The following is a 72,089-nucleotide window of genomic DNA, read 5'->3' on the forward strand; positions in this document are numbered from 1 at the left end:
AGTAACTATACAGCACACGCGAGAGGTGAGACTAGAAAGACAGGACAATTGGCAAGGAGAAGAAGTTTTCCCGAAAATAGTGTGAACCTGTGCATGTTTGTAAACAGGCAGAAATGATGAGGCCGTGATTCGTAAGGTGAAAATTGGGAAGTCCCTAAATGGGTGGAACAAGGAGGATTCTGAAACGCGTAGCTGTGAACAAGGGCTGAGGTTAGGCTTAGAAAGAACAGTTAAAGTAACAGGAGTCAGGAATTTGGGAACTGTCTTGAGAGAACTGACTAATCTTACCTCTTTCTCAGGATACATGGGACACCTGCACAAGCATTGGATTTTTGTCCTGCAACGTCTGAAAGCTACCACGCAGACACCTGCAGGACTCTCTCTCCCAGTAAGTCCCCTGGTCCCTGCCACCTCCCACCCACCCTGTATGTCAGCCGGGATGCAATGTGGATTTCGTGGAGTGACACGGTGGAATGGAAGTACTTCAATAAAGAAGTAGACCCCTGTTGGGGTGCCTGGGTGGCTCAGTTGGTTGAGCGTCCAACTTCAGCTCAGGTCATGATCTCACGGTTCGTGGGTTCGAGCCCCGTGTCAAGCTCTGGGTTGACAGCTCAGAGCCTGGAGCCTGCTTCAGATTCTGTGTCTCCCTCTTTCTCTGCCCCTCCCCCGCTCATGCTTTGTCTCAAAAATAAATAAAAAAACATTAAATTAAAAAAAAAAAAAAAAGAAGTAGACCCCTGTCAAGGAGCTCTCCCTTGGAGCACTTCACCTCATTTTGGCAGCTTAAAGTATAGCCTAGTAGCTGGGCTATATGTATGCAATTCATGGAAAAATGTTCCAAGAAAAATTCATGGATGCAATAGAATAGTATTTCTGGGATAAAGCCTGGGTGTCTTATTTTAGGGAGTGGGATCATCCAGCTGTAGGAGGCATTGACATCTTAGTATGGTGTCACAGAAAGTGTGTGGAATTGGAAATCGGACCTGGGGTTTGCCTTAGTCGGTTATGCAACCTCCCTGTGCCTCAGTTTCCCTATTTGTAAAATAAGAATAACAGTGCCTACCTCATAGGATGATTGTAAAGATGAAATGAGGTACTGTTGAGATGGCTGCATGAATTACTATACAGAACATATGTAATTTATGATCATCAAATGAGAATTTCTTCCCTGAGCCTCCCACATTTATGCATGTCATCTACCCCTCAAATATGGAAGCCCTATGTAGCATTGGGCCATCTGTATTTAAGAGAGGTTCTCTATGTTGCTTTCACATTAGAATCATCTGGGGAGGTTTAAAAAAATCCCGAGGCTTCATTCTAGACCAATTATAAATCAGAATCTCTGGTAGTGGGGTCTGGACATCAGTACTTTTTAAAGCTCTTCATTTTGCTACTAAAGTTAAGAACCACTGCTTTAAGGGGCACCTGGGTGGCTCCGTCAGTTGGGCGTCTCACTTTGGTTCAGGTCATGGTCTTGTGATTTGTGGTTTTGAGCCCCACGTTGGGCTCTGTGCTAATGGTTTGGAGCCTGGAGCCTGTTTCAGAGTCTGTGTCTCCCTCTCTCTCTGTCCCTCCCCCACTTGCACTCTGTCTCTGTCTCTCTCAAAAAATAAATAAACATTAAAAAAGAAAAGAACCGCTGCTTTAAGAGTTCTCTCTAGAAGAAGAAGAAAATTAGACTTGTGGTTTAAGACTACCCATCTGTATAGCTATATATTTGAAAAATTTCTAGAGGAATAAAGGCTAGTGCTTGAGATGGGCAAATGAGTAGGGCATAGTGAGCTATATTCAGGAAAGAGGACACTATGAGAAGAGTGTGGTAAGCATCTTGATTTGGGGAGAGGAAAGTGATGAGGTCAATAATATAGGCCCCAGGAATAAATGGGTCTTGCTGTAGAGAGAGAGGACTTCGAGCCTCCCAAGTTGATTTTTTGATCTAGGACAGGCAACGCAGATGATGATGTCTTTATTGCTTTACCATGTGGTAAATCTTGGGCTGATGTCTGTAGTGGGGTGGGGTTACCTTCCTGACTCTGCTCCATTAGTTCGGGGTCGGGGGGGCATCATGGCCTCACTGAAGTGTATGATGTGAAGGTGCATGTGGGGAAGTATGCAGCAGGCCATTGGCCATGAATCCTATCAGGGTTGTGGCTGCTTTGACTACACAAGTAGTTTTGTTGGTAGTAACAGATGACAAAGGTGAGATGTAAGCCTATTTTTGTAGCCTTTTAGTGAATAGAAAATCACTTGGAACAGGAGGGATGGCATGTCTGGGTCAAGAATTTGAGCTTCTAAGAGATAAGTGACTTTTTAGTAGGACAACTCTTGCTTCTAGGGATATAAGTGATTCAGAAGTTGAAACCACCTTATTACTTCAGTCTTTGGATGGCTAACTCCAAATGTAGCAGTAATGGCCAGAAATATCTTCTGCCACATAAGGTAACCTGTCTTTAATCGGGTCCCTTTTCTTGAGAAGCACATTCGTTTGTCTAGTCATTTGCAAGAGCATTGGGGAAATGGCTCAACATTATTGGCTAGGTAAGGAGAGAAGGGAGTCAGAGACTCTCCAGGGGTCAATAGAGGTTATGAAGCAGAAGCGAGGAGTGGAATGGGGTAGGAGGATAGGGAACTCTGGTTAAGGAGGGAAGTATGTTGAAAGTTAGAAATAGAAAAATCCCAAGCAGTGACAGTTTAGTCCAACTGTTATAAAAATGTGAAGGGGCACCTGGGTGGCTCAGTCGGTTAAGCGTCCAACTTTGGCTCAGGTCATGATCTCATGGTTCGTGGGTTTGAGCCCTGCGTTGGGCTCTGTGCTGACAGCTCAGAGCCTGGAGCCTGCTTTGGATCCTGTGTCTCCCTCTCTCTGTCCCTCCCCCACTCATGCTCTGTCTCTGTCTCTCAAAAATAAATAAACATTAAAAAAAGTTTTTTTAAATATATGAAAATAGGAGTGCTACCTACCTGAGATTCTATGACAAGAAATACCACAGACAGACCACTCGGTAGGGCTTCCGCAATTTATACGGGGGTGAGAATGGATTAGAGTACTCTGGAATGCTCACTATTATCAAGGGCATAAAAAGGCAAGGTGGTGACTGGGAAAGGGGTCTCAAAAAGGATATTTGAGTGAAGTTCTTGGAATGCCGCTAGACAAATCAGGGAGAGAGATGTGGCACACTCTTACCCAAAATGTAAGCTTCCCTATCTGTAGCAGGCACAAACAGGGGGGAGGGGGAAAGCCTGGACTTTAAGTTAAGGGGCAAATCGTGACTAATATACAGGACTGGATATTTTAATTGCTATTTTTACCTAAAAGTGAGCAGAAAAAGGATGGGACTGCCCAGGTTTTCTTTTGGGGATGGGAGAAGACCCAACCCCTGCAGAGTGTTTTTAGACGGACAGTGGAGAATAAAAATTAAGTTGTCTTAAGTCAGTCCCCAAAAGTCATGTTTGTTCAATGTGCTGGAACATTATTGTTGAGCACCTACTTTGCTTTTAGATTTTTATTTTTTTAATTTTATTTAAATCCAAGTCAGTTAACATACAGTGTAATAATGGTTTGAGGAATAGAATTTAGTGATTTATCACCTACATATAACACCCAGTGCTCATCCCAACAAGTGCCCTCCTTAATACCCATCACTCATTTAGCCCATTCCCCCCACTCAACACCCCTCCAGCAACCCTCAGTTTGTTCTCTGTATTTAAGAGTCTCTTATGGTTTGCCTCCCTCTCTGTTTTTATCTTATTTTTCCTTCCCTTCCCCTATGTTCATCTGTTTTGTTTCTTAAATTCCACATATGAGTGAAATCATATATTTGTCTTTCTCTGACCAACTTATTTTGCTTAGCATAATATGTTCCAATACCATCCATGAAATGGTATGATTTCATTCTCTTTGGTCGCCAAGTAATATTCCATTGTATATATACCACATCTTCTTTATCCACTCATCAGTCAGTGGACATTTGGTCTCTTTCCATACTTTAGCTATTGTCAATAGTGCTGCTATAAACACTGGGGGGGGGGGGGTGTGCCCCTTCAGATCTGCATTTTTATATCCTTTGGATAAATACCCTGTAGGGCAATTGCTAGGTCATAGGGTAGCTCTGTTTTCAATATTTTGAGGAATCTCCATACTGTTTTCTAGAGTGGCTGCACCAGTTTGCATTCCCACCAGCAGTGCAAAAGTGTTTCCTTTTCTCCACATTGTCACCAACGTCTGTTGTTTCCTGAGTTGTTAATTTTAGCCATTCTGACAGGTGTGGGGTGGTAACTCATTGTGGTTTTGATTTATATTTTCCTGATGATGAGTGATGTTGAGCATCTTTTCATGTGTCTGTTAGCCATCTGGATGTCTTCTTTGGAAAAGTGTCTGTTCATGCCTTTTGCCCATTTCTTCACTGGATTATTTGTTTTTTGGGTATTGAGTTTGATAAGTTCTTTTAAAAAAATTTTTTTTAACGTTTATTTATTTTTGAGACAGAGAGACACAGAGCATGAACAGGGGAGGGTCAGAGAGAGAGGGAGACACAGAATCTGAAACAGGCTCCAGGCTCTGAGCAGTCAGCAGAGAGCCTGACGCAGGGCTCGAACTCATGGACCACGAGATCATGACCTGAGCTGAAGTCGGGCGCTTAACCGACTGAGCCACCCAGGCGCCCCAATGAGTTTGATAAGTTCTTTATAGATTTTGGATACTAATTGTTTGTCTGCCATGTCATTTGCAAATATCTTCTCCCATTCCATCAATTGCCTTTAAGTTTTGTTGATTGTTTCCTTCTCTGTGCAGAAGCTTTTTTATCTTCATGAGGTCCCAGATAGTTCATTTTGCTTTTGTTTCCCTTGCCTCCAAAGACATGTCTAGTAAGAAGATGCTGTGGCTGAGTTCAAAGAGGTTGTTGCCTGTTTGAAGTCTGGAATTGTTTTGCCTTCAGCTTTGTTTTTCTTTTTCAACATTACTTTGGCTATTCGGGCTCTTTTGTGGTTCCGTACAAATTTTAGGATTGTTTGTTTTAGCTCTGTGAAGAATTCTTGTGCTTTTTTGATAGGGTTTCCATTGAATGTGCAGTATAGACATTTTAACAATATTTGTTTCTCCAGTCCATGAGCATGGAATGTTTTTCCATTTCTTTGTGTGTTCTTCAGTTTCTTTCATAAGCTTTCTATAGTTTTCAGCATACACATCTTTTACCTCTTTGGTTAGGTTTATTCCTAGGTATTTTATGGTTCTTGGTGCCATTGTAAATGGGATTGATTCCTTGATATCTCTTTCTGTTGCTTCACTATTAGTGTATAGAAATGCAACCAATATCTTTACAATGATTTTATATCCTGTGACTTTGCTGAATTCATGTATCGGTTCTAGCAGTTTTTTTGTGAAATCTTTCAGGTTTTCCATGTAGAGTATCATGTCATCTGTGAGGAGTGAAAGTTTGACTTCTTTGCCAATTTGGATGCCTTTTATTTTGTTTTGTTGTCTGATTGCTGAGGCTAGGACTTCCAACACTATGTTAAACAATAGTGGTGAGAGTAGACATCTCTGTCATGTTACCGATCTCAGGGGGAAGCTCTCAGGATGTTATTAGCTGTGGGACTTTCATATATGGCTTTTATGATGTTAAGTTATGTACTTTCTATCCTGACTTTCTTGAGGGTTTTTATTAAGAAACGATGCTGTATTTTGTCAAATGCTCTTTCTGCATCTATTGACAGGATCATATGGTTCTTATCCTTCTATTAATGTGATGTGTCACGTTGATTGATTTGCGAATATTGAACCAGCTCTGCAGCCCAGGAATGAATCCTACTTGATCTTGGTGAATAATTTTTTTAATATACTGTTGAATTTGATTTGCCAGTATCGTGTTGAGAATTTTTGCATCTGTGTTCATCAGGGATATTGGCTGTAATTCTCCTTTTTAGTGGGGTCTTGTCTGGTTTGGAAATCAAGGTAATGCTGGCTTCATAGAATCAATCTGGAAGTGTTCCTTCCGTTTCTACTTTTTGGAACAGCTTGAGAAGAATAGGTATTAATTCTGCTCTAAATGTCTGGTAGAATTCCCCTGTGAAGCCATCTGGCCCAGGACTTTTATTTGTTGGCAGATTTTTGATAACCTATTCAATTTCTTCGCTGGTTATGGGTCTATTCAAATTTTCTATTTCTTCCTGTTTGAGTTTTGGTAGTGTGTGAGTGTCTAGGAATTTGTCCATTTCTTCCAGGTTGTCCAGTTTTTTGGCATATAATTTTGCATTGTATTTTCTACTAATTGTTTGTATTTCTGAGGTGTTCGTTGTAATCTCTCCTGTTTCATTCATGATTTTATCTATTTGGGTCCTCTCTCTTTTCCTTTTGAGAAGTTTGGCTAGGGGTTTATCAATTTTGTTTATTCTTTCAAAAAACCAGCTCTTAGATTCATTGATCTGTTTTGTTTTGTTTTTGGATTCTATGTTGTTGTTTATTTCTGTTCTGATCTTTATTATTTCTCTTCTGCTGGCTTTGGGCTTTCTTTTCTGCTTCCTCCTTTAGGTGTGAAATTAGGTTCTGTATTTGGGACCTTTGTTACTTTTTTTTTTTTAACATTCATTTTTGAGAGACCGAGAATGCGAGTGGGGGAGGGGCAATGAGAGAGGGAGACACAAAATCCAAAGCAGGCTCCAGGCTCTGAACTGTCAGCACAGAGCCCGATGTAGGGCTCAGACTCACACACCGTGAGATCGTGACCTGAACTAAAGTCGGACACTTAACCAACTGAACCACCCAGGTGCCCCAGAACCTCTCTTACTTCTTGGATTGCAGTGTATCTTAGGCCTGCCTGTGCTGCATCCCAAAGGGTTTGGACTGTTGTGTTTTCATTTTCATTTGTTTCCATATATTTTTAAAATTATTCTTTAATTTCCTGGTTGACCCATTCATTCTTTAGTAGGATATTCTTTAACCTCCATGTATTTAGGGGCTTTCCAAATTTTTTCTTGTGGTTGGTTTCAAGTTGTGATCTGAAAATATATATAGTATGATCTCAATCCTTTTATATTTGTTGAGGGCTGTTTTGTGACCCAGTATGTGATCTATTTTGGAGAATGTTCCATGTCACTTGAGAAGAATGTGTATTCTGCTGCTTTTGGATGGAAAATTGTGAATATATCTGTTAAGTCCATCTGGTCTAATGTGTCATTCAGGACTGTTGTTTCCTTATTTATTTTTCTGCCTACGTGATCCATCCATTGTTGTAAGTGGAATATTGAAGTCCTCTACAATCACTATTATTATCTATACATTTATTTATGTTTGTAATTAACTGATATATATATTTGGGTGCCTCCATGTTGGGGATGTAAACATTTACAATGGTTAGATCTTCTAAATGGATAGACCCCTTAATTATGATATAATGCCCTTCTTCATCTCTTGTTACAATCTTTGTTTTAAAGTCTAGTTTGTCTGATATAAGTATGGCTATTCTGGCTTTCTTTTGCTGTCTAGTAGCATGATAGTTCTCCATCTCCTCACTTTCAATCTGCAGGTGTCCTCAGGTGTAAAATGAGTCTCTTATAGGCAGAATATAGATGGATCTTGTTTTTTTATCCATTCTGATACCCTATGTCTTTTGATTGGGGCATTTGGTCCATTTACATTCAGGGTGATTATTGAAATACATGGATTTAGTGTCATTGTGTTATCTGTAGGTTTTGTGCTTGTGGTGATATCTCTGGTCCTTTGCAGCATTCCACTCACAGAGTCCCCCTTAGGATCTCCTGCAGGGCTGGTTTAGTGGTCGTGAACTCCTTCAGTTTTTGTTTGGGAAAGTCTTTATCTTTCCTTCTATTTTGAATGACAGCCTTGCTGGATAAAGGATTAAGTATGTTGAATATTTCCTGCCACTCCCTTCTGGCCTGCCAAATTTCAGTGGACAGGTTTGCTACTACCCTTATGTATCTATCCTTGTAGGTTAAGGCCCATTTGTCCCTAGCTGCTTTCAGAATTCTCTTGTTATCTTTGTATTTTGCCAGTTTCAGTATGATATGTCATGGTGTTGACCTTTTTTTGTTGTTTTCGAAGGGAGTTCTCTGTGTCTCTTATACTTGGATGCCTGTTTCCTTCCCCAGATTAGGAAAGTTCTCAGCTATAATTTGTTCAAATAAACCTTTTGCCCCTTTCTCTCTTCTTCTAGAACTCCTATGATATGGATATTATTTCATTTCATTGAATCGCTTAGGTCTCTAATTCTCCCCTTATGGTGTAGTAACTTCCTTTCCCTCTTTTTTTCAGCTTCATCATTTTCCATAATTTTATTTTCTATTTCACCTGTTCTCTCTCCTCTGCTTCTTCTGTCCTCACTGTCACTGCACCTAGTTTATTTTGCATCTCATTTATAGCATTTTTTAATTCATCATGACTATTTCTTAGGTCTTTGATCTCTGCAGCAATAGATTCTCTGCTGTCTTCTATGATTTTTCCAAGCCCAGCTATTAGTCTTATGACTGTTATTCTAAATTCTTGTTCAGATATATATTTTATATGTTTTAAGCAATTCTCTGACTGTCATTTCTTCCTGGAATTTCTTTTGAGGAGAATTCTTCTGTTTCATCATTTTGGCTAGTTTTCTGTCTTTTACATGCTTTAATAGCTTGTTATATGTCCTGCACCTGCAAGTAATACTATATTAAAAAGGGGTCATACACTGTCCAGGGCTTGGAACTTCAGGAAGTATTTTTGGAGTGTGTCAGTGCTCTCTGTTGTTGTGTATTGCCTGCTCTATCCCACTGGTCAGTCTTCTACAAAGCTCCTCCTTACTCGTAGTAGTGGATTGTTTAGACTTTCCACCAGGTATGCTTTAATTTTTTGTTGAAGTAACTCTGGAAAAAAGGAACGGGCGGGGGACCTGATCTCATACGAGGAGAAAAATGAAAGGGGCAAAAAAAAAAAAAAAAAAAAAAGACCAAGCAGAGAATCAAAGAAACTTTAAGGCTTAATCCAGAGAAAGGAAAATAAAGAAGGAGGTATAGAAGAGGTATAAAGGAATAGAGTAAAAATGCCTGATTAAAAAAAACAACAAAGAGAAAGAAAAAAAATAAAGAAAAAATATATATAATAAGAATTGACCAAAAATCAAATCAGAAACTATGAGCCTGATTCTAAAGGAAAAAAAAAAAAAGAAGAAGAGGGTAAAAAGAAAAAGAAGAGAAGGAAAGAAAGAAAAGAGGGAAAAAAAAGAGCAACAGACTAACATACAAAACCACAGGACAGTTGTCTGTTGGTGCCTGAGACCTGCGGCTGTGCTGGTCTGGATGAGATGCTGCTTGGTTTGGGTCAGTGTCAATCTCTCTAGGAAGCAGGTCCCGCCTCCACTGGGGGCTGCTGTCCTGTTCTCTGAAGCCCCACCATGTTGGTAATGGAGATAAAAATGGTAACACCCCAATCTCTCCTCCCCTCACCAGTGTCTCAAACCACACGGTTTAGGCGGTCCTCACAGAGTAGTCCCAGTGGTCAGCCTATCCTGCTCCACAGTCTCCCACACCTCCTAGGCAGTGGGCTGGGATTCAGCACCTGTTTTTAAAGGATCCTGCACCATGCAACCCCGTTCTGGGGTAGCGCTACTCCACTCTCCCAACATGTTGGGCGCCTGCAGACTCTTTGGTCCTTGGCGGGGCAATAACCCCTCTTCCCACAATACTCCAGGAAGGGGATTATTCTCTCCCAGTGTGCCCCTGAGATTGCTACCAAGCTCTGGGGCTGGCTCCCCACCCCTAGGTGTTGTTTGGAGAAAATCGCACACTTTTGAAAATTAGGATCTTCAGCTCCTAAGGCTGTTTACAAAGTAAAGACTGGTACTCTGTATTTCTTGTTCCTCAGTCTGTGATCTGGAGATGTTTTTCTCTCGTCCTAACACACAACCACAATATACAGCTTCTCTTTCTCTCCCCTTTGTCTCTCCACATTAGGGGATCCCTCCCCTCCGTGCTCACTCTGTTATATGTCCCCCAATTCACCTACACGCACCTCTGTCTGGGCAAGCTGTCTCCCTCCACCTGTGGAGATTTTTCTGTCACTCTGCAGATAGATTTCCTGGGTGTTTCAAGTGTTCTGGCCTCAATACAGCTGTGTTTGAGGGACGAGGGAAATCCCAGTCCGCCTACTTCTCTGTCATCTTCTGAAGTCTGTATCATATTTTCTTTATCCATTCATTTATTGACAGACACTGAGATTGTTTCCATATCTTGACTACTGTGAATGATGCTTTGTGAACCTGGAATGCAGTTATCTTTTTAAGATACTGATTTTATTTCCTTTAGAGATAGAGATATTCCCAGAAATGGGATTGCTAGATTATATGGTAGTTTGTTTTTAACTGAAATTGGGTTACTTAGATAGGAACATTGAACTGGTAAGGTTGTGTACATTTCAGAGCCAGCTGGGCCTGTTGGGACCAGCCATTTGGGGGCCAGTAATGCAATGTAAAGCAGGATGAACTGATACCAAAAGAGAAGCAGGTGTGGGGCACCTGGGTGGCTCAGGCAATTAAACATCCAACTCTTGATTTCAGCTCAGGTCATGATCTCACAGTTCGTGAGATTAAGCCCCACATTGAGCTCTGTGCTAATAGCATGGTGCCTGCTTGGAATTTTCTCTCCCTCACACACGTGCACACTCTCTCTTTCTCTCAAAATAAATACATAAATAGGAATTTTAAAAAAGAGAGAAGCAGGTGAACATAGCTGATGATGAGAAAGTAAGAGATGATAGGCATTGTAGCCTCATAGAGAAAGAGGTAGAGTCGGTGCCAGTCTTGGCTCTGACAGCTTTCGGGTCACTTGTTTCAGTCCCGTCTTAGGTCTGTCTTCCTGTTCTAGAATTCCCTACAGTTCTTCTGAGTCTTTATAACCTACTTCCATCGACTTAGCTTTTCTTCCCCCAGACAACACTGTTAAGTGGCTAATTGTTTCTCCCCTTCCTAGTGTCTTGACTTAATGAAACCACATAACTTCTGTATAAGGAACGTACACATATGTAGTAGGGACACTTAATTTAACTTATTAACTCAGCTATGCCAAGAAAGAATAGGTATCTTGTTTTTTCCAGAGTTTTCACTTGTGTATTAGTTATCTATTACTATATAACAAAATACCTCAAAACATAGTAACTTGAAACAATAATAAACATCTCATAATTTCCGTGGGTCAGGAATTTGGGAGCAACTCAGCTGAGCAGTTCTGGCTTCGGGTGTCAAACATGGTTGCAGTCCTAATATTGATGAGAACTGCAGTCACCTGACTAGGGCTGGAGGATCTGCTGCCATGGCAACTCACTCATGGTTGCTTCTTGGTGCTGGTTGGTGAGAGGCCTGTTTTCCATATGTGGGCCCCTTCATAAGATAGCTTGAATGTCCTGACATGGTAGCTGGCTTCCTCCAGAATGAACAGTCCAAGAAGTTAGTGAGCCAGGCAGAAACTATCCTTATTATGACCCGGCTTTAGAAGGTACATAGAATCCCTTCTGCCACATTCTTTTCATTGGAAATAGGCTACTAAGTCAGGTCCACATTCAAGGGGAGTAGTATTAGGTATCACCATTTGAAGGGAGTCCTATCATATTTTAAAACCATTGTTAGGTTACAGGGAAAAAAAAACCCTAAGTGTCTAATTCAGTCTCAGATATAGTTCAATTTCATTGAACAATTCCTTTAAGTAGTATAAGTCTCCTTTGGATAGAATATGTTTCATGTTTCACAATGCCTTCCAAGGAGGTCCTGCATCTTCTCTGAAGATAACATCCATTTGTATGGGGGGTGGGGAAAGGTAACGTACACATTCTTGTGGAATTGATGAGAGATGGAATCCCCTGGCTTCATTCTGGATCTAGAGTATGCACTGGCAGTTTTCTGGCATGATGTCCCTTGTTGGCCTGATCACCGGGGAATCTGCTGGCCTGTGATGCTGAAGCCTGGAGCTGGTGAATTCATGGCCCATTTTTGGCTTCAGGCAAAGTTCCCAGGGAGTACTGTCTACCTCCCCAAGCTTCTTCTTGGCCCATGCTATGGAATCACCTCATCTGTCCATGGTAGCCCCCTGGCTGTTAGTTCAGCATCCATGCTTCAAGGGAATAGGAACAGCTTGCGATAGTTGACTGCTCTATCTCTGTCTGACTACACTGTTGGAGACTTGCCATTGGCCCAAATAGCTATGGAAAGTGCAGAGTGTGGTATGAGGGACCTGGGCAGTGGTCCCCAAAGAGGAGCAACGGTAGAGATCCTCTCAACATGGAGGCAATTCACTGTGGTATGCAGAATAAGGGCTCCCTAATGATGTCCATGTCCCAACCCCTAGAACCTGTGAATATGTTACCTTACAAAGCAAAAGGGACTTTGTAGATACAATTAGGTTAAGGACCTTGAAAGGGGAGATTATCTGAGTGGGCCCAATCTAATGACATTGGTCCTTAAAAGAACCTTTTCAGTCTGAGGTCAGAATCAAAGGGAGATGTGACTGTGGAATAATGGTTAGAGAGGTACAAAGTTGTTGGTTTTAAAGATGGAGTGAGAGGGCTACGAGCCAAGGAATGTGGGGGGCTGGAAAAGGTAAGGAAATAGATTCTGTCTCTGTAGCCTCCAGAAAGGAATGCAGCCCTGCCATCACCATGATTTTAGTCCAGTAAGACCCATGTCAGATTTCTAAGCTATAAAACTTTAATATTTGTGTTGTTTTAAGCCACTAAGTTTGTGATAATTTGTTATAGCCACAGTAGAAAATGAGTACACTCATATCCAACTTCGTCCTAGAAAGAGGTCAAGTCCAGTTTTCTGACTGCTTTATTCTCCTTTATCTCACTTTCTTTCTCACTAAACCTGACCTGGAAAGGGACAGACTCCATGTGGCATGTCCTTGTTCTAGCATAGAACAGTATTTATTACTTTTTCATTCAGATGACAAAGTTTAAGTACAATAAACACCCATACACTCTTCCCCTAGATTCACCAATTGTATTGTTTTGCCATATTTTCTCACACTTTCTGTATATATACATACATATATTTTCTTGTTGTTGAACTATTTGAAGGTAACTTGCATTCGTCTTGACACTTTATCCTGAATACTTAAGCATTTCCTAAGAATAAAAAAATTCTCCTATAAACCATTTCCTACACCTAATATAAATAACAATTCTGTGATGTCATCTAATATCCATTTCACAATGGAAATTTCACCAATTGTCCCCAAAATATTTTTAATTAATTAATTAATTTTTATTAGAGGAAGAGAATGGGAATGGAGAAGAAGGGCAGAGGTAGAGAGAGAGAAAGAAACTCAAGCAGTCTCCACACTAAGCAATCATGACCTGAGCTGATATCAAAAGTCAGATGCTCAAGCTGACTGAGCCACCCAGATGCCTCCCAAAAATATTTTATAGCTACTTATTTCCATTCTCTCTCCCTCCCCAGTCAGCACGTCAGCAAATCATATCCTTTGCAACTGTGGTCTTTAGTCTCTTTTAATCTGTAACAGCACACCCTTCAAGCAGCACACCTGTTTTGTTTTTGTTTTTGTTTTTGTTTTTATTTCTTTTGAGAGAGAGCGTGTGTGCACAAGCAGGGAAGGGGCAGAGAGAAAGAAAGACAAAATCCCAAGCAGACTCTGTACTGAGCCCGATATGGGGATGGAACTCATGAACTATGAGATCATGACCTGAACCAAGATCAAAAGTTAGATGCTTAACCGACTGTGCCACCCAGGTGCCCCTGTTTTATTTTCATTTCATGACATTGACTTTTGATAAGTCTAGATAAGTTCCCTTGTAGAATAGTCTGTATTCTCGATTTGGCTGATTATTTCCTCATAACATCTTATGACTTGTTCTCCAACGCCTGCCCCTTAAAAAAAACTAGACGCTATGAATAGAAGTTTGTTTAGATTCAGGTTGAACATTTTATGAAAGAGTACTTCATTAGTAATATTGGGTAGTTCACATTGCTTCATGTTGGCACATAATTGCAAGTTGTTTGGTGGCATAGTCAAGATGGTGACCAACCCCCCCCGCCCTTCCAGAATACATTTGCCTTTGCAGTTTGCAAATCATCTACAAACAATCTGTCCTCATTTAATAGTTTGAATACCCATTTTGGTCCTTTACTGAATAGGTTATTTCATTGAGGGCTGCTCCTAACTATTATACTTTGCATTCATTAGCTGGCATTCTTTTGTAAAAAGAGCTTTATTTTAAGAAAACTATTTTAAAAAATTTTTTTAATGTTTATTTTTGCTAGGGAGAGAGAGACAGAGCGAAAGCAGGGGAGGGGCAGAGAGAGACACACACACACAGAATTGGAAGCAGGCTCCAGGCTCTGAGCTGTCAGCACAGAGCCTGACACAGGGCTCAAACTCACAAACCGCGAGATCATGACCTGAGCTGAAGTTGGATGCTTAACTGACGGAGCTACCCAGGTGCCCCTTAAGAAAACTATTTTAATAAATCTCTCAGACAGTTGGACAGTAGTTTGCTTTCGATTTGGTTTAAAGCAATCAGAAAGTTCATGATTTTTTTTAAGTTTATTTTTATTTATTTTGAAAGAGAGAGAGCATGCAAGCAGGGGAGAGGCAGAGAAAGGGAGAGAGAGAATCCCAAGCAGGCCCTGTGCCATCAGCACAGAGCCCAATGCAGGGCTTGATCCCACAAACCATGAGATCATAACCTGAGCCAAAATCAATTGTTTGATGCTTAACTGACTGAGCCAGGTGCCCTGGTCTCAAATAATTTAAAGCAATCTTTTTAATTTCTCCTGTCAGAGGCCCTTAGTAGTGAATCACCTTGCAATCAATTGACAAGTAATTTTAGTCTAGTCCATTATTCATGATGCAGAATAGTATAGTATAGTGTGCCTGCTCTGGAGTCAGATTAAATAGTTCCAAATCCTTATTCCCACGCTAAGTAGCTGTGTAGTTTGGAGCACATTACTTATCCTCTTTAAGCCTCAGTCACTTCTATAAAACAAGAAAGTCTATAAGAGTACCTGTCTCTGGGGCGCCTGGGTGGCGCAGTCGGTTAAGCGTCCGACTTCAGCCAGGTCACGATCTCGCGGTCCGTGAGTTTGAGCCCCGAGTCAGGCTCTGGGCTGATGGCTCGGAGCCTGGAGCCTGCTTCGGATTCTGTGTCTCCCTCTCTCTCTGCCCCTCCCCCGTTCATGCTCTGTCTCTCTCTGTCCCAAAAATAAATAAAAAACGTTGAAAAAAAAATTAAAAAAAAAAAAGAGTACCTGTCTCATGGTTTGGGAGGAGGATTAAATGACATGTACTAAATAACTGGGACATGTTAAACATTAGCTGTTTTTCTTGTTGTTCTCATTATTGTTATTGACTAAGAAAAGATAGATGATATCTAAGTCACCGTCCTGCTGGCTTTCTAAGAATTTCTTCAAACACCTATCGGCTTTCCTGATAAATGAATTTTCTGAAAGCTTACAAGCATTAGAATTAGCCAAGTTGAAATTCTCCGTCTTATTTAGAAAAACTGGAATTAACCTGGCTCTTCTCCTAAAATAAAAGAAGTAAATACATCTTAAGCTGTGAATGTTGAGCCAGGAAGGAATTTTGATTTCTTGAAATTATACTCCAGCTTCCTTGTGCAGCCTCTTTTTTTTTTTTTTTTTTTTTAACAGAGTTTGCATTCCTGCACATTAGAAGTATTTTGCACATTAGAAGTATTTCTGCCAGGGTGCCTTGGTGGCTCAGTCGGTTAAGCATCTGGCTTCGGCTTGGGTCATGGTCTCACGGTTTGTGGGTTTGAGCCCTGCATCAGGCTCTGCACTGACAGCTTGGAACCTGGAACCTGGTTCGGATTCTGTTTCGCCCTCTCTCTCTGCCCCTCCCCGCTCACACTCTGTCTCTCTTTCAAAAATAAACATTAAGAAAATTTTTGAAAGTATTTCTGCCCCCCAAGATAAATATCTAGAATTGCCATGGTAAGGACTCTGAGTTAGAAACAATCAGTTATATGCCAGCCTAATGACATAAACGTAGAGCTTGCTTAAATTCCTGGTGGAGGTAGCCCAAATTCTATCCAAAGGATTGACTTTAATCAAATTTATTTTTATTTAATATCATTCAGCAACTCACATTCAAAAATATTTGTGCTTTCTCCTATAACATTGTAAAACATTCACAAATTGTTCCTTGTGTCAACAATCAGGTGTGGTTGTAAAGTTAAGGCTGTTAGGACTTAAGATGAATGGCTTCGTAAAAATCAGAAGTCCCAACCTGAGAAAAATATAGATTCCTGTGTCCTTCGCCCAACTCTGTGATGGCACTCCACAGTCACCCTGTGAAGCTGGCATTTTCATTCAGTTGCACCTAAATAGATTTTTAGGGAAAAAAGCAGAGGAGTATGGAGGGAGTTAGCATCACAGTGTCCATACTAATTTCTAGAATCCTTTTAGGATTTAGGGTCAGCAACAATTTAATAAGGAAAGGGCCCATTAGGTAAATTTGGCTCTGAAAATGCTAATTGAAAGTCCTCCTCAGCAATTCAGTCCTTTTTCCTCTTCCTTTCTTTAGTCAGCAGGGTCCCATGGTGACCGGTTCTGAAAGAAATCATCCCCTTCAGCTGTTACCTAGCACCATGGCAACAGGGACGTCAGCAAAGCAGGATAGACCCTGCACAAAAACAGTTTCTACTAGGCTTCCTCCCTGCTTCTCTAATTCAACCCTGCCTGAGGCCTAGGAATGGGGCTAAGGACATCTTGATATACACACTTAAGAAATCCTGTGTGTTTCTGTGTTTTATTTTGTCTTGTTCATGAGCATAGATATATGGGTGTATAGTAAACTATGTTATGAGAATTTCCCCTCCCCCTAAAACATGGAGCATATCTAAAGGGTGGGGATGGGTGATGGGATGGCAACAGGGAGGTAGGTACGCATGGGATGGTCTTTGTAATGATATGTAAAAATTGTATTTATAAAGTAACAATAAATTGATAGTAGGAAACATCAGGACCCTAAATATGTGGTCTGACTTATATTTAGACACAAGACCTCAGGGAAATATTTTTAAAATATTTTTATTTACCTGAGAGTGAAGTAGACAAATGGCTTTAATGAACGCCAAAGGGGGTGCAATGCTGTCCTTGGTGCTGAACACTCAGTTGTCTCAGTTATGCTAAGTGGGTTCCAGACGGAGGTTAAGGAACACCTTGTCACATTAGGGTATTGATAATAAGAAAGAAAGGGGCTGGGAAGAAAGCATCATTTCCCTCACTACCAAGCAACTCTGAATGTCCATAATAAAACGTTCAGATGAGAAATAAAACAAAAAAAGAAAGTGGAGAAGGCTGGAGGTTTGGTTGAGTCTTTTCCTTTTCATATGGAGATTTTTGGTCAGAGCCAATCAGGTCGGAGATTTCTGCTGCTTTGCTCCTGAAAGGAAAAGTGGGGGAAGGGAGATAGAAGATGGCCACATTCCCCCCTTGAACCACATGATCCATTTCCCATGTGACACATTCCAGAGCCTTGGAAAGGATAAGGGAGGGGCACCAAGAGAGTGGGGCTGGGGGCGGGAAGATGGTTTAACCGTCAACCCAGTACAGCGTCATCTTGTCTTCTTACCAGGAAGCAGGCTACGAGCCAAGGGGAAGGCAGAGGACAGAAATGAATGTGTTCCCAAGCTTTCCTGGTGGTTTATGGAATTCTCCAAACTCCTATGCAAGGGTTATGCCTGACGGAGAAGACCAAAGGAGACCATCCCTGAAATCAAGTCCAGATGAAGGTATGCGCTAGGGATCCTGTGGTATCGCGGCTGAAATTTGGCTTAGAGAACATAATACCTTCTTTTTTCCAGGCAATTTAGAGATTTTTGTCATGGCTTAGATGTTGGTTAGGGGCTTTAGATTTGTTGCAGGTTTAGAAAAGATGCCTAGATAGTTCTGTAAAAGGAACAATTTACCAGAGTAAGTGCCTGTTGAAGAAAAATTGATGGAAATTTTGTACAATGATAATTAGTAAAACAAAGTACTAATTGATGAAAACGATTTTTTCTTTGAGTCCTGGAAAGAAGAAAAAAATAATATTACTGAAATCAACTAGATTTCATTGTCATGGCAATAAAATCTTGTTTCCTCCCTTGCTTATTCTGTGCCCATGTTCCCAGAGGTTATTGGCAGTGGCTTAGGGAGCCTGAGCGGGCAGGCGTGCTGTTTCTTTGTGCTGTGCAATTGTCTTCCTTCTGATGTTCCTGATACAAGGAGAGCTTATGATTATTTCCAGCTCTGGTTTTAGATAGTAGAGTGCTACTGACTTCCAAATCTTACAGAATAGCCATCAATAAGGCTCCCAGGAAGTTCTCAAAGGAATCTTCTAAAGTTACAGGCTAAAATAATCTGCTATGTACTTAAATCTTGGTATCTTTGACCATTTCTACCTAGCACAAAGAGGGAAGTTAGCAAATTTAAATTTTATTTCATCTTTTAAAAAATACTTACAAAGTTATTGCTATGTGCAAGACATCATTCTAAGCACAAATAATCAGTCATTTAATCTTTATAATAACCCTCTGAGGGAGGTATTATTAGTACCCACATTTTGGTAATGAAGAAACTAAGGCACAGAGAAATCAGGGAATATTCCCAAGATCATACAGCTAGCAAACCCTAGAAATAGGGTTTGGAACCAAGGAAATTGACCCCAGAGTCCATGATTTTTAACTACTAAACTATGCTTCTTTCCTGCTTGTGTTATTTCAAATGATGTCAACAGTTGATTTGGCTACAAATTTTGTTCAGCTGATGCTACTAGAAGATCAAATTAGCTTGCCTGGCTAAAATAGATCCCCGGTGGAATCTATATTTAATCTTGAATTATCCCAATAGTCATATTCTATACTCCCAAATAACCAGTAAGTAATTGCCTGTTCTTCTCTTCCCTTTTTGCTGTATAGATATTTGGTAGTAAAGTACTGTGTTACTATGGTGACCAAATGATGTCTAAAGGCAAAAAAAATCTAGAATTACCTCATGGTTGATTTTTTTTTTTTTTTAATCGAACTGAACATATTTTCATCCTCTGAACCTAGTAATAAGACCAGTCTAAACATGTTATCTTTAAAAGGACTTAACTTGGTTTTCAAAATAAAACAAAGAGATTAAAAACTTTAGAAATTATGACCACAAACTACGGTATCAAACAGACTAGATTTATTGCTTTAAAATAATATTATCATACTTCAAGGTAATAACAGATCACTCTCTTTACAAATTATTTTAGGTTTTTAAGGGAAAAATAAGTTTTTCCCTTAACTCTTAGAAATTTCTGAAATATAAAGATTTCCTCTTTTTGTCTGTGTAGTTTCCCTTTTGGCTCTTGACAGTAAATGATGACTGATCTCATACTTCTTTGCTATGGAAAAACTACGAGCAGTTACTAGGTCAAAGATACAAAGAGGAAGAGAAGGGATAGAAATCTAAAATTTGTAAAATTCTTCACTAAATGAGGTATTCCCCTTCAGGGTTTCATCGAAGAATACTTTGAAGAGTGATTGTGTCTCCTACGATACTGAACTTTAGTCCTTTATATTAAGCCTTGGATCCCTGCTAAAATCTATGTTTCCCTGGGACAAGTACCACTTTTACACTATTATAGTCATCTAAAATGAGCTCCTTGAGTAAAGGGATCGTATCTTCCATCACTGGGTTTCTGGCACTTAGCACCAGGCCTGGTTTATGGTAAGCTCACACTATATATTTGCGAAAGCTCTGGAAGCTTTCTGCTGGAGCCAGTTTAGGGGCCCACGTCTATTTTATGCTGCATGTGCTTGTAGAGAGGACAGTGAAGAGGTGAATGTGTAGTGGGAGAGAACTTAGCAACTACATATAGTCAAAACTATGCCTGAAATTTATATACGCTAGTCAGGCTGACCCTGAAGCAGTAGCACACTAGAGTTCAAGAAGTATTCATAAATTCCTACCTGGGGATATCCAATCCCCCTGACATTTTATTTATCTTTAGAATGAGGTTCTCCTGATATTTTTATTTGTGTCTAGATATAGAGGCACCCTAATGGTCTCATTTTACTCTGATGCTTTGCCTGGCATCATCTCCCAACACTGAAATAGTTTATCTTGGGTTGAGGCTGAATGTGATGAGAAGGTCAGTTCCTGCCCCAGGCAGGCCTCTCCTAATCAGCTGTGGCTCCCTGTCCCCAGAACACTTAGCCAAGAGCTCACACGACTATAGGACTCCTCCCCCAGAGAACCCTGGGATCTTTAGTGTCAGAGTAGATTGGAGCCACAGTACTTTTCCCAAACCATGGCAGTTAGGACTTGAGTGCAAAAGATTGTCTCAGGTTATCTTGAAAGTTTGCTTAGGATTTGATTTCAAGTTAGCAGGATAACTAGGGTTTAAACAGTCATCCCTCTTGGAGTACCTGCCTGGCTCAGTTGGTAGAGAATGGAACTCTTGATCTCAGGGTCATGAGTTTGAGCCTCATGTAGGGAGTGGAGATTACATTAAAAAATAAAAATAAAATAAATAAAATAGTCACCCCTCTTTATAATATTCAGAGACATATCCTATTGTTCCCATCTAATTCAGTCATTAAGGAGAGGAAGAAAAGGGTTTGTGGATAAACTTCTCCTCCTTACCGCCTTACCTCCGGTGTTACCTGCTGAGTGAGTTGTGCAGAAGAAAAGCTGTGCTGGAAGCACTGTACAGCCAGGCAAGTGCAGCATGCCCACCACACTCATGCAGGGCTTCTCAGGTAGGCAGGGCTGGTGTGCTCGAGAGGCTTAGGTTTGGAAACCTAGCTGGGCTTCCTACTCATCCCTCTCAAGTCTACCAGCTCTACTCTCCCAGCTGAACAGGAGAAGGTGGAACAGAGAGACAAAGCAGAGAGGCTTCCCCTTAGGGAGAGGCCTTGCCAACCTGGAGGCTAGGAATGGAAGAGGAAATAGGAGGAGGGACACTGAGCCTGGGTGAAGGATATGAGAAAGTGAGACCGGGGCCCTGCCTTTCAGTCACAGTAACTTGCCCACTGCTCGTAAACCCTGCCAAATGAGTCAGGCCCTGCCAGCCAAATTACTGAATCCTTTCCTAGCATATGTGTATATAGGGAAGGGGAAGGAATAGAAGGACGAACCAGAATGTGGATGCAGCGTCTCCTTTATGAACCAAGGCCAAAAATGACACGAGATGGGAGGTCGTCTCTCTAAGAGGACAGTTTAAAAAGCAAAAGAGGCGTTAGCATGATGAATATATTTTCCTGTTTATGGAGTCATTTTTCCCTGGCTAAACTTTTAAAGCAGTCATCTCATGGAACCTCTCATTCAGCATACTTTCCTAGGCACTGGATGTCTGTCATGTGTAATCCTGATACAGACTCTGTGACATAGGTTATTAGCCCCAATTTCTGATCAGGAAATTGAAGCTCATAGAGATGGACTAACCTGCCCAAAGTCCCACGCAGCAGATAGAGCCAGGATCTGAATTCTGTCCTCTTTCCGCCATATCACAAGTAAAGTTCTTTCCTCTGCATTCTTTAAAAATATAGTATATGTTTTTGGATATTAGGTTAATATAAATACAGTTCTAGGAAATTTGGAAAACATGAAAACTGTAGAACTGTAATGAAAATAAAAATCAGTCATGACCTTGCCACCTGGAAACAACCCTTGTTACAATTTTGTTATATTTCTTCTCAGTCTTTCTCAATACATACAGTGATAACAGAAGTCAGTGTTTGTTGAACACTTGCTTTGTTCCAAACATTGTTCTTAGCTCCTTTCCTGCATCATTTATTTTATTCTCACAACAAATCAATAAGGTGGGTACCATTATTATCCTAATTTTATTGGTAAAAAGCACTCAGTAAGGACAAAAATGTTAAGTAACTTGGTAGAGGCTACATAGGTATTGAGTGATCTGAAACCCAGGCAGGTTGCTTTATAGCAGGGTTTCTCAACCTCAGCACTATTGGTTTTTGGGGCCAGCTAACTCTGTGTTTGTGGAGGGCTTTCCTACATTATTTTAGAATGTTTAGCAGCATACCTGGCCTCTACCTACCAGATGTCAGTAACACCCTCCTCCCCCAATTGTGACATCAAGAATGTCTTCAGACATTGCTAAATGTCCCCTGGGAGGCAGAATTAACTGTGAACCACAGCTCTAAGAGCCCATGCTCCCAATCACCACATTATACAGCCTCTTCATATTTGAAATGTGTGAAGAGTCATTTTCTTCCACATCTAAGGAATGTAACACAACTTCCAAGTTTGGGCATAGCCTATGAAACCTTTTAGAATGTCAGTGGCTTTATAGATCATGGGTAGGAGATTAGTTACTTCCAGAAAAATGCTCATTGGTAGACTTTTATAACAGGTTTATCATATCCCCACCATTGCCCCGTTGGGAGAATAACTATGTTTTTCTTCCTTATAGTCTTTTCTCTGGTTCTCTGTGACAGGCACCCTTAGCCTTCAAGAATTCAGATTTCAGGGGCACTTCGTTGGCTCAGTTGGTTAAGTGTCCGACTTCTGTTCAGGTCATGATCTTGCAGTTCGTGAGTTCGAGCCCCGCATCTGTGCTGACAGCATAGAGCCTGCTTGGGATCCTCTGTCTCCCTTTCTCTCTGCCCCTCCCTGCACATGCTCCCTGTCTCTTTTTCTCTCAAAAGTAAGTAAAACATTTAAGGAAAAAAAGAACAAAAGAATTCAGATTTCAGGTGTACATTTACAGTATATAGCATGCTCTTATCAACTATGGTGTCAAAATATATGCCAAGCAAAGGATATCAGTTGCAAATAATTGCTTGCTAATGTATCAAATACCAAGATTTGCCAGTGATTAATTTTTTAAATTAATTAGAATAAATTTAAGGATATCTACACAATTATTTTCTTTTCCACATGATTTCTTAGTTGAAGACTCAGTTTTGGAGTTATAGGTCAGGCTCGTAGAGTTGCACATAATTCTGGATACATCTGTAGGGGTGTGTCACATGTAAAAACACATTTGTCACATCTGTCTCTGAGGAAGAAAAGCTAAAAATGATTGGTGTAGGTGACTTGGGTCAACCATGGCTGATGTACAGAGAGGATTAAAGTATGAACCAATGAGAAATGATAGCATCGTTTTAACTTATAAAATGTCTAAAAATATATGGTACTAAAATATATATTAACCATGTGAAAAAAAGCAAATACATGTCAAACATATTTTCAGTGACAGCTGGCTACATATAGTTGCATAATTTGTCCATGAAGAATGCACATTAATGCAAATTCAAATCTAAGTTCTGCTCCATGAACTTACAGGTTTGCTTTCTTGGAAAAACCCTGATTGAGGACAAAATTTACCCAGAGTGTTGACATTAATTTGATGTGAGACAGAATATAAATGCTTCTGAAAAACAGAGTTCTTAGTAACTCTGTTCAGTGTTTGCACTCAGTTCTTAAGGAAAACCATCTTCTTTTCAAATGACTGTAAATCGCATCTACTGTATCGTTCTGTGCTTTGAGTGTAATGCGTCTGGTCTTTGCCTCCTCCTCCTTTCCTGAGTTTCACTAGAGATTTTGATACTGAAATCCAAGCTTGGAAATGAAACTGAACGCTTACCTCCAGAACAACTGCTCGCCTCTACTTTAACTCAGTGAGCACACAGCAGCTATTCAAAAACCATTTGCTGCAATGAATTACATTGAATTTGGGGAGGTGCAAATCCCTTGGCCAAATTGTTTCCTTCAGAATTCGAAAGACTCCATACTGGGAAGAGAGGTGTGGGAAATTGGTAGAGGATGCTAGTAAGTTCTTCTCCCCTCTGAGAAGCTTGGTTTAGATAGAATGGAAGGCAAACACATGTGGCAGGTCCTCCCTGACCCATCACTTCTTGCAGGGAATCTTCAAGAGGTTGCTGGCTCTTCCAGGATAATTATTGGGGCACCTGGGGGTGGCAGGGGCAGGGTGCTTAGCTGGCCCATAGGGGAAATTCATCTCTTCTTTGGAGACCCATACTGTTCTTGGTTATCAGAAGCTCACAGAAGCCTCAGCAGCCCTAACCAACTTCCCTCTCCTCCCATCAAAATGCCCTCTTGGGATGAGCTCTCTGCCGGGTGAAAGTAGTGGGTTATATATTGAATGAATGTGTGTTGTTCCTTGAAACATCTATCAGTTTTAGTTCATTACACTAAAAGGAACTTAGAAATCATCTAGGCCAACTCATTGATATTGCAGACATGGAAATGGAGAGTCAGAGAGATTGATTTACTTAAGGTCCTTACAGGGATCTAAAAATAAGACCTGTTTCTCATGACTTTCTGTTCAGTGCTTGTGATCAGAATCAGAGCCCTGGTTTTAGTCCCTGGTCCAATCTTTAAGGTAAAATACACTCTTTAAGCTTTTCAAGGTTTCTACTAATCTAGATGCTGGTGGGGTAGTGGAAAGTGATAGTGTTCACACCCAGTTATCTAAGAAATGCCATATTGAATTAGTTCCTATTACTGCTTAACAAATTAACACAAATTTAGTAGCTTAAGATAATAGCTATTTATTATGTCACAGTTCTGCAGGTCAGAGGTCTGGGTGGGTTGGCTGGTTTCTTTGCTTAGAGTCTCACAAGGCTGAAATCAAGGTGTGGGCAGGACTGTGTTTCTTTTTAGAGGATGATTCCCCTTCCAAGCTCTTCTCAGTGATTGGCAGAATCCAGTTCTTGTGGTTGTAGGACTAAGGTCACATTTTCTTCATAGCTATCAGTTGGGGACCATCCATCACTCCTAGTGGCCTCTCTGGTTGTTGCACGTGAGCCCCTGTATCTCAGAGCCAGCAACAGCATATCTGCTTCCTTGTCATGCTTGGAATCATTCTCTAACTTCTTTTGCCTCATCTGTCTGTCTTTTCTTTTTTTTTTTTTAATGTTTTATTTATTTTTGAGACAGAGAGAGACAGAGCATAAGCAGGGGAGGGGCGGAGAGAGAGCGAGACACAGCATCCGAAACAGGCTTCAGGCTCTGAGCTGTCAGCACAGAGCCCGACGCTGGGCTCGAACTGACAAACTGCGAGATCATGGCCTGAGCTGAAGTCAGACGCTTAACCAACTGAGCCACCCAGGTGCCCCTCATCTGTCTGTTTCTAACCAGAGAGGATTCTCTGTTTTTAAGGGCTCATTCATTTATGAGTCTCTTTTTCTGTGTGGCATGGACATCTTTGGTGGGGGGGGGGGGCATTTTGCCTCCTACATATATTATTTCCTTTAAATAACGTCAGGGCTCCATCCTACCAGGCTAAGTGGAAAAGTCAGTGACAAACTTTACTGGGACTGGGAGTGGGAGTCTCTTTCTCTTCCTACGTCATGGGGTTCTTACAGCAAAATGTATGGGATGGTCGCTCTAGCCTTGGATCCCTTCTGATTATAGCAGAAATGTAATTATGATCTGGGCCACCACGTGTCCTTGGAAACTGGTAGATCTGTGTTGGTACCACCCCTGGGGCAGTGGACTTTATTCCCAGCTAGGAACTCTATGCCTTGAGTCCACCCTGCTAGCTGCACTCCTCTATTACCACTTGTCAGTGGGGAGCAGTAGGGAAGTGAGTGCAGTGGGGAAGTGAGGCAAGGGTTCCAGGCCAACATTGTTTTTTGTTTTTTAACAACTTTATTCATATACCAAAACATTCCCTCATATTAAGTGTATAAGACAGTGATTTTTGTTATATTTACAGCATTGCACAACCATCACCATAATCAAATTTCAGAACCTTTTCATCATTCCCAAAAGATCTTTTGTGGCCATCTAGGCCTGCCTTTCACATGACTCCAGGGGCCACAGCCACATCCTGGTTCAGCCATCCTTGTTTTTCTCTCCTACCCTCTATAGAAATCCCCTCAGAGAACTCAGCCTCCAGAAAACAAAAGCCAAGGAAACAGTGTTGTCTCAAGCCCGGTAATACAACTCTCCTGCAAAATAAGGCAGAACTTAGGGTCTGGGGTCATTCTCAGAAGGGGACAGAAAAAAAAAAAATCTCAGCAAAGAGCACAGCACAGATCAATTCTTGAGTGACTTATTATCTTGCCTCCGTACAATGCGGTGGAGTCTTCCAGTTGCAATTATGAATGGGCAACACTGACTCTGTGGAACAGTGACCTGCATGTGAGTGAATCAGGCCTCCTCTTTTCCCCCTCCTCTAGGCAGAAATGAAGGCATTCTTTGCTCCCTGCTTAAATGACCGGGTGGGGACATATTGTGGAGTGGGATAGGCGAATAGGGGAACCAATCTGGTACAGAGTCAAAGGAAGTTCCCGGAGGCACTTAGGCCCTCTAGGCCCCGCTTACCCCTTTTTCTCTCTTTCTTGTCCCCCTCCCCCTGTGAGATAGGTTCTTTTGACTGCAGAGAAGTCTGAGTTGCCTCAAGGAAAACAGCCTATCACAAGTACTAAGTCCAGGCCTTAAGGAGCCTGAAACATTGTTCAAGATCTGGAAGGTAGCTGGGAATCCAGGGCAGCTTAGGGACTGGGTTTTCTTGTCTTGTCATCTGTCTGCAGCAGGAGTCCTAGGGAGTCTACTAGCAATGGCTTGCTCTTCTCTGTCATGGCTGCTACTGCTTCCTTTGGTTCCCCAACCACCCAGCCCTAAAGAAGGTCCTCCTACCATGCTCTGCTCTTTTCTTTCACAGAACTCACTACAACTTACTGGTTTTATTTGTACTTATTTATTCCTCTTCTCTCCATCCCTCCACAGCATAGTCATAATTAGACTGTGAACTTCCTGAAGGTAGGGACATGGTTTTATTGATCATTGTATACATAGTTCTTAGCACAGTACATTCTGGCACATAGTATGATCTTAAAATGGATTTATGGAATGATGAATGACTTAATGAAAATGGGCAAAGAATCTCAATAGACATTTCTCCAAACTTAATCTATTTATCTGACAAGTGGATGTCTCTACTTGGGTATCTGCTAAGAATGTAACTCACCCAAAATAGAATTACTGATTTCCAGCTCCCCAAACTTTTTCTTCCTCCCCCCCCGCATCGCAGACCCTCAAACCTGGGAGTCATCCCTGTTCCCCTAACCCCATCACACACCAGCAGATATTCTTGGCTCTGTCTCCAAAATATTTTCAGTAGCCATCTACTTTTCTCCACCTACATTGCTACTAGGTCTAAGCCATCATTATTACTTACTTAGCTTATTGTAATAGTTTCTTAACTGGTGCCCCCACTTCTCTCAGCCACCTACACAGCAATTAAAGTTGTATTTTTAAAACATAAATCAGGTCATACTCCTATCACTCTTTTGCTTAAAGCCTGCAGTGAGTCTCATTGCAATAAGAATAATATCTGTGCCCTACAATGCCATATGTGATTTAATCCACTGCCTACCTTTCTGATTATATCAGGTACCATTTTATTCCACATTCATATGCTCCAGCTACATAACAGGCTTATTACTGCCCCAGGGTCTTTGCACACATTGCTTCTGCCTAGAATGTTATTCTGACTTTCCTGTGGCTGGCTTGCCATCACTGGAGTTTCAGCTGTAGTATCACTTCTTCAGAGAACTGTTCTCTGGCCACTCCATCTAAAATAAGACCCTATGTTATGATGATTTTAGAGGCAAGTAATAGAAAACTCAAAGGGGATTAAAGCCATACAGAAACATTGCTTATTTGAGAAGCCTAGTGGTGGCTGTTCTAACATTACCTCAGTGTCAGGACACTGGGTAATATCTTTTTGAGTCTCAGGACTTGCCCTGCCCTTATTACTGGGTGATAAGATACCACCCAGTGCCCTGACCTCTTCACATGACAGTTTACAAAGGTTAAGAAGTAAGGGGCAGCCAGGCCCACAAGATAGAACACTTTCCACATGCTTCTTTCCTCTTACCAGGAGAGAAACATTTTCTCAAGAGCTTCCCAACATCCACCTAGAGATTTCCTCTTGTCTCAGTGCCAGAAGCAATGATGATGTGACCATCCCTAGCTGCAAGGGATGGCAGAAAGTTGTTATCTTGCCTTTTCAGCCTCTTGAGAGAGGAAGACAAGGGAGAAGTTGGGAATGGCCATTGGGTAACCAACCAGTCATGTGCCATCCCATTTTTCATGGGTCCTTGGTCCCTCATTTTGCTTTATTTTTCTCCCTAGCACTAGCCATTACTTTACTCTTTATGTATTTGTTTAGCTGTTATTTGTTTTCCTTACTAGAGGTAAGCTCCACAAAAACAGGGACCTTGTCTGTCTAGCTGACTTCCATATTTTTAGCAATTAGCACAATCCTGGTTCACATTGAGTGATAAGAAATATTGGGTAATTGTATAATTGAAGACTATTTTGCATATACCATTGTAAGAAAATAGTCATTTCTTAGGGTGATGTTTCTTGATATTTCTTCCCCCCCCCCCCCATTTTGTCTGATTTTATAGATTTTGTGTGAACAGTAGAGAGAGGGAGAAGTTCAGTATTATTAACCCTGGAGCTACATCCCTCCTGCACAGAACTTTACTAAATGGCAGTGGGGTGAGAGAGATTGGCTAGTGTCCTTTATATGCACCTATAGTGAGATGCCAGGGTAACCTAACATTTTCTCCTGCAACATTGTTTGTAAAGAATTTGGGGAGGACTGCAGCTCATGACCAACAGAAACGTTCATGTGGGGTAGAGCTTGGGTTCCTTTCTGTTATATTCTTTTGGGTGTGACATTTATTCCAGTGCTAGCCATCCCTACACAAAACTGTCAAGTAGGTGCTTCTTCACCTTCAGCCTTTCACCCTTCACCCACTCCCTCCCATAATGGCACCCCATCTTTATTCTCTCAGGTGTGACTGTCCTCAAGACTTTTGTTTTGGCACCTCTTCTTTTTTCCTTCCCACTAAGATCATTGATCTCAGAGATAAAAGGGGTCTCTTCTGCTTATAATAGTAAAAATATTTACTCTTTAAGAAGTATTTACATTTTAATAGGGACCTTGACTTTAAAAGAATGATGCTCTAATGGTAAGAGAAGTTGAGAAAGAAGCTTTCCTCATTCCCAGAAATCACTCCAAGGATGCTGACTCTGTTTATTTCTGATATTTTAGAATTCATGTGAAGGACAAAGAAAGGTAAAGGTGGTAGAAGAGTAATACAGGTCCATGGACAACCAGTATCCAGACACAAAGATGGTGTGCCCAGGCTGCTCTTAGGACACTGCTCGATCCCAGGCCGGAAACAGATTGAAAGGCACAGAGCTGGAACTATTATGGAGGAATATTTATATGTTATATGACATACAATAGAAAAGGGGGAAAGGGCAGTAGAGAAAATTCCACGTTAGTAAGCATGTGATACTAGGGGTCTCCGATGGTGGAGGAGAAACTGTTTCACTGGAAATATGAGGTTCTTTTGCAATTATTCACAATTACTTAATGGAAATAATTTAAGTGGAGTGGATTTCACATGTTTTTGAGAAAGACATTCAATTCATTGTATTACATATTTTGGTTTAAAGTATAGAAAAAGGTTTTATTTGGCTAATCTGTCACTAAAAAAAATCATGCCCAACTTGGAGAAAGGTTGTGTTGATTTATTTGGATCTCAATGATTTTTCCCTTAGAATCAACAATGTGAATAATGATTAGGTGCCAAGGCCCCTCTGCAAAAGCTATTCACTCTTAACACAGTTAAATTATGTGACTGATGTTAGTATTATCACTACAGTAGGAGATGTGGTTACTAAAATTTGCTTGTCATATGGCTTTTGACACTTCCATGGGCTAACAGTAGTAAGAGTGCTAATTTTTTTTAAAGTTTTAAAAAGTTGATATTTAAATTCCGTTTAGTTAACATACAGTATAATGTTAGTTTTAGGTGTACAGGATAGTGATTCAACACTTCCATTCATCACAAAGTGCTGATCAGAAGTGCACTCTTTAATCCCCATCACCTAGGTCACCTGTCGCTCCGGCTCCCCTCTGGTAACCATCAGTTTGTTTTCTATAGTTGAGTCTTTCTTGGTTTGCCTCTCCTTTTTTCCTCTTCGCTCATTTGTTTCTTAAATTCTATATATTGTGAAATCATATGGTGCCTGTCTTTCTCTGACTGATTTACTTCACTTAGCGTAATGCTCTCTAGCTCCATCCTTGTTGTTGCAAGTGGCAAGATTTCATTCTTTTTTATGGCTGAGTAATATTCCATCGTATATATATATACACATCACATTTTCTTTATCCGTTCACCTATCAGTGGACACTTGGGCTGTTTCCTTAATTTGGCTATTGTGATAATACTGCTATAAACATTTGGGGTGCATGTATCCCTTCAAATTAGTATTTTTGTATTCTTGAGGTAAATGCCTCGTAGTGCAATTGCTGGATTGTACTAGTTCTATTTTTAACTTTTTTAAGAACCTCCGTAAGAGTGCTAATTTTTTAAGCACTTGCTATATGCTAGACACTGCATTAGATCATGTATAGACCTGCACAAGGATAAGGCTTATTGACAATTTTCCTCATACTAGGCAGATTGGTTGGTATTAGCTCATTTAACTCCTGTGCATATATTATCTCATTTTATCTTCATAATAATCAAATACGATAGGAATAATTATCCTTATTTTACAGATAAGAAAACTGGAGTTCAAGAAGGGTTAGATCATTTGTCCCGGGTCACACAACAACTTAGTGAGCAACAAAGGTGGAATTTACACTTGAGCTTTCTGACTTCAAAGCCTTCATACATGTACACTTTGCAATATTCCTATGTTGTGAGATGAGAAGATTTTCAGCACAGGATTATGTTCTGGGTGTAGGTTTGCCAGATTTAGCTAATAAAAATATAGGATACTAGTTAAATATTATGTGGGATATATCTATGCTAAAATATTGTCCTTTATCTGAAATTCATCTTTTACTGGGGATCCTGTATTTCATCTGGCAGGCATATCTGGGTGGCACATTGTGAGAACGTGTCTTATCCTCTCTGGTTTTTTTATTCCCCCACCACAGTCTTGCTGGTGGCTACCTGTGCCTTAGGTAGTTCCATAAAGCACTGAGCTCAGTGTCCACACCAAAGCCATAGCTCAGAGCCAGAAAGCAAGATAACCATTCAGGAAGCTTCTGAAGAGCCTGTGTGGCCTCCTTAGCCATTTGTAAATTCAGGGATGTAAATTCAGGGCTTCAGGGTATGTTGCCCTGTAAATCCTGCCCTACTGGAGGCAGTAGGCTGGTAAATGTTTAACATCTAGTTGAGCAGGAGAAGAAAAAAAAAACAAAACCTGATTTGTGGTGTTTGTCAGTTTCCATGGTGTGAATATTCCTGCCAAGGCTGATTTATACCAGCATGATGTCATTGAACTTGGAGTTGCGAAGAAATGTGCACAGCTGGCTCTGGGGAGCTCATGCAAGCCAGTCACCCACTACTGTTTTGGGTATTTCTTATTTTCACATATACAGCCTACTAACAATGCAAGGTTTAAGAGAAAATATCTACCACCATGGTATTTTCTAAGTTACAAAAATTAAAATTTAAAGGAGACATTTCCCTACTTGGGGCACTACCATTGATCAAACTTTTCCTCACTTTCAGTTCAAACGGGTTTAGAGTTCTGCTTTCATCCTGTGTTTAAAAGCCAATAACGGTTAATCATGTGTTATAATGAATTTCCAATCGTCTCACATTTTTCATTCTGAAGAAAGGCTGTATTTCCAGACCAACATGTCTTACTGTACTTTTGATGCCAAGCCTCTGTGCAGTATATGGTGGGAGTGATTTTTTTTTCCCCCAAATGTTCACTGTGTCACATATTTCTGAGCTAGCATATTGAACAGATGTATCTGTGGGTAGGCAAGAGGCTGTGGCGGAATAATTTTACATTCCTGTGTTTGAGGAGTGAAGAAAGACCTATCCATGTACAGCCAGTGTGAACCTCTGAATTCAGATCCAGCCTTTTGTGGCCTCCCTAGGCATGAAGCCCCAGTGGTGGTTAAGAGCATGGGCTTTGGAGTGAGGCAGTCCTGGGGTGACTACTTTATAACTATATGATCTTGGGGAAGAACTTCAGTTTTTTCCATTTGTGAAACACGGCTATTACCTACCTGAAAGGGCTATGTGTATGAAGTACCTGACATATAGTAAGCACAAAATAGATATCAATTCTCAGTGGTGTTAATGCTGTAACTACTGTCATAATTGTAATTAGTCTTACTGCTCAGTAGTAAACAACCTTATCTTATTTATCTGCTTTGGTCCAGCAGAAGCTTACCATGGTACAAGAAAATGTTTCAGGTTGGTTTTTTTTTTTCCCCAACCAAATCATGTAAAAAAAAAAAATTCAACATTATAAAAATTCTAGTTTGACATTAAATGTTTAAACAGATTTCAGAAATAAAAATGGTCTTTCTATATTGTAAGAATGCCTGTGAATCTTTATAATTCCATGAGGGAAAAGAGATCAGTTGTTAGGGTTCTTTGAATCTAGAAGCCGAAGCAGCAGTTGATATGCTTGGCAAAGGAATGGCCCCTGGTACAACCCTGAAGTAAACCAAGTTTGTCAGCTGTGTGCCTCTGTTCCTCTTTTGGTCCTTTTGTTTGTTTCTCATCTTTCATGCATTCATCCACCTATCAGTGTGATTTTTCAAAAAGCTAAAATCATGACTCACTCTTACACAAATAGGGGATGAACGTAGGTCAAAGATTTATCAACTTGCTACTGAAGAAACCAATGAGGTAATAGGGCTGGTTCTAAGAGCATTTGAATAGATGGGTATTTATAGGGTTTTGTTATTGTTATTGTTTGTTTTTTTAAAGAAGATGGACATAAGATTGCTAGACAGACACAAAACTGATATCCTACAGAGCAATAAGTTCATAACTCTTGGAGTTATTTTTTCTGCTAGACAGAAATCTGCAAGTTAACATGTACTTTCACAATGTCTGGGATTTAGTCATATAGTAAATAGCAAAATCAAGCACAGATACATTCTCCCAGAGAGTTAAATAATTCTTTGGGGGAACCCCCTTTAACAGTGTCTTAGCATGACATTAAAAAGATATGCTATACTCTCTTTGCTTTATTTTCAAGTATTGGATACTTTTTATTAACACATTTATCCATGTATTTATTCAGTAAACTTTTAGTATCTATATGGCCCAGGGATGCAGAGATAAAAACACAGTCCTTGCCCTAAGGAACTCATAACCTTATGAAGCAGAGCAACATTCAAAATAAAAGTTGCAGGGTGCCTGGGTGGCTCAGTTGGTTGAGCATCTGACTTCCGCTCAGGTCATGATCTCATGGTTCATGAGTTTGAGCTCCACATCGGGCTCTGTGCTGGCAGGTCAGAGACTGTCTGGGATTCTCTCTCGCCTTCTCCCCTTCTCAAAATAAATAAACTTGGAAAAAACAAAAACAAAAAACAAAACAAAATAAAAATTGCAATATACAGTGACAGGCATTTACCCCAGGCTCCTGAGAGGGGGATGGAGGTCCACCCAGTCCCTAGCTCTATACCATGTCAACCCATCCACCATTTCCCCACCTGTATATTGCAATAGCTCTCCTAGAGCCTGATAGATGAATGATAGTGTATAGAGATATATTCTAATAAGGGCCTTCAGTACTCAACTCAGTGGAGTGTATCATGTGGCAGTCTCAGAACTGAAGGGGAAGAGAGAGGTGGAGCAGGAAAGAGGTGAATAAGTTTTTCCTGTTTTGTTAAAATTACTGCATATGGATAACCCAGACATAATAACTAATTAAACAACCCTTGTATTTCAGAAACACTCCCCTGAAGAAGGATTTATTTCCAAATTAATGGGGTAGGCAAAATTTTACTTTGGAACCTGAAATTTTACTTTGGAACCCTAGAATTTAGTTATAACATGGCAGACTATTTTTTGGGGGGTGGGGATTGCAGAAGCCTGTCTGAGGACAGACATCTCAACTACCTTCACTCTCCCTTAAATGAGAATTCTACTGCATGTAGCAGTCGATGGAGGTGACTTTAGTTTCACAGTCTGTTTTCCCTGTCTCCATGGTCACCAGTGTTTCACCTCCATGAGAAGACACAATGACTTTCTATCTCTGGGTTTAATTCTCCTAGCAGAGCCCCCTATGGTAGGAGTCCTACATTTCAGTTCTCTGTCCCTATGGATTTGATTCAGTAAATATTTAATGGGCAATTGTTAATGTAAAGACAAAGAATAGCATTATTCACCTGGGAGCCCACAGTTTGATGAGGGAAGTCAGAAACATGAAAGCAATTCTGAAGCAGGGACTCCTGATCTTGGCTGCATGTTAGGATCACCTGGGGGGTTGCACTCCAGGCCAATTCAATTAGAATCTCTGGGGGAGGACCAGGACATCGGTATTTTTTAAAAGCTCCCTGAGAGAGTCCAATGCGTTGCTAAGCTAGAGAACCATTGTTCTAAAGGAAAGTACACTTGGAAAATGCTGCAATAAAGGACTAACAAAGTGCTGTGTGAACAAGGATACCACAGCCATTCTGGCTTTGTTCATACTCTCATCCACTGTTGACCACATTTCAGCCCATGAATGCAGAAAATGTAACCTCTCACTGTAACCTTGGGGAAATTTTAGGTCAGTTTGATTGTAGGACATTTAGAAACTGTGTATACTCTAGGAGGTGTGGTTTGTAGGAAACTATGTCCCCTAAGGGAAAGGGGACCCAAAAAAAGATGACCCCCAAATTCATTCCACGTGCTCTCTCTCTTCTTTGGAATGTTTTTTTCACTCCCTGTCTTCCTAAAGAAGTCCTAGTCTCTAAATCCCCAACTCAAACATCACCTCCTTTGTGAAGTGTCTCCTTTCTTTTTCATATCCCATGCAAAATTGGGTCCTTGTTTTTCTCTGCCACTTAGCTGCTTGCCTTTTTAGCATCAGTTATAATTATTACAGAATTTAGTTATGTCAGGCAGCTGTTTATCCATTTTCCCTCTTACAGGCTTTACTTATCTGTTTCCCTAGTACCTAGCATAGTGTCTTGTCTTGGTTTATTGAATGAAAAAACAGAGCCGTAGCCGTTGTACGTAATGTCCAAAAAGTCGTGCCATCGTTGGGGAGACCTGGACTCAGGACCTCCTCAAGGCTCCCTCGTCCGATTTCTGAGCTTTAGGAGCCTCTGCTTCCGAGTGGTGGGGCTAGAGAAGTGGGCAGACACACTCGCTGGTGTAATACAGCTGGAGGAAGTGATGGAAGGCCTCCTGGTGCTTTAGTTGTGGTGGTGAACTTGAGTTTCATCTCCAGAATTTTGCTACAAGGGAGAGACAAACAAAAGTAAGTTCACAGGTTCAAAGTGTGTGTGTTGACTACGGAGAAGAGGCTGTGCCACCAAGTCCTGTTTTATTTACGCTGCAGGCATCCCCCAAAAGTTGAGCACAGCCTGGGAAGATTCCTCGTCTGTTTTACTTTTAAACTTTAAATCTTTATTATATTTTATTTTATTTGTAGGTAATCCCCACACCCAGTGTGAGGCTCAAACTCCCAACCCCGAGATCAAGTCACACACTCTACTGACTGAGCCAGCCAGGTGCCCCTAAAGTTTAAATCTTTAAAAAAATAATTTTTTTTTGGTATTTCATAGGTTTTACACATATAAAGGTGAAGAGATCATTTCAACTTTGTAAGTACAAGGGTTATGCATTCCAGATTTTCTAGGGCAGTGCTAATTTTAGATCTTATATTCTGTTTTCCGACTGCATATCCTGATTTTTTTTAGATGGAGAGTGTGGTTGGTATTCTTATAATATCACCCAGCCAGCCATGCTTACAAGCCTTCTAGTAGTCAAATTTCTAATTATCTTACATTTCTTTTGAGAAATCACGTAAGGCTGCCTTATGGACAAAAAAGCCTGAAGGTAATATGGGACTGGCATTTACTACATCACACTGAGCTCCAGATTTTTGTTGAATGTGGTTTCAGGGTGAGAACAGTATATATTAACACTCATCTCCCTACCACAAATTAGTGCAAAAGTCCTTCAAGGAAAAGTGAGCCATTAAGAACTGTTCTGCCATTAAAAACTGTTCTTTCGGGGCACCTGGGTGGCTCAGTCGGTTGGGGGTCCGACTTCGGCTCAGGTCACGATCTCGAGGTCCGTGGGTTCGAGCCCCGTGTCGGGCTCTGTGCTGACAGCTCAGAGCCTGGAGCGCGCTTCGGATTCTGTGTCTCCCTCTCTCTCTGCCCCTCCCCCACTCATGCTTGCTCTCTCTGTCTCAAAAATAAAGGTTAAAAAAATTAAAAAAAAAAAAAAAAGAAAAAGAAAAACTGTTCTTTCATTAAGAACTGTTCTTGGTAGGGACCTGAATGGCTCAGTTGGAGGAGCATGTGACTCTTGATCTTAGGGTTGTGAGTTTGAACCCCACATTGGGTGTGGAGATTACTTAAAAAATGATATCTTTAAAAGAAAAACAATAACGAAAACTGCTCTTTAATCCCACCTCTAAACTTCAGAAATGCTTCTGTGTGAGGCTGGTCAACAGGAGCCCACCAACAGGGACACGGGGCCCCGCGGGAGCTGCTGGAGGGCCCCCCTGCTGTGCCACAGGCTACATGGGACTGCTCTGGTTATTTTGGACGTAGATGCTGTGTTTTCTCTTTCTGCTTAATAGATTCAGACCAAATTAGACCTTAATAATCCAACTACAACCAAAGTCACACCAATTTTAATTGAATAGCCCACAATTATATAATTGTTTTACCTATTAAAAAGTATAACTTTTATTGTCACTAAATAGTACCCTAAAAAGTTAAAGGCTAAATTTATAATAATCTTCTATATCTAAGGATCATAAGCTTTTACTTACTTATTTTTTTAAATTTGTTTTGAGAGAGACAGCATGAATGGGGGAGGGGCAAAGAAGAGGAGAAAGATAATCCCAAGTAGGCTCCACGCAGTCAGCACAGAGCCTTATGTGGGGCTCAAACTCACAAACCATGAGATCATCTGAGGTGAAACCAAGAGTCGGACACTTAACTGACTGAGCCATCCCGGCGCCCCAAGGATCATAAGCTTTTAAAAAACCAGCTGAGGGGCACTGAGTGGCTCTGTCGATTAAGTGTCCGACTTCGGCTCAGGTCATGATCTCGCGGTTTGTGAGTTCAAGCCCCACATCAGGCTCTGTGCTGATAGCTTGGAGCCTGGAGCCTACTTAGGATTCTGTGTCTCCCTCTCTCTCTGCCCCTCCCCTGCTCATGCTCTGTCTCACTCTGTCTCTCAAAAATAAATAAATGTTTATTTACCCAGCTGAGTAACAGTTACAGTTGGCTGGTTTTAATCATCCATTTGCCACAAACTTTCTAGTAATGTGGTTACATTCTATAGAGAACATCTTGTATGTTCTTTAGTCAATATGTTATTCTATGAAACAGTAACAGCAGAATAGCCTCAAGTTACATCATTTGTAAGTAGCAAGCTATTAGAACAGGGATCATGTCATCTTTTGGAAGAAGCAAGCTATTTTCAGATGTCATTAAATTAGAAGCTACTTCTGGCTCCTGTGAAAGCGTTACATACAGTTGCTCCGTGCCTTTCATAATGCTTCTGTATTGGAAATTCTGCATAAGTAAGAACGGGGCCATCTCTGGGAACCAGCCAGGCTGTCTGCACAGATTCCTGTTAGCTGTTTCCATAGTTGAAATCCGTGTGTTTCCATCTGTCCGAGTCTTCTCGTCGCAGCCTCACTGCTTTAGTGTCCTGACATTTAGGAACTTCTCACCTGTTTGCCATGCGTTCCATTTGGGAGTAGCACCCTTACCATGAGCCAGATTTGAGTGCCTTAACCCTTTGTGGTCCCCAGCGGGTGAAGGCAACAAGGATATGTCTAGGGGTGGGGCTGGGCAGGAGTTCTACCTCACTTGAGTAAGGGTTGAGAAAGGGAGAGGCCAGGGACAGCCTGAGCTGGGATCAGCCAAAACAGCTCCTAAAACAAAAGAGAAGTGGAACCAGAGCTCTTTCTGGATGGTAGTCCAGGGTTCCTGCCAGTCTACGGGTCCTGGCAGGACGTAGACAACAGTCTCAGTGTCCGATAAGACTGTTAGCCTTAGGAGTCGCTCTTTATAACACCATTTTAACAGGAGGCCTCATTCTTCTTTTCTTATCCAGAACTAAGAGGAAAAAAGTGAATATGGTTTTTGCTCACAGAATGGATAACAGCAAGCCGCCTTTGGTCATCCCCACGCTCCTGGTGCCCCTCCAAAACCACAGCTGCACCGAAACAGCCGCACCTCTGCCAAGCCGTGACCTGACAGACTTACATGGGGAGCACGGCTGGATGAGCAACAGAACGGACCTGCAGTACGGACTGAGACCCGGGGAAGTGGCCACAGCCAGCATTTTCTTCGGGGCCCTGTGGCTGTTCTCTGTATTTGGCAACTCCCTGGTTTGTCTGGTCATCCACCGGAGTAGGAGGACACAGTCCACCACCAACTACTTTGTGGTCTCCATGGCATGTGCTGATCTTCTCATCAGCGTCGCCAGTACGCCTTTCGTCCTGCTTCAGTTCGCCACGGGGAGGTGGACACTTGGCAGTGTGATGTGTAAGCTGGTGCGGTATTTTCAGTATCTCACCCCGGGCGTCCAGATCTACGTCCTCCTCTCCATCTGCATAGACCGGTTCTACACCATTGTCTATCCCCTGAGTTTCAAGGTGTCCAGAGAAAAAGCCAAGAAAATGATTGCCGCGTCGTGGGTCTTCAATGCAGCCTTCGTGACCCCCCTGTTCTTTTTCTATGGCTCCCACTGGGACAGTCATTGCAATTACTTCCTCCCTGCCTCTTGGGAAGGAACTGCCTACACTGTCATCCATTTCTTGGTGAGCTTTGTGATTCCTTCTGTCCTCATCATCTTATTTTACCAGAAGGTCGTGAAGTATATCTGGAGAATAGGCACCGATGGTCGGACAGTGCGGAGGACGATGAACATTGTCCCGAGGACAAAAGTGAAAACTATCAAGATGTTCCTCATTTTAAATCTATTGTTCCTGCTCTCCTGGCTACCTTTTCATGTGGCTCAGCTGTGGCACCCCCCCGAACGGGACTCTAAGAAAAGTTCCCTTGTTTTCACAGCTATCACATGGATATCTTTTAGTTCTTCAGCCTCTAAACCTACGCTCTATTCCATTTATAATGCCAATTTTAGGAGAGGAATGAAAGAAACTTTTTGCATGTCCTCAATGAAGTGTTACCGAAGCAATGCCTATACTATCACAACCAGTTCAAGGATGGCCAAAAAAAACTACGTTGGCATTTCAGAAATTCCTCCCACGGCCAAAACTATAACCAAAGACTCAATCTATGATTCATTTGACAGAGAAGCCAAGGAAAAAAAGCTTGCTTGGCCCATTAATTCAAATCCACCAAATACTTTTGTCTAATTTCGCAGAGTTCTTTCAATTATTGTTATGTTGCCAGAGATTAAAAAGCTTTAACTCTAAAAACAGAAGCTATTTATATGCATTTTTTTTTCTGTCAACTTTCTGAGGGAAATGTTTTATTTTGTAAAATGCATTTAACTATTGATTGGAATTTCTGTGGTTTTCTTTTGGTTGCCTTTTCTTTTAGGGGAAGCTTTCACCTTGAGCTATAGTTAAGAGTTCTTTTACTCTATTAGTTACGTGCATAAAAGAGAGAATGCGTTCCTACTTTTTAGTTACCATTAGGTCCAAAAAGCATAAACCATACACACAGCCTTTGATTAATGACTCGAATTTGTTTTATTCTGTCTCCTTTTTCTCCTCCCTACTGAAATTTTATAACTATGGGCTTCTGTTCCAAATGAAATCTTCTGTCACACACATTTCAGAGACTTGTATTTCTGCGACTAAGTAACATTAAGGGAGTGTTAATATTGTATATGTTTTTACATTACTTTCTTCCAAGTAATTGCTGTCCGGATCTCCTGTGGAAAGCACCCTGTATGATGGAATACACTGGAACTTTCTGGGAAGTCTTCTGTGATTAAATTTGACTCAGGATTCTTAGAGAAAGAAAACTTATAAAATTGCCTAATATCTCTCTCCCTCTCTCTTTCTCTCTCTCTCTCTCTCTCCCCATCTCTCATTTTCATTCTCCCTTAACCTAAGCAGTTGATGAGGTCTTGAAAATTCTGAGGTCAATATGTTTTTCTCACATCTGTGTCCCATCTGGGCTGTGTCTAGGATGTTTACTTCCCTTCTATGAGTTAAACTCAAGCAAATGAGTAGGTGTCCTTGCTAGGCAAGCCCTTTAGAAAATGCCAGTGGGAGAAATGACACATGGCGTTTCTCTGTGCTCTGCACTTCAGGCAGAGGGCTTTGGCTGCCTGGCCCGACCTCTATAAATAGATATAGCAAGGACGAGAAGCACCTGCTTCATCCTCCTTGATACTCTGACCTGAGGCCATACGTCCAACCAGCACCTTTTCCCCCTCATCTCTCTCCAGGATACATCTTCATAGCCTGGCCAAATTCAGACTCTTCTTTGCCTGTGCTATCTCTAGGTTTTCTTCTCTGCTTGTCAGCTTTCTGTTGTTTCAAATCTAGGTCCAGCACATTTTAAAAATGTTCCTATTTAAACAGTAAAGGGCCTACATGGGGCACCTGGGTGGCTCAGTCGTTAAGCGTCCGACTTTCAGTTCAGGTCATGATCTTGCAGTCTGTGGGTTTGAGCTCCGCATCAGGCTCCGTGCTGACAGCTCAGAGCCTGGAGCCTGCTTCAGATTCTGTCTCCCTCTCTCTGCCCTTCCCCCACTCATGCTCTCTCTCTGTCTCTCAAAAATGAATAAATGTTAAAAATAAATAAACAATAAAGGGCTTACAGACAAGACAGTATGCATTTTCACATCCCAGTTAAGAGCTGCAAATAATAATTCCAGTTCTTCAGCAATTTTACCCGCATTATCTTATTTTATCCTCTTGGGAATTCTGTGATGTACTTCTTGTCATCTGCGCCTCATAGATGAGAATCTGGAATACTATGTTTTGTGACTTGCCCACATTGGAGCGTGACAGAGCTGGTATTCACACTCAGGGCCTCTAACTGCGTGTATATCACTCTTTCCTTGACACTACAGATGTCTCTCTAAGGAACACACGAGTGGCCAAACCCGTCCAGGCCTCCGGGGGTCTTCTGGCTGCTGCTTTGGTAGAAATCTAAGGTCTAAGAGAATCCGCCCATTCTTAAAAGGAGAGTCTAGGTGGGATTTAATGAGCTGGCCCTCACCTTTTCTTTGGCTGTGGATAGGTTGTTGGACTTGCGCTGAATGTCAGAGATACAGACAAAGGGAAACGAGACAAGACTGGGTTCAATAATTAGGACAAGGAACAAGAACAAGAAAGCGTTTCATCTACGAAACATCTACAGAGCCGGTGTTTTTAAATGGAGCTGCTTCCTTCAGTCAAGTTCAAAAGGCAAAAAGAACATCTCATATTTTCCTTTTTCGTTTTCCTCCTCATCTTCTTCTTCCTTATCCCATCAGCAGATGGCACTCTAAAATGACAAAAGAAGCTAGACATTTCTCTCACTTAGCCCTCGAATTCTATGGTTCAGACTTGTTAAAAAACAGAGAAAACCCTTGCATTTTTGTCCATTTTTTGGTCCATACTGTTGGTCCATTTAAAAGGAATATTTTTAAAAGATTGTAAAAAGTTAAATTTAATTCATCTCAATTTTGTTTATATTTTTAGGTTTTAGTTTAAACTAAAGGAGTTCTAAGCTCCATTCTATCTATAATGTTCTGTGAGTTTATCCTAGTTGGTGGAAATTCAGTGAGACAATTTCATAGCTGAATTATTATAGGTCATGAGACTGACTTGGTTGACACTTCAAGGGTTTTTTTTTTTAAAGAATCTCCCAAATAATGACAAATTAAAAGTGTCAACCAAATCATAGTCTCATGACCTATAATAATCCAGCTATATTCTCTGAGCATGTTGATAATTCACTGTATTTTTGTTTAGTCTGTTTTTAAAAAATTTTTTTCAATGTTTATTTGTTTTTGAGAGACAGAGAGAGGGAGACAGCTTGAGGGAAGGGGCAGAGAGAGAGAGAGAGAGAGAGAGACAACAGAATCCAAAGCAGGCTCTGGGCTCTGAGCTCTCAGCACAGAGCCCAATGCAAGGCTCAAACCCATGAACCATGAGATCATGACCTAGCTGAAGTTGGACACTTTACAAACTGAGCCACCCAGGCGCCCCTAGTCTTATTTAATATTCAGGATTCCTGTTGTCTCACTTGATCCTGAAATAGAGGAAACTGGATATAATTCACAGATTGATGAGGCTTTGTGTAAGTCCCAACAGTACAAGAACAACATTCTCCATAACTCATATCTGCCTAGCAAGAATCAGTTAAATCACAGGGAGGCAGCCTATTGGAGACAGTAAAAACATCACCCCAGTCTCCTTACCAGGTACATATGAGGTGCGCCATGAATCTGGATTCACGTAGCCTCCAAAGCGGAGTTCAAGAAAAATGATAGTGGGGAACAGGGTTCATAGTAGAGGTGATGCTCATACCTGGCTCCCAGAGACTGTCAGAGGAAGGGACAGGGACGCATCCTTTAAGGTGGAATTCAAGTTGTTCCTTTTCTTCTAATCTTCAGTGAAAGCATTAATCAAATCAGCCTGCTGCTGAAAGTCCACAAGCACATCCTGCTCATATGTGCTTCTCAGTTGACCTGACATGCCAGGTTTTTACCCAAGATGGCTGGAGCTGATTCCCTGGGCCAGAATTCCTTGCTCAGGAAGGACAATTTTACCCAGGGGGGCCTCAACCAAATATGTGGGAGCAGTCATTTGCCAGATAAGGTGGGCAGTTTTGTGTCTTGGGGTGGGCACAGTCTTTCCCTTTTCCCTTCCAGTCTTGCTGCCCCCTGCTCAAACTCACTGTGAAACAACATAACTGAGATCTATTGGAGCTACTGGACCAGGATCAGCTTCGAGGATGAGCTCCTCTGGAAGAACTGCATGTAAAAGCAATGAAGAATTACAGATTTTTGGATTAGAAGGGACATTGAGAGACCTAGCCAATGCCCCTTATTGTTTAGGAGAGGAAATTACAACCAAGGGAGGTCAAATTAGGGGTAAACTAAAATGCCTTCTACCAACCAGTCCAACATCCTTTTATATATATAAAGTTTGTTTGTTTGTTTGTTTTTAGAGAGAGAAGAATGCACACTAGTGGGGAAGGGGCAGAGAGAGAGGGAGAGGGAGAATCCAAGCAGGCTCCGTGCTGTCAGTGCAGAGCCCGATGCAGGGCTCAATCTCAGGAACCGTGAACTCATGACCTGAGCTGAAATCGAGTCAGACGCTCAACTGACTGAGCCACCAAGGCGCCCCCCAGTCCAACATTCTTTTAACTTCACCATTCTGCTTGCCGTGGCATGATTCATTTATTGGAGAAAAAATCCTCCCTGTGTGCAGAAGTCTATGAAGAGAATAAACAATTCCCCACTGTTCAGTTAACCTGCTAATTCATCTGGAACAGAGACTACCTCGGCGTACTCTAATTAGAGAACAGGGGAGACAAACGGACTTTGTCTAAGTGTTTTGCAGAATGACCACTTGGCGGCACTGTGGCTAGTAGGTAGAGCCCACCACCTCTTCCTGATGCCTGTCACATGGGCAATTTCTGAGAGGTCCTGGTCTCCTAGCAACAAGTCAGGGAAAATTGCTGAGCACAAGAAGCAGCTGTAGATTAACTGATCAATCAGTGTGTTCAAAAGACAGAGTATCTAAACATTTGGAGGAAATTCCAAAATAATTAATACTCTTTACAGACATGAAATCACTTGTCAAAATATTATTCTAAATCCATTTTGCAAATGGTATCACTTTCGCAAAACCCCATCAGACACCAAACTGGCGGGAGTGCCACCCACACTTACCAAGGCCTCTGTCTTTTCTGTTCCCTTTACCATTTGACTCTGAGAATTCATGGCCCTTTTCATAGAAGTGCAATCTAGACTTTTCCTAAAAGTAAATGTCCCTATGCTCCTAGGCAGTTAAGTTTATTTTAGGTTGAATTTATTTTAGGGCCCTCTCATTTCCCTCAGACCGTCTTTAATTTTTTGATCCCCTATAATCTGGGCCATTCTGCACTTTTTGCTCAACCGAACAAAGCTCTGTATTCTTTTCCAGAAGAAGCCTCTTTAAAAGATTGCCTTTTAAAACTCCCCATCAACCCTGAGTTATACAATTAGGGCTATACAATTAGGATTCACCTATAATTTGAAGAATGTGCGATTTCACTTCTGCAGGAAAATGACTCCCAAAAAATCCTGGCCTCTGCAATGAGGGGTATATGTATCTCTGGTTCCAAGATTATAATGTAGGTCTGGAAGCTTGCGAATATAATCTGGTTTTCAGCAGGCAGCAATAAAGTAGTCCCGGGTATTTGCCCACAATAGCTAAATACAGATTAACACTCCTCTAAGGGAATTTTTTTTTTTTTTTTTTAAGTCTGCAATCTAAACTGTAGCTGTAACATTCCCTGATTCCCCTTTAAGTGTTTGAGGATTCTGGTTCTGGCAGCCTGAAATTTTTTTTTAAGTTTTATTTATTTATTTTGAGAGAGAGAGGGAGAGAGAGAATCTCGAGCAGGATCCACATCATCAGTACAGAACCCGATGCGGGGCTCAAACTCATGAACCATGGGACCATGACCTGAGCCAAAACCAAGAGTCAGATGCTTAATCAATTGAGCCACCCAAGAGTTCCTCTAAGGGAATTTTGAATGAATCTTCTCTACTCTCCTTCCCTGACAGGTCTTCCAAAGAACAGTCTAAGAAGACTATATTCCCAGGGCACCTGGGTGGCTCAGTTGGTTAAACATCTGACTTTGGCTCAGGTCATGATCTCGTGGTTCATGAGTTCAAGCCCCGTGTCGGGCTCTGTGCTGCCAGCTTGTAGCCTAGAGCTTGCTTTGGATTCTGTGTCTCCCTCTCTCTCTGCCCCTCCTCTGCTCATGCTCTGTCTCTGCCTCTCTCTCAAAGATAAAATAAAACATTAAAAATGTTTCAAAAAATGAAAAAGAAGACCGAGTAGTCTTAGGTCTTCTGAGGTCTTAGGTCTATTAGCGTTCTGCTAATAGGACCCTGAGCGTGCTGGATGAGGACATGGCAGAGACACCTGGACAACAGAAAAGTAGATGCAGGATTTGTATGGTAGAGACAACGGGCAGCACACTAGCTGAGAAGAAAAGATACATACTCTGTCCATCAGTCTAGATTCATGTACACTTCTGGGCTATCTGATTGTCCAGGAAGATGTATTCTACTTGAACGACGCTTTGAAAATCAGGCACAACATTCCAGCGATACATCCAGCCAGCAAAGTTTTCCTTAGTCATAAATAGTATTATGGTTGCTTTCAAGGGCTCGGAAGTCAACTTCTGGGTTGAAGTTTGGATTCTGCTTACCACCCGTTTACCCAGAAAATTATTCTCAAACCCCAGCTTCTCCATTTTTAAAATGGGGAATGTAGCGGTATCTACCTGTACTAGACTTCTCTAGAACCCTAATGACAGAACTAATAGGATGTAGTTAGATGATAGCTAGCTAGCTAGATGATAATATTTGGAGGAAGTGGCTCAGGCCATTGAGGGGACTGACAAGCTTGAAATGTGTAGGGCAGGCAGGCAGGCTGGGGTTGCAGTTTATGAAATCTATGGGCCGGGCCAGCAGGCAGCATTTGATGTTGTAGTCTTGAGGCAGAATTGCTTCTTCTCTGGGAAACCTCATTTTTTGTTCATAAGGCCTTTAACTGATTCAATAAGGCCCACCCAGATTATCAAGGATAATCTTTATTTAAAGTCAACTGATTGTAGATGTCAACCACGTCTACAAAATACCTTCACAACATCTAGATTAGTGTTTGATTAAATGACTAGGTACTATAGCTAGCTAAATTGACATGGGAGACTAACCATCACACCACCTTACAGAATTGTTGCAGTAATAAAATGAGCCCAAACTCATGTAAATCATCAGTGTATTACTGAACACATGTGAAGCCCTTAATAAAGGTTTTCTAATGCTATTTTACTTTAGTCACTGCTAACCCGGTGAATTTTCCCATTTTTCAAGTTACTTGGCACCTATTGCCATGTGTTAACATTAGTAGAAATGGGTTTTTAATGTTACTATCAAATTGTGGCATTGTTTTCCTTCTGTAGCTTTTTTTTTTTCTTTCTTTTTTTTAAGTTAAGATTTTACAGACTCAAGGTGGAAGGAACAATTGGAAGCAGGAACTTGAATGGAAGGGACATAGGTGGTAGGGCTACTTCACTACTCACCCCAAAGGAAACTTTTCCCCCTGAAAATATTTCTTAAGAAAGAATGGTCCAGGGGGTACCTGGGTGGCTCAGTCACTTAAGCAACTGACTCTTGATTTCAGCTCAGGTCATGAGCTCACGGTTCCTGAGATCAAGCCCAGGGTCTGGCTCTGCACTGGCAGCACAGAGCCTGCTTGGGATTCCCTCTCTCCCTTGCTCTCTGCCCCTCCCCCGCCTGCATACTCTCTTACTCTCAAAATAAATTAATAAAATTTAAAAAAGAATTTTAAAAAGGAGGAATGGTCCAAAACAGGATACACAAAATACTTGAGGATGTAGACTTTTATTGTCACCCTTCTGTTGGGATTTCCACTTTATACAGAAGAGAAAACTGATGGGGGTGGAGGGGAATCAGTTTTGCCTGTTAGTTTAACTATCATTCTAGTAGAATATGAAAAACCAGTGAAACGGACCCAGGTCACTCTTGGTCATAGTTAATCATATGCAACTGTGTAGCTAAAACATGTAACAGTTGTACATTTTTGGTTAAACCATATGAATTATACTATAACTAGAAATCAATGAAATTTCATTGAAATCAAATTTCAGTGAAATCAAATGAAAGCGAAATGAAGGTATTGAAAAAAAGCTTCTTGGTAACTGGGGAGTTGAAGGGGAAAGAAACACAGGGAAAAGCCATAGACTCAAACTTATGAACACAAACATTGTAAGCAACATTTAAGTTTATTTTGAAGAAAAATTTAACAGAATGGTTTATGGCTTAAAATTTTTTTTTAAAGAAAAGATATATGGGTTTACTGTTGGGGATGTTTATGAGAGGATTAAACCAATGGTGAAAGCCAACCTACTGACAAGAACCTAGAGCAGAAGGAAATACTGTGTCTTTAATGACTTTAAATGTCTTTACTGACACTATCAAGCCACTATAGCTTTCAGTCTCCTTATTGTTTATACCAACTTCAGTCGGGTATTTACTTGTACCTGAAAGAGTCCTAACAGATTCCCTATTCTCGTTCTATATAGATTATCCAGTGGTGTGAAGGTGGCTCATACATGTTGCAAGAGTCAATTTTTAAATTTTCAAAAATGTTGGTTGCCGACTGACAACATAGTAGCATGAAATCAATCATGGTGGGAATATTTCCACCCCAGAAATGGGTAAATACTACAAATCGGACCTCCCCCAGCCAAGAGTCCGTTGTTAAACATCTACCAGCACACAACTGGCTACTTCTTTTTACTCAACAAAAATGTTCCTAAAAAGCCATCTTACTCAGAATGCGATTGTACATATTACACTTGTAGAGATATTCTATTTTCATTTTATCTGATAACAAATGAATGAGCACATTTCAGTTTGATGTTTTTCTGTCACCCCCAGGTATAGAATGATGTGGTTAATGATCTATGAAACATTTATCTCACCAAAGGAGTGCTAATGTAAAGGAACTCCATGATGAGTCCTTTGTATTTGAAAAAGAACCTTCTCTCATCTCATGCTTCCAGCAGCTCTGGCTGGGTACTGCATTGTCCTCTAAATGAGTCAGCATCTCCGGAGCCCAGATGTGTTGTGTTTGTGTGCTTCTGATTTGTACTGAAGACTCCTTTCCCCACCAGGGCTGGCCCTCTTCGCTCCAGGAAGAGTGATGCTAGTGTAGCTCTGTTTAAAGACACTGCACTGGCTGCTGCTAGGTAGAGTTCCTACTCTGCCTCCCTAAAAAAAAAAAAAAAAAAAAAAAAAAAAAAGCCTCCAGGGCACATGGGTTTTCCTTTTTCTGTCTGGAGTGGGAAGAACACGGGGCTACTCTCACAAGGGAAGAGGCACTGCCAGCTTTCATTTTGTACTTGACGTCAATGAGAATGCCTTCTTCTGGGAGAAGGCTTGGCCATCATTTTTTTTTTTGGCTTTCTTCCTTCCTTTTTCAATGCTCTTTCTTCCCTTTTTGTGGCACTTGGGGCTCAGGGCTGTCCTGACCTGAGGTTTGAGGGGTATTATTATTATTAGCCATAAATCCTATACTTTCTTGTCTTGTGGTGCTGGGAGGCATGGTCTTCATTCCGTTGAAGCGGTACGATCCAAAAGTCAATGTGGGCCTGGAATGGCCATTTAGCCTGTTTGGTTCTGGACTATCCAAGTCTGCCCAGTGTACACATAGTTGTCATTTTCAGCCTGCTAACTTGATTCCATGTTGGGTTTGGGGCTGTGAAGCGCTAATCAGGCATTGCTTTCCTTCTCAGCAAAGGGGCACTGAGGCATGGCAGGTTCGGAATCGGTTCTGTTGGACCACAGGAGAATTTTCCTGCTCAAATATGTATCTTACAGAATCAAAATGGCCTGCAAGCCAAAGCTCACTGTCCAACTCCAGCCCAACCCCCAGCCAAGGAGTGTTTGGGGGACCTGTCACAGCACAATAGGTGAAATTAGTTTGTCCACTTTGACCCCAGGGCTTGCTTTAAGAATCCAGCTGATTTACCTCTTAGTCATTTTTAGAGTTGGGCTGGGTATCTCTCTGCAATCCTTAAGTTTCTAAGTCACAACTATCATCTGTCTCGTGAAGTACAGTTGATCTTTGAATAATGCAAGGGATGGGGTGCCAACATTCCACAAAGTCAAAAATCCACATACAACTTTGGACTCCCCCAAAACTTAACTGCTAATAGCCTACTGTTGACTGGAAACCTTACCACTGATCACATAAAGTCAACACATGTTTTGCATATTATATTCTCTATTCTTGCAATAAAGTAAGCTATAAGAAAATGTTAAGAAAATCAGAAGAAAAGTGCGTGCTGTGCTGTATTGAAAAAGGTGTGACCTGAACAGTTCAAACCTGTATTGTTCAAGGGTCAACACAAATCTGAATTTGATATGGACATCTCCAAGCTGCCTACAGACTTACAAAAAGAGCCCTTCCAGCTCCATAGGACTTCTAGCCATCTATTTTCCAGGCCTCCAATATGCCTGGTTGGGCCATTCTAGCTTATACTAGGCCTTTTTCAGTGGTGTGCTGGAAACCAAGTCTGGCGGGGGGTGGGGATCGCTGATTTGTAGCATTTACTGATTTCTATGTGTCAATACTCCAATCATTGCCAATTAAAAGCTACGAAGTTGATGTCACTCAATGTGGAGTTGAGAAGAGATGCACACAATTGGCTTTCCTCTGGGGAGCCTGCCATAAGCCAGCTGCAGCACAGCACTGTTTTGCATTTTTAAAAATGCACCCTCTGGGTGGAGGAATTAAGAAAGGTACCCCCACCCCCCAACCCCGTGAGGTCAAATTAGAAAAAAGCACCTCTCTGGGCAGACCAATGCAAAAGGTGCCCTGGTGAGCAGATAGCAGGTGCCCTTTCCTCTGCACATGGCCTGTTGTAGGAAATGTGAGCTAGATTTTAGATCCATTCACCTCAACTGGGTGCCTTTGTGCAGTGCACAATCAGCCCAACCTTACATGGCAGTCTTGGCTCTGACTCAGGACTACTCTATAGTTAAGTAAAATGGATGGAATCAGGGAAAAGAGAACCAAGTTACCTAGCAGTCTGAAAACCTGCTTTATGTAGATTATAGGATTATTACTAGTTGGAACACTAATTGTTCTTAAAATTAGTTTAATTAATCGAAGGCTATTATTGCTAAAAATGCCTTCCAACTACACCATTCCAGGGATAGACATAGTGATAAAGCTTAAAAGACTTCAGAAATGTGATACCTACAACCCTACATGTTTAAATTCCAGCTCATTAAATATATTTATCTTCCATGATTTAAATCCTTACAATAGTCAAATGCAGGCATATGCTAATATTTTAAATTTAATATAGTTCTTTACTACTTAAGAAGCAGTTTCTCATATCTCCTATTTACCCTGCCAGTTACTCTGTGAAAGTTACCCTCCCCCCGTTTTATAGATGAGGAAAACAGGCCGAGAGATCAAAGAATTCGAGGTGACTCGAAAAATGAATCCAAGACCAGTGCTTCTGCCTAAATCTCACTCTTTTTACTGTTCTGTGCTCACACAAACATATTTCAGTACTGCGAAACAGACCACTTGAGATTTCTCTGGTGAAGATATTTTATTTTTCATAAAAATATAATTGTACAATGCTCTTCAGAGAAAGAAAATACCCTCAATGCCCCCCAATACCACATGGATTAATAATCTTCCTCTCTTTCAAAACTAAATATGTAATTGATAATATGCAACTGATTTCTTGTGAAATATAGCATTGATGTTTTAAATTTCTTTGCCTTTGTTTGAACTAAAAGTAAATCCAGTTTAAACCTATGCTTTTTGTAATGAGCCAAATCAACTCTATCATAATTCAAAGATGATGAAATAAAATGCTAAATGGTGATGCTGATAAATACTGTCAAGTAGCTGAAAAACAGTGATATGAATTTGCTGCAGTAAGACAGATTCTGATTTAGATACAACAGACAGGTTTTAGACGAAATAGAAAAAAAAATTTAAGAACATCAACTATCTCCTAAAACGTGACCTGGCCAAACTTATTCCATCTTATATTCAGTTGCTCTAATATATGGCAGGTCTATGCTAAGTTAATGACAGAATATGACTGGTCTAAATACACAAATATATACTTTCCCCTTACCTTCCTTTCTTTGGGAACAACAACAACAACATTACTCTTTTTACTCAGGGAGCAAAGAGAACAGCGCTGATCCAGAGGGACCGAGCTCAGTGATTCTCTCCCCCTCTTCTGTTCTCTCTCAGCCTGTATGTTGTCATTACAGAAAGTGAGAGATGCTAGGATTTCAGTATTGCTGCTTTTTAACTGGAATGGGAAAAGAAATGCTCCAGCTGTTTTAATCAGTGACATTTATTAACATGCTTCAAATGGCCAAAGCGTGCAGCCAGCACAACACCCAAAGCAATCAAAACATTCCTTTTTAAGACCAAGAAACTTTGTCTTGGTATGATCTACTTTAAAATACCAAAAAGATAGGTTTAGGAATAAACTTTATATAAGTTGTAATTTACTTTCATCCAAAATTACACATCCTCTACCTGAGGACAAAGTCACTGCTCTTGTAAAGATACTGGGGGTGGGGACAGAGGGTAGCTCAAATGACCCTGTACTTTAAAATTACAACCAGAGAAGAAATACTTCAAGCACAATGGAGACATTCCATTGAAGAGCCACATTCATTTTGGAATGTTTGCTTTGAAAACAACTCTTCTGGGGAATTCAAAAGGTACTGAACAAAAAGCAACACGTAGTAAATCTTGGGTTGTTTTGCAAAATAAAAATATACATTTGAGTAGACCAGATGGCAAAACCATACCCATTACAATCTGAACACTGTATTTAAAACACTTAAACTCTGAAGGTCTGGATATTAACAATCCTCAATCTATCTATATTTGTGATCCTAAAAAGACATTAAATACTCTTAAACCCCCAGTCCTCCAAAACACAGAGAGACCCAACAGGTTGGGCTAGTGGTATATCAGTAGTCACACAGGACTAGACTAGATCTGAGTTTGCAACCTACACACAAGAGATCTTCAGGAACTTAGGCTAAGGGGAAGCACTTTATTGAAACATGGCCTAAGAGAAGAGGGGAGAGTACCTTGTAATCTAAAACTATGTGGTCCATCTCTTGTTCCACCTCAGTCTAGAGTGTGATGCCTCCTCTTAAACTGCCATTTCGTAACAAAACATACTGTGTAGAAGCCAAATATTTGCCTCAGTAGAGCAAAGAACAATTATAATTTAGCAGCAACAGAGAACACAATTCCTGATTTAACTATGGGACAGAGAAGAAAGAGTGATAGGGTGTCTCACTGGGGAAACTGAAAGATACCTAGTCTATTTGCATGTAAAATATTATGAGCTTGATTCCTCAGCCATTGCTCTGTTGGGTAGTCAGGAAGAAGGTCAATGTAGCTGTAACCGGAGCTGAAAAGAACTACTCTGCCGTTCTGTGCTCCCACCAGGCCATCTGGCCGTGGTGCTGTGACAACTCTAGCTCAGTGCTTCATTCCAGAGTGTAGACACGGTCAGGGCCGAACCAGAGGCACACCCACAGTGTGTTTCTTCCTGGCTCAGAACACATTCATCACGAAGCTCATGTCAGGGGAGAAACTAAGTGTTCTGGTTATGCCTACAGCCATTAGATCTACCAGCAATTTCTCCCTCATTTTGTTCCAGATCTCTTGAGGCAGAAACTCGATCTCAGCAGCTAATTTCATCCTATTTTCTTTAGAAAAAGTGTCCGAGTTAGTTGACTACACAAGGAAATGTGTGTGAACATTCACTCCTACCCTCCCCACATACATATATAGACATACAATAGAAACACATACATACATACATTCTCTAAGTTGTCAAGATGGTGTATGCTGATGAAATGCCTAAAGGGTTACTTCTTGCTTAAAAAGAAAATTTGACTAATTATTCTCCAAGTATGGATTAGGCCCTAGCAAACTTTTATAAATATAGTTCGAGAAGACAGCAACGAAAGTTTTAAATAGAGGCTGTCTTGAGGGCTTTCCTGATGGATTTTGTTAACACGTACATTATTCAAAACAGGCATATCATTATGGATTATAAAAATAGAACTGTATATATTTGTTAATACATATTCACAGCTTATGCTGGAATGGCTCACAGGAGAAATCATGGTTCATGCAGAAAATAAACATTACTCAAGTAAATATAAACAAATAAGATTAGGTCCATTAAGGCTGAGAACTTAATAATCAGCCCATTTGGTTTCTCTTTGTAGGGCAGTCAAAAACATAAAAGAAGGTGACACCTAAACATACATACACATACAATGACATGAAATACATGGAAAGAATATAAATTAACCAATAAAGCAATGTGGAGTTAAGGTGCAAAAATACAATCTTCACCCACTTCTCTCTACTCCTGTGTTTTCAAGCATTACAACATGTTAACTGCCACCGGTGGCAATACCAACCAGAACAGGTCTGAATGTTTATAAATTTTCTAAGTGTTGAAAGTTAAAGCAAAATCCTTTGGGATCTATGATCACACATTTTGGTAGAAACTGCAGATTTACAGAGATGACTACTGAGCAGTAGGTAGTAAATGGAGCCAAGAAGTACAATCTTGCCCATTCATCCTCCATAGGAATCAGAATATTGGCTTCAATCAGCTACTCATCATTTTATATAATCTTCACCCTAAAAAATAAATCATAGTTACCAATGTAAGAATGTTTGTAAGTCAATGAAGTTTGTTTAATCTGTTTTAAAATGTATGAATTTTTTGTTTGTTTAGGATCTACAGAAAGGCTTTTTAAAAATACAGATTGCAAGAAAATTGAGCTGATTTGGCTTTTTTTCATTAATTCAATTTAGATTAAAACAAATGTTACCTCATGTAATAAAAGCTATCAAAAACCAAACCGTTCGCTTTTACAAAAATATTTTAAAAGATAAAAAATTTACAGCATTTTCTTATAACTGTTTCAAGTGCTCCCAAAGCAATCACAATGATAAAGAAACCAATCCATGACATCTTCATTATAAAATCTTTACAGTGTCTTCAACAAATGGTCCTGGAACAATTGGATATTCACATGCAAAAGAATTAAGTTGGACCTCTAACTCATACCATATAGAAAAATTAACTCAAAATGGATCAGTGACCTAAAATATAAGAGCTAAAACCATAAAACTCTTAGAAGAAAACATAGGGGTAAGGTTCTTCATGACCTTGAATTTGGCAATGGATTGTTAACATATGACACCCAAAGCCTGAACAACAAAAGAAAAAATAGATAAACTGGACTTCATCAAAATTTAAATGTTTTGTGCACCAAAGGACACTATCAAGAATGTGAGAAGGGGCACCTGGTGGCTCAGTCAGTTAAGCGTCTGACTTTTAATTTTGGCTCAGGTCATGATCTCATGGTTCGTGAGAGTGAGCCCTGCATCAGGCTCTGTGCTGACAGTGCAGAGCCTGCTTGGGATTCTCTCTCTCAACATAAATAAACTTTAAAAAAAAAAAAAAAAAAAGAATGTGAAAAAAACAACCTACAGAATGGGATAAGGTCTAGAATCTGGGAAAAATATAAACTCCTACAACTCAACAACAAAATGAAAAACAACTCAATTAAAACTTGGGCAAGGGACTTAGACATTCCTTCAAAGAAGATATACAAATGGCCAATAAGCATATGAAGAGATGCTCAACATCATTAGTCTTTGGGGAAATGCCAATCAAAAACACAATCAGATACTACTTCACATCCTAGGATGGAAGGCTATAGTTTTTAAAAATAGAGGGGCACCTAGCTGGCTCAGTCAGTGGAGCATGCGACTTTTGATCTCGGGGTTGTGAGTTCAAGCCCCATTTGGGTGTAGAGATTACTTAAAAATAAATTTTTTTTAAATAAGGGAAAATAAAAAGAGTTAGCAAGATGTACAGAAACGGGAAGCTTCATATGCTGCTGGTGGGAATGCAAAATATATCAGCCACTGTGGAGAACAATTTGTGGTTCCCTTAAAAGTTAAATATAAAATTACCAGAAGACTCAGCAATTCCACTTCTAGGTATATAAGCAAAAGAACTGAAAACAAGTACTCAAACACATACTTGTACACTCATGTTTCATATCATACTGTTCGGGAGAAACAAGCATCAACAGATGAATGAACAAATAAATTGTGGTACACATACCTAGCAGAACATTATACAGCCATAACATGGAATAAAGTACTAATATAGGCTACAGTGTGGATGAACCTTGAAAATATACTAGGCGAAAACAGCCAGACACAAAAAGTCACATATTGTATGTTTCCATTTGTATGAAATATCCAGAATAGGTAAATCCATAGAGACAAGTTGCCAAGGGCTGGAGGGAGGGAGTAAGAACAAGTAACTACCTAATGAGTTCAGGGCTTTCTTCTGGGGTGATAAAATGTTTTATAACTAGATAGAAGTGGTGGTTGTACAACACTGATTGTACTAAATGCCTCTGAATTATTACTTTAAAATGGTTAATTTTATGAATTTCATATGAATTTCACCATAATGAAAAAAAAACCCCTGCAATGATGGGCTCCTGTACTAGATACAGCCTGGACTAGGTGAAGACAGGTTTTTCCCATTATAGCTGTGTGACCCTGGGCGTCTTAGCCAACCCCTCTGCTATTTCTTCATCTACAAAATAAAAAGTGTAATTCCTTAACACAATTATTGGAGGAAAAACATAAGATAAATATAAGTGAAAGGATTCTTTAGGCTGTAAATCAAAATACAAATAAAATTCTTATTAACAATAACTAGAATGTACTCCCATTTATGGACTAAGTTTACTTTAAGAATTTTCCATACATTTTTCAGTTGCTGTCCATCGAGCCCATGTAAAATTCATCTCAATATTTAGAATCTAGCACCATTTCACTTGCTTATTAGTATATTACAAATGACATCAACATTTTATTTAATGACATAAGGAAAGTGGTCAATGGAAACCCTACCTTAAAACGCTCCTCTAAATATAAACTCTCCCACTCATGGTACTCACAGGAATTGCTGTTAGCATCCGTCTTCCCAGCTTTCATGTGCCTGCTTGAGTTCTGCTGAGATTTGCTCTGCTCTTCTCCAGTGAGTAGGGCCTTTATTTCAGAAGGGATTTTTCCTTGGTCCATTGCCATGCACCACTGCTTGTACTGAAATATGTAAAATATATTTAAGTAAAATTTTACTAGCCAGAGTTCAGGAACCAGGGGTAGAAATCCCAGACAGAAGAACTCCCATAACTAGAGGTCACACTGGCTGGTGGGAATCCTATCCCTCCACTGTATTTTCTGTTTGTTAACCTAGGACATGTATGAGGCCTGCCATCTTTCAGAAGAGGGTAGGAAACTGCTGCTGAATCTTCTAGTGATAAACTGTGGGTAGTGCTCAGATTAAGAAGGCCCTTCTGGGGAGGTGCTTGAGTGGCTCAGTCGGTTGAGCATCCAACTCTTGATTTCGGCTCAAGTCATGATCTGGCTGTTTTGTGGGTTTAAGCCCCGCATTGGGCTCTGTGCTGTGTGTGAAGCCTTGGAATTCTCCTGCTCTCTCTGCCCCTCCGCTGCTTACACTCTCTTGCTCTCAAAGTAAATAAACTTAAAAAAAAAAGAAGGCTCCTCTGGTTAAAAGATTCTCTCTTCCCAGTGTGCCACTAATTAGAATTCATCTCTTTTTGCTGTCACATTATCATTTCTACTCCTAAAATAAATAATTTTATAATTTCCCTTCTCTTTCATAAACATTCACTAAACATCTGCTTTCTGCCAGACTGTGTAGTATGGACTTTGACGTATACAAAGATCAGTCAGTTCAAAGATCATGCCCTCAAGTAGCTTACACTGCAGAAGGTAAGAAATAACTTGCAGCAGGAGTCAAATTCAATATATATATTTTTAAATCTATTCAATAGTGTTTATCTGGACTCTCTTCAGACCCCAACCTTATTTTCTTACCATTTAAAATGCTGAGGTCCTAGTTTTGTGATGATCATAGTAGTATTCTCTCTCGTCTCCAACCTGTCACCTCCTCCCCTGAGCTTATAGTGAGATTTCTATTCTCTTTTACATTTCTACAGTCACCACCCAAAGTCTGGATGAATAAATGACCAAAACATGACAAATAAATAAATCAATATGTTGAAACACAAATGGTATATATACTATGCATATTGTTACATATTGTTATATTGCTTTTTCCACTTAGCAATATATTGTAAATGCCTTTCTACATTAGTAAATACACATGTGCATTGTGATTTTTACTGCCTGCAAAGTAGTCCAATTTATGAATGCAGTATAATTTAACTAATCCCCTATTATTGTACATTTGTGTTATTTTCCATTTTTTTCCTTCAAAAACAATCCCTCAGTGAAATAGTCAGGCACATTCTGCTCCCACCAGCTACTATGCAAAACTGCTTCCTTGCTTACGTCTTGGCTAACAGACTAATATTCTTTCCTGTATTTGTCAAACACATACGTGAAAATTGGTACCTTCATATTTTAATATATATTTCTTTGACTACTAAGCTTAGGTTGATTTTTTCAGGTGTTTACTGGCAGACTTTCTTACCATTTCCAGTTCCTCTCTGAGGGCACATATGGCTCTTTCCCGACTGGATACCAACTCTTCCAAATACTGGTATCTTAGTTTTTTCCTGGCCCGGCATTCTCTTGCACTCTGCCGGCTCCTCTCAAGTTTTGCCTTCAAGTCGATTTTGGCTGGCTTCCGACCACGTTTGCCGGGCTTCTTAACTTTACCTCCAACCACCTTCGGCAAGAGAGAGAAGAAATGGTTTTTTTCTCTCAGTTCTGTTTCTAGGAAAGTGACTATGGCTGCACATTAGCAAGGAAAACATTTACAAATAATACATGAAGCCAATGAAACTAAGAAAGCATAATCCCATGACATGCCTCATGAGTCTTTGCTTCATGTTATTGTTTTCTTTCTGATACTTCTAATACTATGAGTGTGAGAGAAGAAATTCTGTAAGTTTTCATTATTTCTTCAATGATAAACTTTAAGTCATTTAACAGTAAATTTTATGAACCATGTATGACTAGATGCTACAATCTAAAAGATGGCCGCTGAATACTGTGTTCACAAAGAATTTCTGACTTGTGAAAATAATAGGTAGAAAAACCAGTATTTAAAATTGTAGGGGTGCCTGGATGGCTCAGTCGGTTAAGCATCCGACTTTGGCTTGGGTCATGATCTCACAGTTTGAGAGTTCGAGCCCCATGTCGGGCTCTGTGCTGACAGCTCAGAGCCTGGAGCCTGCTTCAGGTTCTCTCTCTCTCTCTCTCTCTCTCTCTCTCTCTCTCTCTCCCTGCTCCTCCCCCATTCATGCTCTGTCTCTCTCTCTCTCAAAAATAAATAAACATTAAAAAAAAAGATTTAAAAATTTTAAGTTCAGTGTAATCTCAACCTTATAAAACAACACATAGAAGAAAGGATGTTTATTAAAAATTCAATGAGGATTTCTTTGACAGCTTTCTCTCATCTATATTTTTTATTATTTCTAAATGTTTATAGTTAGAAAACAACATAAAATTTGTACAAAAATTGTGTGTATGTGTGTATATATATATATATATATATATATATATATACACACACATACACACACACACACATATATATATAAATGTATCCTAAGAAATTTGGCTATGAATTCCCTCTTCAACATTGATGAGCCCAAAGGAACACACAGAAGTCCCTGACATCTTCAGGATAATTCTCTCCTGATTTTAGAAGCCTATAATTATAACCTTAGACTGTCTCAAGAGATTTCAACTTGCTCCCACTGGTCATAAGACATCTTTTCAACATCTCTGCTATTCATTTACCTGCACAGGCACAATTTTTTGGTGACTAGCAAAGTAATTTAATCTTCTTCACTGTTTAGCTTTGGAACCTCCCCAAGTTCTTACACAAGATGTAACTATGAGGTAAATGTGATGATTTTTTAAATACACGAACCTGAACTTGTACATCAAATAAATTTTCTTTAAAGCAATTACCTTGAAAGGGGTTACATTTATTCCAAAGAACAAGCTTTTTGGGAAAGTGCTTTTAGAGCTAGTTTCTTACAAGCTACAATACAGTCGAGTTGGCCTCAGATTATCTACTTTATCTGACAAAATTCTGAATTATGGTCCAGTTCTTTCTGAAAACTACCCTCAGAAAATAAAAATGACATAACTTCAGTATTCTGAAAGGAATACTGCTGAGGAATACTGCTGAGGCTTTAAAGGCAATTATAAAAGAGAAGATGCAAAACTCAAATACTGAAAAATCATTGGAATAAAGTAGGGGCGCCTGGGTGGCTCAGTTGGTTAAGCATCTGACTTCGGTTTGGGTCATGATCTCACAGTTCATGAGTTCAAGCCCCGCGTTGGGCTCTGTGCTGACAGCATGGAGCCTAGAACCTGCTTTGGATTCTGTCTCCCTCTCTCTGCCCCTCCCCTGCTCGTTTTCTCTCTCTCTCTCTCTCCCTCTCTCTCTCTCTCTCAAAATAAATAAACTTAAGAAAAAAAAAGCTCTTAAAAAAAAAAGTAGAAGCATTCCCAGTAACAAAACTCAAACGCAATATTCATGTGGGTATAAAAACTCTCATTTGCTTGTTTGTTGCGATCACTATTAATATCATACATGAATAATGCTCAATACCCTATAAAGATCAGATCATTACTAAGTATAATGGTTAGGTTGAAAACCAAACTGTAAATATGAATGAACCACATTGACCAGACCCTGTGTCATGTAACATGATGGCCAACCACTGCATCAAGCATTTTATAAGGCAGCTCTGAAATGAGACTGAATTCTCCAAGACTCTGGGGAAAAAACTTTCTTTTCCACCACTCTTGTTAAGCTAGCTGCTTCAGTACTCCCAAATTAGTTTCAACTTTTCAAAAACAGATCTTTTAAGCTTTTTATATTATACACCATGTTTTTATTCCAACATAATAATATACACCTCAGGAAACTGCACAATTTTAATAAAATATTTTGAAATCATCCTACATTAAACCAAAGTATATTTGCTATTGCTACAGTTTTTAAAAAGCAATATATTTACAGCATAAACTCGAGTCTACAGAGACATAAATGATAATCATATCTATTCTTTATGTAGTAAAGTGAATCGTCAATCATACAACACTGTAATCTAATACCTCGAATATTGCTGTTTTTAATTAATTCAGGAGAGGCTGCCTTTGAGAAGCCAGCAAGAGGACACAGTGTACTTAAGAGACTTCAATGATTTTTGAAACAAACTGAGCACAGTCATAAAAATCAAACAAAAGTAATATCCTTTTGTTTAGTTTTCATGATAGTAAAATTATTTCACTACCTTTTTTTAAATTAGAAAGCAGAGTAAATGAATCTAGGTTTCCTGTATTTTATGTCACCTCCTGTAAAATTACGTTAAAACCGTATGTTTAATTTTTCCTCAATGGTAGACTGAATTTTTAGCTTTTGGTGTCAGCTAAAATCTGATTAGTATACCGGTTTTCAAGAGAGGTACATTGCAGGATTACTGTAAGTCTTAAGTATAAAAGCACCAGGTAAAGAAAAAGGTATTATACAAATGTGGGTTAGTAGACTACTTGCCTTAACAACTGAACTTCATATATTCATAAGCCATAATGATTAGGGGAAACTTAGGAGAAGTTAGTGAAAGGAACCAGAAACTAAAACTGAAATCAGTCTCACAAATTCCTTAAATAGCTCTGGCCAAAAATCATTCTTACCAATTTTCATTAAAATTTCACAAACTCAGTGACAACCATATTGTCCCTTTGCTCTCCTATTTCTTCTGTGAGGAAGCACATTAATGTTGCTAAGTAAAAGTACTGATTTTTATGCACCAACACAAACTCCAAAGAAAACTATGAAAATGATATAAGATTTAGCTTTTTCTATTCTAGTCTTATTTCTATTGACATAGAGCCACATGAAAATATAAATAGCTGTCTTTAAAACAGTGGAACCTCTTTATCCATTACCCATTTTACTTCTTTTTCCTCCCCCAAACACATTTGTGAGCTGGAAATAGGAAGCCCCAAGGGAAACACTCAGAAAGTCTGTCTCCCTAGCTCTCATATAAAGAAACTTGCCAGCCATTGATTTTTTTCTTACTCTCCAGAGAATTTATTACACGAAGGTAAAACAGTAGAGATGCTAGATTTCACTAGGGCTTTTGCAATACCACATCTGTCTTCGTTATTACGTTTAAAATGTTCAAGTCTGTTTATTATAAGCAAGTAAGAGTGAAGGTCCTACTTTTATGTTAACTACCTGTTTTTTTATAAACACTTTCTCCATTGAGACAAGCTAAAACTGGATGTTCTGATTTTTAGAAAGTAAGCACCAGGGACTGTCATATAATTCTTAGCACACAGCAATAACTATCTAATAAATATGGCAGATAAAAAGACAAAAGACATTCCTAAGTAACTAATGGGTCAAAGAAGAGATCACAAGGGAAATTAGAAAACTGCTTGGAAATGAAAAGAAAACACAACATACCAAAACTTTATGAGATGCAGCTAAAGCAGTGCTCAGAGGGAGCTGTAAATGCTTAAACTAAAAAGAAGATTTGAAATCAATAACCTAATTTTCCACCTTAAGAAACTCGAAAATGAAGGACAAATTAAATCCCAAGCAAGCTGATGGAAGGAAATAACAAGTATCAAAGCAGACATAAATAAAATAGAGGATGGTAAAACAATAGAGAAAATCAATGAAACCAAAAGTTTCAAAAAAATCAACAAAATCAACAAACCTTTGGCTAGACTGGCCAAGAGAAAACATTCAAAATACTAAAGTCAAGATGAGGGGCGCCTGGGTGGCTCAGGCATCCGACTCGATTTCAGCTCGGGTCATGATCTTGGGGTCGTGGGATTCAAGCCCTGTGTTGGGCTCCGTGCTGTTAGTGTGGAGCTTGCTTGGGATTCTTTCTCTCCCCCTTTCTCCTCCCCTCCGCTGCTTGTGCTTATACTCTTTCTCTCAAAATAAATAAACTTAAAAATAAAAAGACTGGGTTAAAAAAAAAAAAGACTGAAAGAGACATCATCCCTATCAACTTTACAGAAATAGTAATGGTTACATGAGATACTATGAAAAATTATATGCCAAAAACAAGATAACCTAGAAGAAATGGACAAATTTCTAGAAAGACACAAAGTAGCAAAACTGACTCAAGATAAAATAGAAAATCTGAATAGACCTATAACAAAAAAAGAGATTGAATTAGTAACAACAACAACAACAAATTCCCACAAAGAAAAGTCCAAGTCACTTCACTGGTGAATTCTACTAAACATTTAAAGAATTAACACTAAGTTTGCATAAACTCTTCCAAAAAACAGAAGAGAAAACAACATGTCCCAATTCATTCTACGAAGCCATTATTAGCTTGATATCAAAACCAAAGATACCATAAGAAAACTACAGACCAATATGTTTTCCGAATATAGATGCAAATATCCTCAACAAAATGCTAGCAGATTGAATCTAACAACATATAAAGAGGATTTACACCATAGCTATGTGCAACTTATCACAGGAATAATGGTAGGTGTAACAACCCAAAAATCAAATACTGTAATAACAGATCATCTCAAAAGAAAAAAAGGGCCAAAGTTACATTTTCTTCTCAAAAGACTCAGAAAAAGCACCTGACAAAATCTAACACCTTCATATGATAAAAAAAAAAAAAAAAAAAACACTCAACAAACTGAATAAAGGGAACTTCTTCAACCTGATAAAGGGTATCTATGAAACACCCACAGCTAATATCACACTTAAAGGTAAAATATTGAAAGCTTTCCCCGCAAAGATCAGGAAAAAGACAAGGACCTTGCCTTCTCTCATTACTTCTATTCAACACTGTATTATATTAGAGGATCTAGCCACAGCAATTAGGCAAGAAAAAGAAAGAAAAGTCATTCATACTGGAAGGGAAAAAATAAAACTACTTTTACTTCAGGATGGTATGATCTTGTATGTAGAAAATCCTAAGGAATCCACAAAAAACTATTACTGCTGATAAATGAGTTGAGCAAGGTTGCAAGAGACAAGATCTATAAACAAAAATTAGCTCTGAACAATGAACAATCTGAAATGAAATCATAAAGACATTCATTGAGAATAGCATAAAAACATACCATTTAGAACAACATTTTAGGGGCACCTGAGTGGCTCAGTCAGTTAAGCATCTGACTCTTGATTTCGGCTCAGGTCATGATCTCACGGTTCATGAGATCAAGCCCCAGGTTGAGTCGGGCTCTGTACAAACAGTGCGGAGTCTACTTGAGATTATCTCTCCTTCTCTCTCTGCCCCTCCCCTGCTTGCTCTCTAAATAAACATTTAAAAAAGGAACAGCATTTTATTGAGGGTATTTGCATCTATATTCAGAGAACATATTGGTCTATAGTTTTCTTACGGTATCTCTGGTTTTGATACATGCTACAATATTGGCCTCATAGAATGACTTAGCAATATTTAACAAAAAAAACCCTGCAAACCTTATGCACTGAAAACCACAAAACATCATTATAAGAAACTAAATATCTAATAAAAAGAAAGACATTCCATATTCATGGATTGAAAGACTTAATATTGTTAAGATGACAATATTCCCCCAAATTGATCTGCAAATTCAACAAAATCCCAGCTGGGGTTGCCTGGCTGGTTCAGTTGGTAGAACATTTGACTCTTGATCTTGGGGTCATGAGTTTGATCCCCATACTGGGTGTAGAGATCACTTAAAAAAATACCAGCTGCCTTTTTGCATAAACTGACAAGATAATTTAAAAAATTATATGGTCTCAAAAATAAATAAACGTTAAAAAAAAATTTTAAAAAAATGCTCTGTCTCTGTCTCAAAAATAAATAAATGTTAAAAAAAATTTAAAAAAAATGCTCTGTCTCTCTCTGTCTCAACAATAAATAAACGTTAAAAAAATTTTTAAAAAAAAATAAAAATAAAAAATTATATGGTAATAGAGGGACCCCAAATAGCCAAACAATTTTAAAAAACAAAAAGGTGGAGGGCTTGACTTGCTGATTTCAAAATTTATTAGAAAGCTACAATAATCAAGATAATGTGGTACTGGCACAAGGGTAGACACATATCAAATGAAAAAGAATTGAGAATCTGGAAATAAACCTTAGATTTATGGTCAAATGATTTTCAGTAAGGTGCCACAACAATAGAGAAACGGGAAAAGAACAGTCTTTTCAATAAATGGTGCTGGGACAACTGAATATCTGCAAGCAAAAAGAATTAAGTTGGACTCCTACAACATGCCATATACAAAAATTAACTCAAAATAGAACAAAGGCCTAAATGTAAGAGCCACAATAACTCTTAAAGGAAAACATAGAGATAAATCTTGTGACCTTGGATTAGGCCACAGTTTCTTAGATATGACACCACAAGCATACTCAACAAAAGAAAAAAATTGGACTTCAAAATTAAAAATTTTGTGCTTCAGGGGCGCCTGGGTGGCTCAGTGGGTTAAGCATCCGACTTTGGTTCAGGTCATGATTTCACAGTTGGCATGTTCATGCCCCACGTCAGGCTCTGTGCTGTTAGCTCAGAGCCTGGAGCCTGCTTCAGATTCTGTGTCTCCCTCTCTCTGCCCCTCACCCACTTATGCTCTCTGTCTCTCAAAAATAAATAAACATTAAAAAAAATTTTTTTTATGCTTCAAAGAACACCATTAATGTCAACACATAGAATGGGAGAAAATAATTGTTAAGTCATACGTATGATAAATTTGTATCCAGAATATACAAAGAACACCTACAATTCAACAAAAAGATAAACTGTCCAATTAAAGTGTAGGCAAAGTATTTGAATAGACATTTCTCCAAAGAAGACATATAAATGACCAATAAGCATATGAAAAACATTCAACATCATTAGTCATTTGGGAAATGTGAATCAAGGCCAAGAGATACCTCTTTATACCCACAAGAATGGTTATATGATAAAAAACAGCCAATAACATGTGGAGATGTGGAGAAATGGAACCCTTATACATTGCTGGTGGGAATATAAAATAGTGGCCACCTTGGAAAACCATTTGCATGTTCCCCAAAATATTAAACCTAGAATTACCATACGACCCAGCAGTTCTGCTCCTAGGTATATCCCCCCAAAAGATGAAAACATATGACCACATAAGAATTTGTACAATGCATGTTCATAGTAACGTTTTTCATGATAGCTTTTTAAAAAGTGGAAACAACCCAAATGTCCATCAACTGATGAGTGTATAACAAAATGTGGTGTGTCCATACAATGGAACATTCATTATTCAGACACAAAAAGGAATGAAGTACATGGTTCAACACAGATGAACACTGGAAACATTATGCCAAGTGAAAGAAACCAAACACAAATGGCCTCATACTGTGTGATTCCATGGAGCTAAAATGTCCACAAAAGGCAAATCGATAAGAGATAAAAAGTAGATTAGTAATTGCTTAGGGCAGGGGAGGAGAGAATGAGCAACGACTGCTAAAGTGTTTCTTTTGTTCTTTTTTAAAATTAACATAGTTTGCTTTTCAGAGCTGTTTTAGGTTTACAAAAAATTAAGCAGAAAGTAGAGAGTTCTCACATATCTCCTCTTTCTCCACTCTCCCAGTGTCCCCTATCATTATTATTATTTTTTTTTAATTTTTTTTCAACGTTTTTTTATTTATTTTTGGGACAGAGAGAGACAGAGCATGATCGGGGGAGGGTCAGAGAGAGAGGGAGACACAGAATCGGAAACAGGCTCCAGGCTCCGAGCCATCAGCCCAGAGCCTGACGCGGGACTCGAACTCACGGACCGCGAGATCGTGACCTGGCTGAAGTCGGACGCTCAACCGACTGCGCCACCCAGGCGCCCCCCCATCATTATTTTTTTGAGAGAGACAGAGAGACAGACAGAGACAGGGCATGAGCAGGGGAAGGGCAGAGAGAGAAGGAGACACAGAATCTGAAGCAGGCTCCAGGCTCAGAGCTGTCAGCACAGATCCCTATGTGGGGCTCGAACCATGAACTGTGAAATCATGACCTGAGCCAAAGCCAGACGCTTAACCGACTCAGCCATCCAGGCATCCCCCAGCATCCCCTATTATTAACATCTCGTAGGGGTGCCTGGGTGGCTCAGTTGGTTGAGTGTCCAACTTCGGCTCAGCTCATGATCTCGTGGTTTGTGAGTTCAAGTCCCATATTGGGATGGATCTCTGCTGTCAGCACAGAGCCTGCTTCGGATCCTCAGTACTCCCCCACCCTTCCCCCACTCCCTCTCCCTCTCTCAAAAATAAACATTAAATTAAAAAAAAAATCTTGCATTAGTGTAGTACCTTCACTATAACTCATGAACTAACGTTGATATGTTATTAATAAATCCATAGTCTACATCACTCTGTGTTGTATGGCTCTCTGGATTTGACAAATGCACATATCATGTATCTGCAATAAAGTATCATACAGAATATTTTCACTGCCCTAAAAATCCCATGTCCCACCCCTTCTTCCTTCCTCCAAAATGCTGGCAACCATTTATCTTTTTACTACCTTTATAGTTTTGCGTTTTCCATAATGTCATATAGTTGGAATCACATGGTAGACAGCCTTTTTATTTTTTTTTTATTTTTTTAAATTTTTTTAACGTTTATTTATTTTTGAGACAGAGAGAGACAGAGCATGAACGGGGGAGGGTCAGAGAGAGGGAGACACAGAATCCGAAACGGGCTCCAGGCTCTGAGCCGTCAGCACAGAGCCCGACGCGGGGCTCGAACTCACGGACTGCGAGATCATGACCTGAGCCGAAGTCGGCCACTCAACCGACTGAGCCACCCAGGCGCCCCAAGACAGCCTTTTTATTTTTTTTCAACGTTTTTTTATTTATTTTTGGGACAGAGAGAGACAGAGCATGAACGGGGGAGGGGCAGAGAGAGGGAGACACAGAATCGGAAACAGGCTCCAGGCTCCGAGCCATCAGCCCAGATGCCCGACGCGGGGCTCGAACTCACAGACCGCGAGATCGTGACCTGGCTGAAGTCGGACGCTCAACCGACTGCGCCACCCAGGCGCCCCAAGACAGCCTTTTTAAACTGGCCTCTTTCACTTAGCAATATGCAAGGAAGTTCCGCCATGCCTTTTTGTGGTTTAATAGTTCAGTTCTTTTTATTGCTTAATAACATTACTGGGGTGCCTGGGTGGCTCAGTCGGTGGGGTGTCCAACTTCGGCTCAGGTCATGATCTCACAATCTGTGAGTTTGAGCCCCGCGTTGGGCTCTGTGCTGACAGCTCAGAGGCTGGAGCCTGTTTCTGATTCTGTGTCTCCCTCTTTCTCTCTCCTCCCCCGCTCATGCTCTGTCTCTCTCTTCTCAAAAATAAACATTAAAAAAAAAAATTAAAAAAAAACAATATTACATTACATGGATATACCACAGTTTGTTTACAAGGGTTTCTTTTTAAGGTAATGAAAATGTTCTGGGAAGATAGCAGTAACCATTGCACAACTGTGAATGTACGGTTGGCCCTTGAACAATGCAAGGGTTAGGAGCACTGATCCCCAAGCAGTCACAATTCCACACAAAACCTAACTCTTAATAGCCTACTGTTAACTGGAAGCCTTACTAATAACATAGTTAATACATATTTTGTATATTATATGTATCATATACTGTATTATTACAATAAAGTAAGCTAAAGAAAAGAAAATATTATTAACAAAATCACGAGGATGGGGTGCCTGCATGGCTTAGTCGGTTAAGCATCTGACTTCAGCTCAGGTCACGATCTCAAGGTTCATAGGTTCAAGCCCCGCATCAGGCTCTGTGCTGACAGCTCAATGCCTGGAGCCTGCTTCAGATTCTGTGTCTCCCTCTCTCTCTCCCCCTCCCCCACTCATGCTCGGTCTCTCTTTCTCTCAAAAAATAAACATTAAACATTTTTTTTAATTAAAAAAAAAGAAAATCATAAGGAAAATACATTTATAGCATGGCACTGTATTTATAAAAAACAAATCTGTATGTAAGTGAGCCCACATGTTCAAACCCATGTTGTTCAAGCATCAACTGTACTAATAAAAATCACAGAATTGTACACTTTAAAAGGATGAATTTTACAGTATGTGAATTATTTTTCAATAAAGGCATTATCTTAAAAAGACAGCTGTTATTAAAAAAATACGTGAACCTTAAAAAGCGGAAAGAATAATAGAAAAGGAAGAATCAATGTGGCATAGAGACACAAGCTTATGAGGAGAAAGAATATTACAGAGGGGAGGGGTCAAGCATAAGGGTTCTAATTTTGGAGCTTAAAAAGGCTGAGAATTAACACACAAGACTGGATCTAGCCAAGAAGGAGTTCCTGATAATTCTAAATTTAACCATTACAGAGAAAAAATAGAACTTAGCCTGCAAAGGCCTGAGTGTGGATGGCACAGGCTTCCCAGTCAACAGGTTTAACTTTTGTAGAAAGAGGAGCTGCATGCTCTCCAGGGGTTCTTATTAGGAAGGCTCCAGTGTCCAGATTAAACCCTATTCCAAAGATTCTTGGATCATTTTACTTCTAGCTTTTTAGGAGCTAACAACAAACACTTAAACTCAGGCCAAACTGGAGTATGCAGGAAGAGAGCACTCACCATGGACAAGGCCTTGAGTGAGGCACTCTACCTGTTACCTCATGTTATTTCACACCATTTCAGGGAGGGAAAAGCCATCTTCTTCAGGTAAAGAGGGGAAAATTAATTCCTCTATTCAACAACCATTTACTGAACACCTGCCATGTCCCCAAATTCTGTGAAACTCCAGGAATATTGATATAAGAACACAGGGTCCTAAACTGTAATGTATATAGACTCATAAGACACAGAAGACATGAAAAAAGCAATAACATAATAAAAGACAGGATATCAGGATATACAGGAGTGATGGTGGTAGAAGGATACATGTATACACACACATACCCACACACAGATATGCACAGTGATCTCTTTTGTTTTATAGATGGCAACATTTTAGTTCAGAGAATTTCAGTGTCAGAGCAGGGTCTAGGACCTAAGACCCCTGATTTGCATCATAGCAACTTGTCACAAGGTAACTCACTATCATAAGCATAACTATTCCCCTCCAGATTTCATGGTAGGACTCATTAACTTGATCACATCATGCCCTGCAAAGGCTCGAAAACTGACAGGTGCTTTATAGGCACTGCTCTATTAATGCCATATATCTCTCATTTACTCCAGCTCACTGTGGCATTAGGCACTTGATGGAGGGTGGTGGTGAGGAGGTTAACTAACAAACTTTCTCATTTTATGCTTCCTTGAAATCTCCCTCTACTATTGTGGCTCTCCATACCCACCAACTGAAGTCATGCCAATCTATTCCTTTATAAAATCTGAGTTAGCTCTTCTTCTCTCCTCCTACTGCCTATATTAGTCAGAGCTCTACTCACAGATTATCACAATAAGTTCTCAGTAGGGCTCCCTACCATCTCTCCTTTTCCACTCCCACCTTCCTAGTTAATCCATCCTGCAAAGAGCTACCAAATTAACCTTTCTTTTCAGTTTATTAAAATAATGTTGGTGTATTTTCCTTCATTGTAAAAACGCAGTTATCTGATCATTACAGAAAGAACAAACTCCCTTTGGCCATGTCACTCTCCAGCTCAAGAGAAGACCTCTGACTCAACACTGCTTACTAGGTCACTATATCCAGTATATCACTTTCCTGTGGCTGCTCTAACAATTACCGCAAACTTGGTGGTGATGAAAGCAATAGAAATGTATTCTTTCTGTTTGTTCTGCAGGCCAGAGTCTGGAAGGATGGCACTACTTCTGGAGAGCACAGGGGAGAATCCATCCTTGCCTCTTCCAGCTTCTAGGAACTATCAGCATGCCCTCATTTGTGGCCACGTCAATCCAATCTCTGCCTCTGTGGTCACACCGCCTCCATATCTGTCTGCCAAATCTCTCTCAGCCTTACTCTTATGAGGACACCTGTCATTGGATTTAGGCCCCACACAGATAATCCAGGATAAATTCTTCCTCTCAAAACCATTAATTTAATCACACTCCCCCCCCCCCCCATAAGGTAATATTCATTTTTACCATATAAGGTGATATTCACAGGCTCCAGGGATTAGGACACAGATATTTCTTTTCAGGGGCCACTAGTCAGCCCACTATATCCAGGCTCCTGCTAACCAAGGCAATCTTCTCTTTCATTATTCCCCAAAGGGGAATCATATCTAGTCATGCCTCCTTAGGACCTTGCCTCATCCCCTCCATTCCCATCTATTCAATATCACCATTTCTCTAAATGTTCCCTCCACCTCTCTACCATCCAGAATGGCAAATGTTATGCTTTCTTTGGTTAGGGGATCAGCTCTAGCCTTCTTTCTCTGAAGCTCTCCCTGACAATCACCATCTTCCCATATGTCATTTTTTTTCTCCAAATGTCTGGAACATATACTGAACACACTGAATTTATATGTTATATTGCTTTTTGTTTGTTTTTTAGTGGCCTCACAGATTTAAGTTCTATCTCCTCCAGGTAACGTGAGCTGCTCGGGCACAAAAGCTGTGTTTTCTGCTTTCCCAATCTCCACTGTATCCAGCCCTGAGACAGGCTAAATTTAAGAGGCATTTATTAAAAGACTGATAATTGAATGACTAAATGCAAAGAAAAAGTAGGACTATTCAAAACTGACTTAAATTGATGTCATTATCAGGACTGCCAACTTATAGAAGCTATAAAAGAAAAAGAAAAAGAAAAAAAAAGCTCCCTCATAAGGGATATAAAATCTGAAAAACCAATGAAGAACTCTTAACTATTTTACCACCCTTTTTGCACTTATTTACTTCCTAATGCTCTAATTCTTAAGGCAACTCATAAAAGTTTCAAGCTGTTAAGTAAGTCTAAGAGGATTATTGCATGTACATGAAGTGGCAGCAACAGCCCCAGCTGAAGTCAAAAAATAGCAAGGGGGTTCACTTCACTCTTTTTAAAACATAAAGTGAAAAGTTATCTCCAACTGATTAAAGAAAAATAAGATAGGAATGTACCCAGCTACTGCTCTTTACCACTTTAAAGAAAAAACAGGTAGCTGCATTTTCATTTGGTGTTAAGACTCCCGTAACTTCCTTCACAGCTGTGGGTTAGGCCTTTTATTTACCAGATCTTCAGAAACAAAAGTCTAATCACATCTTCCTGCTGCTAACCTTTCTGCCAGTTTTTCTAGTCAACGGAAGGAGAAAGAAGATAAAGTAGGCCTCTCTGAACTGAGAGTTAACTCCTGCCTCTCCTCTCCCAACACCTATGCCTGTTTGAAGCTAAATATAATACATAGATTTCAGCAATGCCTGAAACTGTTACAAACTGACTCACTAGGAGCAGGTCTATACCTAACTGTCTTTGCTTCCCCGCCCACCTCTTTCTCAACCGCTACATTTTCGCTTCTACCCTATCACTCCAGGGAAAATTCTCTTGCTAGGATCATAAATAATCCCCTATTTTCCAAATAGAACGGATACTCCTCCCCAACCCCCCCTTTGCTGTTTACTTGACTTTTTTTGTGGCATCTCATATTAAAGTTCTCTCTTTAAAATTTTCTCTTCCCTTAGATACATGGCAGAACTGCCTTCCCCCTTTTTTTTCTGGTTCTCCTGGATCACTAACCCTCTTTATTTTGCGGAGTTCTGTTCCTCAGCCTCTTCTGATCATTCTAGTCCAGAGTTCTGTCTTTTTAACTCTCTCTTCTGTCCACATTCTTCATCCTTGAAGGATTTTATGCATGCTACATCAACCACAACCCAAATTACAATAGCCTCAATATGGTCTTCAGCTCAGGCCTTTCTTACGAGCAATCTAAACTGATGAGGGGCCAGAAAGGACTAGCATTTACTGAGAACCCGTGATGTACTAAGTTCTTCTGATATGGACTCACATATATACAGCTGACTCTTCAACAATGCAAGGGTGATGGGTGCCAACTTCCAAACAGTCAAAAAACCATCTGTAACTTTTCACTCCCCTGCAAAACTTAACTATTACTAGACTACTGTTGACTGGAATCCTTCTCAATAACACAGTCAATTAACACACATTTTGTATGTTATATGTATTACATATTGTAATCTTACAATAAAGCTAGAGAAAAGAAAATGTTAAGAAAATCATAAGGAAGAGAAAATATATTTACAGTACTATATTTATTTTCTAAAAATCCACGTGTAAGTAGATCTGGGCAGTTTAAACCTATGTTGCTTAAGGGTCAACTGTTCATTTTTTAAGTAAGCTTTATGCCCAA

General features: G+C 40.1%; 2 protein-coding genes across 4 annotated transcripts in view; one reads left to right on the top strand and one right to left on the bottom strand.

The window, feature by feature from the left end:
* The first annotated feature begins 278 nt into the window (after positions 1-278).
* On the top strand, positions 279-39,655 carry GPR19 (G protein-coupled receptor 19). 3 transcript variants are annotated; one of them, XM_053895086.1, is made up of 4 exons: positions 279-388; positions 17,596-17,752; positions 22,517-22,647; positions 38,066-39,655. In XM_053895086.1, exon 4 carries the CDS (start codon positions 38,088-38,090, stop codon positions 39,333-39,335), a length of 1,248 nt encoding a protein of 415 aa, XP_053751061.1. In that variant the 5' UTR covers positions 279-388; positions 17,596-17,752; positions 22,517-22,647; positions 38,066-38,087; the 3' UTR covers positions 39,336-39,655. The 3 variants fall into 3 exon arrangements, with proteins under 3 accessions (XP_053751061.1, XP_019307547.1, XP_019307548.1); XM_019452002.2 differs by lacking the exon at positions 22,517-22,647; XM_019452003.2 differs by lacking the exons at positions 279-388; positions 17,596-17,752; positions 22,517-22,647 and adding an exon at positions 25,377-26,114.
* A 10,630-nt stretch (positions 39,656-50,285) lies between these two features.
* The window catches only part of CREBL2 (cAMP responsive element binding protein like 2), a 27,514-nt gene continuing 5,710 nt past the window's right edge, over positions 50,286-72,089 (bottom strand). Inside the window, exons 2-4 of the mRNA XM_019452006.2 lie at positions 57,325-57,522; positions 55,763-55,907; positions 50,286-53,408 (exon numbers count right to left, since the gene is read on the bottom strand). Coding sequence (XP_019307551.1) covers positions 53,404-53,408; positions 55,763-55,907; positions 57,325-57,522 — 348 coding nt within the window. The 3' untranslated portion in view covers positions 50,286-53,403. The remainder of the gene's footprint in view (positions 53,409-55,762; positions 55,908-57,324; positions 57,523-72,089) is intronic.

The sequence above is a fragment of the Panthera pardus genome, unplaced genomic scaffold, assembly GCF_024362965.1.
Source record: "Panthera pardus isolate Hobbes unplaced genomic scaffold, ASM2436296v1 HiC_scaffold_6, whole genome shotgun sequence".
NCBI classification, from domain to species: Eukaryota; Metazoa; Chordata; class Mammalia; order Carnivora; family Felidae; genus Panthera; species Panthera pardus.

Bases quoted from the DNA above. Each gene is read 5' to 3' on its own strand.
- GPR19 (XM_053895086.1), top strand. From the start codon at position 38,088: ATGGTTTTTGCTCACAGAATGGATAACAGCAAGCCGCCTTTGGTCATC.